A 72089-nucleotide genomic window follows, 5' to 3' on the forward strand; every position below is an offset into this window, starting at 1 on the left:
GACTAAAACAAGAGTTCTTATAAAACCAGCTCCATCTTGCTACTATTGGGCCCAGGTAATGGTTGAACCTTAAGAGTTCATTTAAAACCAGTACAACGATTGTTATTGTAGGGGAAGTTAGAAGCTGGAGCCAACAGAGGGGACCTGTGGTGATAGACAAGTTTGTCTGCTGGCTCTGCTTTTTATAATCTATACATTAAAGTTCATAACACGTCTTTGCACTGAGTGACAATGGGCCTCCCATAAATGTGTAGAGAGGAAACATTGGTGCTCCAATGTGTGCAAAACGCTATGCTTCTCTCTTGAATACTGAATGCCATGAGGAAATTGCTGGGGCCCTTGAACCCTTTTGTGCAGGGACAAGACTCGAGATGAACACCACCAGATTCAAGTTTATGAAAACGGGTGTGGGAGCTAAAAAGGACAAATTGTGTGGTTTTTTTTGCACGAGTAGTCTTGGAGACAGTCCATTTTATTGTTTTACAGTATTCATAGTTTTAAACAGAACATACATCTTCTTCAGACACATAACAGGGTGGACAGCAGTGTTAAAGAAAATCTGCTCACATGTCATTCAAAATCCGAGAATGTGTTTTAGCAGCAGAAACTATCAACATCTGTAATTGGTAGACTGAGCAGTATAAACCGCCTTCCTGAACCATAAACCTGAATGCTCATGATAAGGGCAAGACACAAATATGTAGGGCCTCATTTACAATATTATGACGCACGACAGCAAAACACGCCTTCCTGCTGCGCTGCTGTGCGCTAAAATAAAAAGGCACGAATGCGATGTGTCTACAAGATACGGCGCATTTCTGTCCTCTCCTGATTCAGCATACAAACAGCAGCCGTGCGCCAGCACAAACACCCTTGCGTCATTTTGCAAGAATGCCTGTGCTGAGGGGATGATTATTTTTGTGCAGGAAGAAACACCATCCTGCACAAAAACAATCTTGCTCCAGACAGCCTTGGAGCATGATCCTGTTCGCAATCTTCTGACAGTGTTTACGCCTATTCCTCTGCCAGATTCTTTGGCCATTCTTAAATCTCTTAACCCCTTCCCTGCTCATGACGAGCTCAGCTCGTCATGAGGCACACTGGAGCTGTGCTTATGACGAGCTGAGCTCGTCATGAATAATATAAAATAGCAATTTCCAGCACAGGAGGGGAATTACCTTAGCAGCCAAGGTGATCAGGGTTCCCAGCTGATCCCTGCCTAGCCAGGCAGTTGGCATCTGTAACGGAGGTAGTTAACCCCGAAGTTAATAATATCATTAACTTGTCGCTTCAAACCGCCACGGTTCCAACAGAATCGAAACAGGCAAAATGACTCCCCCTGTTAAAAAAACCTTCACTAAACCCTGACATTCTAGCTTGCTATCAACCAATTTCACTCCTTCCGGCTGTGGTGAAGGTGTGTGAGAAGGCAGTCTACAAACAGCTTTCTGCGTTTGTCGAAACATCTGGTGCTCTCCACCCAGCCCAGTCCGGCTTCAGGGCCTCATACAGTACCGAGAAGGCATTGGTTGAGATGTCGGAGGCTATTAGGGAATGCCTTGACTCAGGTGGCAGAGTGGCCCTGGTTTTATTGGACCTCTCTGCCGCGTTCGACATGGTACCACATCGTCAACTGCTAGCCCGTTTGTGCAATATCGGAATCTTTGGCCTAGTGTGGGATTGGATTGAATCCTTCTTGGCAAATACAACACAGCAAGTGTGGCTCATAACAGCTGAAGATGGAAGGTCCAAGGATTCCAGAACTATATCTGTTTTCACAGAGGTTTTTATGAAGACGGAGGAAACATACTCAAATCTCTGGACCTTTTAGAGTTTTGAAATTGAACAGTTTTTAGAAAAAGGAAAGTATGTTTTCCAGGTTTGTATACCTATTGTTTTTAAGGTTGAATCCTGTAATCATTGATTCAGATTTCCACTCAAGAAATAGGGTCGGTCCAGTTTTAGAAAAAATAGAATTTTATTGATGCAGAATTGAACATTGACAGGCGACCCGTGTTTCGCCCTCTGTGGCGAATTGCGCCAGGGCTTTCTCAAGGCTGTAAAGATAAAAAAATATGTGTTTAAGTGAAAGGTAATAGTAAAGAGTGGTGACCCCAACCAAGAATGGGTTAAGTGTAGGTAAAAAACCCGAAAAGTGCAAAAAAAGTGATTGAAGGGTGGAACCAACAGAGACAAAGATGTTCTCTTTTAGTAATGGTATTGGTTATTCTGAAAGCTCAAGGACAAGTGCAAATTTTTAACTTAGGAAGTGAAGTATAAGGAAGCAACGATATTTACAAGGAGTACATTAATCATGTGGAGGTAGCGTGTTTGTTGATCTTTAGAGAATTCAAGAAAAAGATGACGAAAAAAGAAATGAACTACTGAATGTCTGCCTTCTGTGTTGATCACTCTAACACATGAGCCGCTTTTCAAAAACTAAATGTGTTCTTTTCCTGAAAGGTAAACATCTTAGAGGCAATATGTTGTTAACTTTCCCTGATAATTACACTTCCTTTGAATTAATCACATTAAACTTTGGTAAGTCTGTGAAATAACCATGTTCAATGTCCTCACGGGTTCATTTCCGGTTCACTCGATCCAAATAAACGAGTGCTGGTGTCAGACTCACTGTTATGGGACTTCTTTGCCGCGCACAGCATTTTCGTGGATACGCGACGCTCTTGCGGGAGATTTAACTCCAAGTAAGTGCGTTTAGAAACCAGCCCTCCCTCGTGTTTTCTGGCGTTGTTGTTAAACCAAATGCGGTCATAGAGTAGCTCCCAACTTGACTTAGGGTACACGATCACAACGCTTGTCAGACTGAGCTAAAACGAGTAAGTGCGCTTAGAAGCTAGCTGTCTGTTGTGGCTTCTCCGTTATCGGCAATGGTAATGCGACGTGCAATATAATCTAGTCCAGTTATTGTCACACGATCACAATAATGGCTTGCACAATATGAAATCAGCAATAGCTTTTATAATACTTTTCACGAAGAATACGGCATTTTGAGATCTCTTAATTTATCCAGCTTAAATGGGCCGTATATATTTGATTAGGTTATACTCACCCGGTCTTTCTGTTATGTCTTCATCGATTCAAGTGGTTTTCTTATTAAGAATTGAAGAACCCCTAGACTATTGTGCTTACCTGTCCCCTTTGTGTTGTTCCATGATTCAAATTGTTATTTCAAACTAGTGTCTGCTGATATAAACATGCTTGCACAGTAGCAACACCCAATATGCGAGAAACGTTTCCCACCATAATCCCTAATCAATGTATGGTCTGTATGTAAGAAATAAATACATGTCTTTTCAACACACCCAAGCCTAAACTTTGGTCCGTAAAAAGCATTCAAAATAGTACATTTATTTATTTCTCTAAAAACTCAAACAGAATATAGTGTTCACTATTTCTTCAATAGAATAGCGAAAAACTTTGGCTAGCTCACAAAAAAAATGATATTTGTCGATTATTATTACTGATACTGAGAACAAGACCAGTGAGACAAATGTTATGTATTGTTATTAAATTGCTATGGAAAGGAATGTTATAAATTGGTATGTTGAATCTTGCCAAATAATGAACTACTTGAAAGTCCTGTCTAAACTGACATACTTAGCAATGTCTGATATCATATATACCTATAAGATATTGTCATTATGATGCTTTTATAAACTGAAATGCTAAACATCTTCTTTTAAAAAAACTGAATTGCAAAATGGTATATTCTCTTACAGATTGAAATATTCAAGGAATCTACTGTGTTATATATCCACAATGATGTATACTAGAGAAATTTAACAGAATGTCAAAAAGAAATTGAATTTAATTATCATTTTACTTTTTTTGTTGAAGAACACACATGGTATACTGTATACACTGTTGGTTTTGGGTGTCTCATTTTTTTCTATCTTCTTCTTTTTTCGTCATCTTTTTCTCGAATTCTCTAAAGATCAACAAACACGCTACCTCCGCATGATTAATGTAATAATAATAATAATAATAAAGGGGTTTATAAAGCGCCTTGTGACGCCTCCCGGCGTGTCCCCACGCTGTGGAGAAGGGTCAGCGTGCAGGAGGGGGGAGGTAGGAGCTAAAGGGAGAAAAGGTAGGTCTTCAAGAGTTTTCTGAATGTGGATTCATTGTCTGCTAGCCTAATATTGGTGGGAAGGGCGTTCCATTTGTTGGCTGCAATCGCACGAAAGGAGCGACCTCCCATTCTAGCTTTTTTTGTTCGGGGGATCTTGAGAAGGCCTGTTCCCCTGGAGCAAAGGGTTCTATTAGGCTCATAGGGGACGGCTAGATCAGTCAGGTAGGATGGTGCTTTGTGCGAGATGATCCTATAGCACATGAGGAGCGCTTTGAATAGAATTCTCTTTCTAATAGGCAACCAGTGTAGAGTGGCTAGGGTAGGTTTAGAGGCAGCTCTTCTAGGTAGTCTAAGAACTAGACGCGCTGCTGAATTTTGGAGAACCTGCAGTCTCCTGATGTTCTTTTCGGAAGTTCCTAGAAGAAGCACATTGCCATAGTCCATACGTGAGGTTACTAGGGCTTGAGTCATGGTACGTCTGGCCTCCAGAGGGAGGAGGTCCAGGGTACGGTTGAGGGTTTTCATGGCCCCAAAACATTTCCGTACAACTTTATGTACGTGGCTGTCGAACGAAAGTTTGGGATCCACCCAAATACCCAGGTTCTTCGCTTCCCTACAAGGTAGGGGCCCAAGACAAGATGGCCACCAGTCTTTGGTCCAGCTAGTGTCCTTACCTCCTATTACTAACACCTCAGTTTTAGAGCCGTTAAGTTTGAGGCAGTGTTGGGTCATCCAACCTGCAAGATCCTTCATACAGGTTTTAAAGTTGTCAGCTGCTAAGGTAGGAGCTTGGGACAAGGAGATCAGCAGTTGGGTATCGTCGGCGTAGGAGACTAGCTCTACGCCGTACGATTGGACCACCTCTGCCAGCGGAGCCATATAAAGGTTGAACAGGGTGGGACTTAGGGCAGAGCCCTGAGGCACCCCTGTTCTAAGGCTATGCTGTCTGAGAGGTGAGTGCCTCTTTGAACCTGAAAGCAACGGTCGGTGAGAAAGGCTTTAAGCCAACCCAGTGCCTCCTTGGTGACCCCTGCTTTGTTTAGACACTGTAGCAGGATGGAGTGTGCTACAGTGTCAAACGCGGCACTGAGGTCCAGCATAATGAGACTCCTTGTAAATATCGTTGCTTCCTTATACTTCACTTCCTAAGTTAAAAATTTGCACTTGTCCTTGAGCTTTCAGTATAGCCAATACCATTACTAAAAGAGAACATCTTTGTCTCTGTTGGTTCCACCCTTCAATCACTTTTTTTGCACTTTTCGGGGTTTTTACCTACACTTAACCCATTCTTGGGTGGGGTCACCACACTTTACTATTACCTTTCACTTAAACACATAATTTTTATCTTTACAGCCTTGAGAAAGCCCTGGCGCAATTCGCCACAGAGGGCGAGACACGTGTCGGCTGTCAATGTTCAATTCTGCATCAAAAAAATTCTATTTTTTCTAAAACTGGACCGACCCTATTTCTTGGCTGGAAATGTGAATCAATGATTACAGGATTCAACCTTAAAACAATACGTATACAAACCTGGAAAACATACTCTCCTTTTTCTAAAAACAGCAAGTGTGGCTGCAGCGATTTTCGTCCACATGACCATGGGCGTCCCTCAGGGCTAAACCCTGAGCTCTCTTCTTTTCAATGTCTATGTGATGCCGCTAGTCGATCTGGCGGAAGGGCTGGGTGCTAAAATCATTGCATATGCTGACAAAACCCAGCTTCAATTCACATGGAAGAAAAATTATGTATCCCTGGATTCAGCTAAAAATTGCCTGACGGACGTTTTTAAGTGGTTAGCTCTGGTCCAACTCAAATGCAATGAGGATAAGTCTGAGGTTCTCCTCTACGGGTCCTTCCCGCAGAATTTTAGGGATGACCTGTGGCCCGATGGTTACTCCATGCCAAAATCTAGAGTCCAGTAAAAAACTGGGGGTCTGGTTTCGTGAGGACTTTAGATTTTTATCGCAGATCAATAAACTGGGGGAAGTGTGCTTCGGCACTCTGAAACTCCTCAAGAAATTTCTGCCGCTACTGCCTAAAGCGGCAAAAGAAATGGTGACCCGCGCTCTCATTCTTTCGCGGCTGGACTCTGCCAATGCCCTTTACATCGGTCTCCCTGGCTACCAGTTAAAAAAGTTACAGATTGTTTAGAACGTGGCCGCTAGAACGCTACTGGGTATTCCGGGTAGATCCAGCACTAGGCATCTTCGTGATTTGCACTGGCTTTCGGTTGACCAGAGTGTTCTGTTCAAGGCGCTTATCATTGCTCACTGTGCCCTCTGCAAATCAGGACCCCTGTATCTCAGGAGGCGCTTTGACTTTTATGTGCCACCTAGACACCTTCGCTCTATGGGACAATGTCTCGCTGTTATTCCGCGCCACCGCCTCGTTAGAATGGGAGGCAGCTCCCTCTTTGTTAGGGAAGCCAAGTCCTGGAATAGTCTGCCCTTCGAACTTAGGAACAACCAGGACATTAGGCTGTTTAAAAAGCAGTTAAAAACCTTGCTTTTCAATTAATTCTCCTGCTGCGGTTTACTAAACCTGCCTCCCCAGAATGGGCTTTCGCGCCGGGACACTTCCGAGTATCCATGCGCGCTACAAATGGCGGATAACATAACATAACAATCACTAAAGGCATTTTCCTCTTTCTGTGCGGGCTGCAGAATGCAGAACACATAGAAGAGGGGAAAACGAGGTGAAATAAAAGTATTTCTCCTCGTTGCACCTCATTACACCACCTCTGGTGAGGCGTAGGATTCTGATGAATTCCCAGGTTTACAAAATGCTGTGAATCTGGGAATGCATCACGTTCCATGGATGTTGCGTGGGTGCACCCACAGCAACACCCATGGAACTCCCCTATCACACAGCGTTATGCGTGAAAGAGACACATATTTACAAGGCAGTGAAAAGTCTTGCAGGGTTACTTTACATGGCCTTGTAAATATGGGCAGGCACACTATGCCACCGGTGTGTCTAACAAAGAGACACCCCAGCAGCGCAATGGGCATGTAAATAAGCCCCATAGTATTTTACAATGTAAGTACTACAAATTGCAAGAATTGAGATCATGCAAAAGTGAGAGACAACCTTCAAATGTAATAAAAACATTTTGGCTGAACAAGCTAATTGACAATTATTTCAACTCACAGTCAAGATGTGGAAGGGAGGGTCTCAATCACCATAGATGGGCACATCTACTTAGTTATTGCTAGCATGAGAGAGAGGCATGGTGGTAGAGCTTACAGTAATATGCAATTTTGATTTACAGCAGTCATTAAAATATATTAATCTTTTGTTTGTTTGACACAACATTAACATTCCAATCCGGATTACACCATCAGTTTCAAAGTGTTCAACACTAAACATAGCACATTATCCAAATTTTTTCTCGAGAGACAGGGACTACAGGGAACAGAAATGGTACCCAGTTAGAGAGAATCTTGATCATTACCCCTGCATAAATCCGTTCTTTTTCAGTCACAGCTTCTCCTCCAATTTCTCCTCAGTTCTAAATGCGACCACATAGATCTCTTCAGCAAACAACCACTTTCTGGCATCTTGCATCTGGTTTCCAAAATTAAATTTAAAAAAACTGTTGCATAAAATCAATAGTCACTATATTTTTTTGGCCAGAAGCAAGGCCAAAACTATAAATGTATATCTTCCTTTATCTTTTTTGGTTTAGGACGTAAAAGTAGTCTGCAGTGTCTCATGCAGAGGGTCGCTTTGATTCCTACATTTATTTTCGAATTCTTTATTTCATGCTCCATTAATCTACTTTGGTTGTAAATGTCTATATCATTTGTCTAAGATCTGCTCCCCCAAAATAACACCTTGGGCTCTTATCTGATCATGTTAAGTATAGTTTGGGTATATTTTGCTCAATATTAATGGGGTTAGATATACCCTTTGTAGTATTTATAGCGCATCATTTATGGGTCACCAAGGGTTGATGCTGTGAACTCTGGCTTCCTCCTTACTAAACAGGGCACTGTGTTTGTGACCCCTGGGCTCAGAGATGGTAAAATCAGTGCCAAGAAGACAGAGGAGGCTCGTCCTGATGGGTTACACCCTCCGTGTTTAATGCTCATTTGTATTACACTAATAGTGAGTAATGTTCTAATTGTCACTATTAGTGTAGTAAAGTAATGGTGCATCAGAAGCTGAAAGGGGATGGAACTTCTTCTCTGGCAACTGGAGTAAGTAAAATAAAATGCTTTTAAATGTATGTTGTGTGCAGGTGAGAGTACTATATTTGATAGAGAGTGAGTGTATGTCTAAGAGTGTGTATCTGCGTGTAGATACACGCTCTTAGACATACACTCACATGTCTGTGAGTGAAAGTGAGTGACAGGTAGTGAGTGACAATGATTGAATTTGACTGCCAGCAAGTAAGTAGGAGTGAATAAGAATGAGTGAGAGAAAGAAAGACTACAAATGAGTGAGAGTGTGTGGGACTGAAAAAGAAAAACCGAGTGTAAGGGAGTGGTAGAGAGTGTGAGGGAGTGAGAGAATGATTATGATTGGGTGCTTCAAGTGAGCAGGAGCGAGCAAGAATAAGTGCGAATAATTGAGTGAGAGTAGCAGTGAATGTAAGTGAGTGAGAAAGTATGAGTGAGTGTGTGAGTGTGAATGAATGGATGAGAACGACTGTGTCAGAGTGAGTAATACAAGAGACTGCTGTTGCTTCCACTGGAACTGAAACATTATGCTTTAGGTTTTGCAAAATTAACACATTCAGCAGCACACACTTCAGTATAAATAACAAAATGAACTAAAAAACAGGCTCATTTCTAATCATGTGCTTCTAATCTTTCATCATTGTAAAGACATGAACAAAGATGTATTTGAATAAAACCTTCACCTTTGTGCTTCACGCTAGTCATAGTATCTTCCAAACGATCATGACATCAAATGTCTTAAAATAAGGAATAATTGAAGCCACTAGCATAGTTCATATTCAATATATAGTCTATATCAATTAATGCAGGAGGAAATAACAGCTATTGTTTTTTTTAAACTTATTTTCCTGTTCCTATGATTTATCAAACCAATTATCATTCTGGTATAAAATAGGGGATCTAATCATTCATGGCAGTTTGTGATACAAATAATTTATCTTTCTAGTTCTGTTCTGTGGCACTCTACACACTTCGGACAACCTCATATTTTTACATGTAATTAAAAGAGAATTGAGTAATGTTCACCTAGCATAAAAGCAATTTTTTGTTGATCCAGCCACCTCCTCATTAGATACATTTTGCTGAAAGTAACACGTTTCTGTAACGTGATCAGGTTCCATACACATGCATAGAGAGAAAAAAATATAAGCTGAATTAAATTTCATGTAGTTAATCATTACCTCTTCTAGGCTGTTTTCGGTGAGAGCTCTAGTTGGTTGAAATTACAATTGCCTTTCGATTAATTGCAATATTGCAATGCTGCTCACTATTTTTGCATTAAATGCAAGTTAGACTTTTGTCTTCACCGACATGTATTTTATTTGTAACCATACCCTTAGTGTCTGCACCTAACTATTTGGGTCTCATAATCAGTTGGAATCCAGGCCTATCGCATTTGCTATGTACCCCCCCCCCCCCCCCCCCGGACTTCCCCTGGCACTCTAATTCATACTCACTGGGTCACTCTCACGGACTTCTTTACGTCTTTTCTTTTGCCCTGGCTGCCATTTTGCTGCTGTTCTATGCCGCTTTCCTCTGGACCCTGACCCGCCATCTTGTCCATTCCCTCCTCCTTTCCCCTTTTCCCTGTTTCCCCCTTGACGATCCTTAAATATTTCTTCCTTTTCTGATTTGCCTTTTCTCCATACCCTTGTATCCCTCCCACCCTCCCTTGGTGTTGTTACTGCGTTCCCCCTCCGACCCCACTTAATGGAACTCTGCTCTCCTGGTTTTTTGGGTCTTGACCTGAGAAAATCTACTATTTGTATATATATATGTATATAGAGATACCTCTAATCACTAGTATATGCAGTAGAACTTTGTACTCTCTACCATTCCTATGTGACTCTTAGAGTATATCCATTTGTATCCCTTCCTTATGTATATAGAGATAACTCTAATCACTAGTATATGCAGTCGACCTTTGTAATATCTACCATTCCTATGTGACTCTTAGAGTATATCCATTCGTATCCCTTCCCTATGTATATAGAGATAACTCTAATCACTAGTATATGCAGTAGACCTCTGTACTCTCTACCATTCCTATGGGACTCTTACAGTATATCCATTCGTATCCCTTCCTTGAATGACTTTACTACCTTTACATTTGCAATGTTTTTTTTTCTCTGTTTGCATCTCTTCCTTGTGTGACTTTATAACTTGTACATTTGCAATTTTTTTCTGTTTGTATCTTTTACGTAACGCATGTAATCCTCAGACCTTATGTATCACGACTGATTCTTATGTAAAGGGCTCTGACACCTTCGGGTAATGTTCGCACTATATAAAATCGCATTAAATAAAAAAAAAATTTAAAAATGTAGAGCTTCCTCTTCTCAGCTAGCTTTCTTTCACGCACCTCGCTCAGGGCTCTGCAAAGCAGTGCACCCTGTGTTCACACTTCAAACACATGGCAATGAAGGCAGCTCTAGACTTTTATATATATGAAAGTCAAGATAGTAATACACAGGTGATCAGCAGTTGAATTCTTGTGATGTACGGAAAAGTGAAAAAATGAGAAACGTGATATCAAACAGTCCAAGTAGGTACATTCTTTAACTTTTCATGGAAATATATTTTCTTTACCCAATAAGTGACATGGGCATCAGATGGGTGAGGTTGGTTTTTCCTGTGCCCACATCATATGTCAGACAGAGTTAACAAAATCAAGCATACTGCTTGCTGACATTACTAGAAAAATATCAGAAAGGGGCTGTTGGGATTTGTGATGGTCCATCCCATTTCCCTGAGGGGCTTAGATGTTTCCGCCTAATGGCAAAGTCACATCCTCTTTATTCAGGGAACGCATTTTTCTTCTTCTGATGATATTTGAGTGAGATTCAATAAACGCAGTCCCCGCCACAAGGATGGCATCTCTCTGTACAAACCTCGAACGCATTAGGAATAAAGATGTAGAGCTTGGAACAAGTGCACTCTAACAGAATATGTCTGGTTCAAGCCACTCTAAACATGCAGGATGCAGCATCTAAAAAGGCACAGTAATGGGCACCAACAAAAGTTTGATTGAAAATATTGTCTCCTTTTAAAATTTTATTTCAGCAATACATTAGAGCTACATTTTATTCTCCATAATGTCACTCAGTTATATGGTCTCATTTTTAAAATGGGAAACTTGGCAGATGAGTATAAAATGTAATGACTGTAGTAAGAAAAAAAGGGTTCATGTGAAATAATAAAGACAATTAGGTTCCAAAGGAGGATGGAGTGGTCCCTGCTTCCAGTGTGATTGGTCAGACAAATGGTAGGATTGCAATTAATCTGTGTGCATGCTCCTGTTGGCTCCCTTAGGTCACCGCATACAACATGGGGTCGTGGATTAATTGAGGTTTCCTCTTTCTACATGATGTTGACTTGAGGGACTCTGTGGGCAAAGCCAGGCTCCATATGTGCACAGGTGGAGCGTGGTTGGCTAGGATGGCCAGCAGCTTGGAGAAACTGATAAAAGAGTATAGCCAAGCACTAAACAAGATTTTACCCTCAGTATTAAAAACAACAAACAGGGGACGGCCTGGCTGACTGTATAGACTGTACGGTATACACCTGTTACAACGCAACTTTTACAACTACCTACTATTACAACGCAACTTTTACAACGCATACCATTACAACGCATTGCGCTGGGGGGGCGCTCTAGGATAGGGAATAAGTTTAATTTACTATCCAACACCTTCCCTAGTGTCCACGGGGACTGGAGTTGGAATAGTAAATTATACTTACCACTATCCAGCACCTCTAAGCGCTATGCGTTGTAATGGTATGCGTTGTAATGGTCGCGTTGTAATGGTAGGTAGTTGTAATGGTATGCGTTGTAACGTGGTACATCCGACTGTACATCGCTCTGGCATGGAAAGCAGGGTGAAAACGAGGAGGTGTTGGAGCAGGGCTTTCCAACCTTTTGTATAGTGAGTGCTACTTCTGATCAGTGAAAATAATCCCAAGCTACTAATGACTTTGATCCTTGTTGCAGGAGTGACCACATCAAATATAACCACAGCAGTGACTAGACCTTGCAGGATCATAGTAGCCACCACCATAGTGTGTATCACAAATTAAACTATACTTACCTAAATATACTTTCATTCACGATGTTGTGATTGTCAATATTCTGAATACCTGGATATATTATGATTGAACATCGAGCAACCCAAAACATAAGACAGAGTTACTAACAGCAATGTTGGGAAAAACGGTACCAATATAAAAAGCCTCCACATGACTAATGAACTAACAGTCACAGCAACAAGGCCCACTGGCAGAAATACTAACAGCTATAAATCTCACAAACACACATGAATTAACATTCAAAGAGCAGCTTTAAATTTAAATACAATTTGGATTTTTATTCAAACACCTGCATACCACTCTTTCAAATTGCACAAATATACCCGTTTCATTTTAAGTAAAACACTCCAAGAACATCTTGTGTTTTTCACACACTATATGACACATAGAGTGGGGCTTGCAAAATCACAAATCTCCAGGTGACTTTGTAAATAGAAAGAGGAGACAGGTGATTATATTTCAAGTCCTGCAGGTTGTGGCAGTGTGCAGTCTGGAGATGTATACTGCTGCCTTCTTCAATGTGGCTAGACCCTCTGAATTGCATACTATGCTAGGCTGCACCTCAGGGCGCTACTTCCAGGGTACTGGTGACCTACTAATAGCTCCCAAGCTACCTATTGAAGACCACTGTGTTGGAGTGATGCAGTTGGAGATTTAATAAACTTACTAGTGTCAAGAGAGATAAAACCTACCCCTAGCCTTCTTGCCCAAGATCCTCAATTTCTGAGGGGCTACGCCATATAGGCATTTTTAAGTAAGTAAAGATGTACTCCTGTAGTACCCTTTAATATACTCATACATGCTTTTACGATTTAGCCCCGAATGTATAACTGTTTATCGGTAAAAGTTCTAAGGGGGCACAGTCCATACTATCTGTATTATTTATCTATGAATATTCATTTACTGTTCCCATTGTATTGCTATTTTAGTTTTTTGGGGTCTAATTTAAAAAGTCATGTAAAGGATACGCAAAATAGTACTACAAGGGTATGTTTTTGCATACTCCAAAATGTGTTTGTGAATGGATCACCACTGGTGTTGTGTTATTAGAGCAGGGAATTTAGGATGCTGAACCACGTATGGAGACCAAATGACATACCAATTATAGTTCAGCATACGCCAAAGAGTCTAACCTTTCGCCTTTTTGTTTAAATGTATGTTGTTGATATTCTGTGCATGACATGACATTATTGCTTTATGCAGACAAAAAACAATGCAATGCAGTCAAACTTGTCTTAAAGAAATTACTAGAATGTCTTGATGGTACATCAGCTTTGTCCTTCATCAATAACTAGAAAATAAAACGAACATGGGATAATTTAAGTACTACTGTTGGACAGGCCACATGAAGGGCCACTCTCCCCCGGCCCGACCAGGCCCGAGCCCGGTCACGCAGGTACCACACACCACCATTACACGTCCTCCGTCCCCTCAGGGACCCCTACCCTCGAACATGTCGACCTCGTGGGCCTGATCCACTGCCGGCCTGCGCGCCCATCCTGGGCGCCATCTTGGACACTCCACCACGAGGCCGCCTGGCCCCCGATCGACCTCAACCCTGGGCCTGGCCAGGCCTCAGACATCCCGGCACCACCATCCACCCAGGAGGTGAGCGGGCTACTTGGCAAGTCAATGGGGGAAAGAGGTGTCGATGGCTCTCCCCCGCCAGGTGCCGCTCGCCCATCGCCTCCCCGGGCGCTGGCTCCACCCCCCTGCTGGGTGTCTGAACTCCCTCATCCCGGACCTCCCGACCTCCAAGTGCGAGGGTCCGGACATCAAAGAACACCAGCCCTATAACTGGGGCAGCTCCAGAGCAGGAAGGCAGTTGTATCTTGGAGTCGAGAGACGCAGAGAAGAACTCATCCTTGACGGACTACTGGCGCTGCCATAGCTCTGTCTCGTGCACCATCGTCTTGCCTGCTGGCGCTGCCGCAACCTTCGTAACCTTCATATCCTTCATCGTCGTCGGGACCTGCTGGCGTGGCCGCGGACCGTTTGTAACCATCATCTTCATCGGGACCTGCTGGCTCCGCCGCGGACCGTCGTTTCCTTCGTCCATCTCGGGACCTGCTGGCTCCGCCGCGGCCCGATCATCTAGAACGCTGAGCTCGAGGATTGAGAGCTAGTTTCATCTTTTGGTAACAAGACTGTCCCGCTACCCCTTTTCCCAAGCCAGAGACCAGAACCGAGGGGACCCCTGAGTCCAGACCTCCTTGTACCATTCCATCGTAACTTAAAGAATTGCCTATAAAGTCTTGTTGAACTTTAACCTTGTGTGGTGTCCGTCTGTGGGGGGGAAGTTACTTGTCTGTACGATCGCTGGAGACGGCTCTCCCCGGAGACCTCTCCCCTTTTCCTCGGCCGACCCTCCCGGTCCGTCTAACATTGGTTGCCAGCGGCGCGATCCGAATCACCGCATAACCGTACAGAGAGTAGCTCACCCCACGGCGAATCACGATGTCAACTAAAGAAAGCGGATCAACGGAGAAATTCCAGATGGAGAAATTGGACGAGTACAGCCATCGTGAACTAAAGCAGTTCTGCATCGAACTAGGTATCGCTACCACCGGTCTCAGTACCAAAGACGATTTTAAGCAGGCCCTAGAATCTTGGGCAGAAACCGGGGCTGCCGGAAACCCCGATCAAAGCATCGCAGCAAAAACCACCACGGCCCCTGAAGAGCGAAGAACGGGTCTCTCGCAAGACGAGATCCAGGAACGAGAGAAAACCCGACTACACGAGCTGGAAATGGCCCGGCTCAAAATGGACATTGAACTTAAATTGGCCGAACAAAAAATCAACTTAGAGCACCTGCGTCTCCGAGAAGAAAGAGAGGAGAAACAGAGACAAAGGGAGCTCGAGGAAAAGAAACTGGCATATGAGCATGAGCGGAAACTAGCTGAGATCGACCTACGCAAGAATAAAGAAGTAGGGGTGTCCGAGCAACCCCACACCCCAGGGGCAACAGAGAAAAAGGTACACATCCCCAAGGATGTCGTTCGAGAGTACTTCCGAGAGGACGACATCCAGCAATGGTTTAAGGCCTATGAAATCGCTATGACTGCACACCGGATCGATAGAAGCGATTGGGGAGCCGGTCTATGGGGGAGATTCCTCAATGAGGGCCGCGACGCCCTGCTGCAACTCCCGGACCACCAGATGACCTCCTATGACCATATGAAAGCTGCACTCCTCACCCGCTATGGCCTCACACCCGAGATGTACCGTCAGAGGTTCCGAGACTGCACCCGCATCCCGGGTACAACTTGGGTGGACTATGTAAACTACTTTAGCCGAGCCTTCGAAGGCTGGATCAAAGGAAGCAAGGTCACAACCTACGAACAACTGTTCAATCTTATGGTCTGGGAGCATCTGTCGAACAATTGCTTCATTGAACTCCGCCAGCACCTCCTCGACAGCAAGTTAACGGATCCCCGGCAGCTCGCAGCCGAAGCTGACCGGTGGGAAATCACCAGAGTAGGCCGAAATGGGTCCTACGAACAAAACCGGAACACCAATGGTCAACACCGTCCCCGAGGAGGAGGAGGAGGCCAAGGACGCGGAAGAGACAACGCTCCGGTCGCCCCCGCTACAAGCACCACCCCCCCGGCCAACCGGGGCAGCACCCCGGCGCGACCGGGATATCGAGCCAATGTTACGTGCCATCGATGCCAACGAATCGGACACTATGCAAACGACCCAAACTGCCCCCAGTACCAGAGCCCAAGACCCCGCCAAGTAGCCGCTGCTGCTCTGGGGGAGGAACAGATCTCAGAGGAACAAGAGGAATATGAACAGGAACACGAAGAATGGGAGCCAGCCGCCATGGCTCTAGCCTGCTTAGGGGGGAGAGACATGGTCCCGCGGGTCCCCCTACCCGCTAACACCCAGAAGTACAGTCAATGGGTGAGCATCAATGGACGCCGGGCCGAAGCCCTTCGTGACACTGGGGCCAGTGTAACAGCCGTCCGCTGTCACCTGGTGACCCCAGAACAATATCTACCGAACATTCTCTGCCCTGTACGTTCAGCCGATAACTCGGAAAGTCTGTGTCGGATGGCCTGCGTCCCCTTCGAATGGGGAGGGGTCTCCGGCCTGTTGAAGGTAACGGTCCGAGACGATGCCCCCGTAGACTGCCTCCTGGGGAATGACCTTGAAAGCTCTCCGTGGGCAGCCGTAGAACGAAGAGAACACCTGGGGATGTTAGGCGTCCCGGACTGGGCGTGCGTCACCACCCAGTCCATGGCCGCCCGTGCCAACCCCCGCCCAGAGGAACCCGAATGGCCGGCGCCACCGCCTCCGGTCGCCCCAGCCGAAACCACCGACCGTGACGTCCCCCCAGAACCAGCTCAACCTCCAGACCTCGCTAACCTCGACCAGTGGCCTCAAGAGGGGGGGCCCACGCAAGAACAATTTCGCCAAGAACAGAAGACCTGTCCCTCCCTCGAGGGACTCCGCCAACAAGCGCTCGCCCAAAGCGCAGGGGATACCTCCGGAACGCACTGGGTCTACTGGGACAATGATCTGCTGTACAGTGAGCAAAGAATCGCGGAGCTGGGGGCTAGCCGAGTACTGGTGGTACCCCTCCGTTTTAGAGACTTTCTGCTAAACCTGGCCCACGATGTCCCCCTGGCGGGACACCTGGGTCAAGATAAAACCTATAGTCGTCTGGTGACCCACTTCTTCTGGCCCAAAATGAGGAACGATGTACACCAGCATTGCCGATCTTGCCCCACGTGCCAAGCCAGTGGAAAGAGCGGCCGCAAACTAAAAGCCCCCCTGCAACCTTTTCCCGTGGTCACCACCCCGTTCGAGAGGGTCGGGATAGACATCGTGGGGCCCCTGGACCCGCGCACCAAACAAGGCCATCGATTCATCCTGGTGCTAGTGGACCACGCCACCCGCTACCCCGAGGCTGTTCCCCTGCGAACTGTGACAGCCCCGGTAGTCGGCCGGGCTCTGATGGGGATCTTCTCCCGTGTGGGCTTCCCCCGAGAAGTCGTCAGCGACAGAGGCACGAACTTTATTTCTAAATATATGAAGTCCCTCTGGCAACAGTGCGGGGTTACCTACCGATTCACGACCCCCTATCACCCTCAAGGAAACGGACTCGTTGAGCGGTTCAACCGCACGCTCAAAGGGATGATCGGGGGGTTGGAAGAGCCCCTCCGTCGCCAGTGGGACGTGCTGCTGCCGTGCCTCCTCTTCGCCTATCGAGAGGTTCCCCAGAAGTCCCTGGGCTTCAGCCCGTTTGAACTACTATATGGACACCCAGTGCGGGGGCCGCTCAGCCTAGTCAAGGAAGGCTGGGAGATGCCCCCTCTAAAGAACCCACCAGATGTCTTCCGATACCTCCTAACCCTCCGCAACCAGACCCGGCGGTTCAGAGAGCTGGCAAAAGCCAACCTAGAGGCCAGTCAAGAGGACATGAAAAAGTGGTATGACCGGAATGCCTCCTCCATCGAATTTGAACCTGGGCAACAGGTATGGGTGATGTCCCCCACCGAACCCTGCGCCCTGCAAGACAAGTGGACGGGGCCCTTCAAAGTAGTCGAGCGCAAGGGTCCTGCCACCTATCTCATCGACATGGAATCTTCCCGGAACCCCCTCCGGGTCCTCCACGCCAACAGACTGAAACCCCACTTTGTGCGTTCAGAACTCAGCCTCCTGATGGCCACAGACAATGGGGCTGAAGAGGACTCCGAGCCCCTCCCTGACCTCCTACGGACTCAGGAGAAAGACGGCTCCGTGGATGGGGTCCGACTCTCGGAGGCCCTCACCCGAGAGCAACGCCAGGAGTGTCGAGTCCTCCTGTCACAGTTCGCCAGCCTGTTCTCCCTCGCCCCAGGTGTCACTTCCTGGTGTGTGCACGATGTGGACACGGGGGACAGCCCCCCTATCCGCCACCGGGCCTACCGCGTGCCAGATCGGGTACGGGCCTGCATCCAGGAAGAGGTAGCAAAAATGCTCACGCTCGGGGTCATCGAGCCCTCAGATAGCCCCTGGGCCAGTCCTGTAGTACTGGTCCCCAAAGCAGCCGCCCCTGGCACCACGCCGGAACTCCGGTTCTGCGTCGACTACCGGGGCTTAAATGCGGTCACCAGAACAGACGCACATCCCATCCCCCGGGCAGATGAACTAATCGACCGCATGGGAGCTACCCGCTACCTCAGTATTTTCGACCTGACGGCGGGCTACTGGCAAATCGGCCTCACACCCCGGGCCCAAGAACGTTCTGCCTTTTCCACCCCCGATGGCCATTACCATTTCAAGGTCATGCCCTTTGGCATGAAGAATGCCCCAGCAACCTTTCAGCGGCTCGTCAATCAGGTCCTGGCGGGGCTCGAAGGGTTCAGCGCCGCCTACCTAGACGACATCGCTGTATACAGCCACCATTGGACCGAGCACCTCCACCACCTCCGAGCAGTGCTACAAGCCCTTCAGCGAGCTGGCCTCACGATCAAGGCCAGCAAATGTCAAATTGGTCAAGGGTCTGTAACCTACCTCGGACACCAGGTGGGAAGCGGCCTGGTGGCCCCTCTGCAGCTCAAAATTGCCGCCATCCAGTCCTGGCAGCCCCCCATCACCCAGACCGAGGTACGAGCCTTCCTGGGCCTCACGGGCTACTACCGAAGGTTCGTGAAAGACTATGGTACTATAGTGGGTCCCCTCACGGAACTCACGTCAAAAAATCAACCCAAGAAAGTCAACTGGACCCCAGAGTGTCAAACAGCATTCGAACAATTGAAAGCCGCCATGTGTTCCGCCCCTGTGCTCCAGGCCCCCGACTACAGCCGGGAGTTCGTCGTCCAGACGGATGCCTCCGACCATGGCATTGGGGCAGTCCTGTCTCAAGTGAACACCGAAGGCCTTGATCAGCCAGTGGCCTTCATCAGCAGGCGACTCCTACCACGAGAACAACGCTGGAGCACCATCGAGAGGGAGGCCTTCGCCGTGGTATGGGCCCTCAAGAAACTCCGGCCCTACCTCTTTGGCACACACTTTCGGGTGCAGACCGACCACCGACCCCTGCAGTGGCTGATGCAGATGCGGGGAGAAAACCCGAAGTTACTACGTTGGTCCATCTCCCTCCAAGGGATGGACTTCACAGTTGAACATCGGCCTGGGCCAGATCACGCCAACGCGGATGGCCTGTCCCGGTTCTTCCGCCTCGACGAGGAGAGTCCCCAAGAGGATGGGTAACTCTCCCCGCCTTCAGCTGGGGGGGACGCATGTTGGACAGGCCACATGAAGGGCCACTCTCCCCCGGCCCGACCAGGCCCGAGCCCGGTCACGCAGGTACCACACACCACCATTACACGTCCTCCGTCCCCTCAGGGACCCCTACCCTCGAACATGTCGACCTCGTGGGCCTGATCCACTGCCGGCCTGCGCGCCCATCCTGGGCGCCATCTTGGACACTCCACCACGAGGCCGCCTGGCCCCCGATCGACCTCAACCCTGGGCCTGGCCAGGCCTCAGACATCCCGGCACCACCATCCACCCAGGAGGTGAGCGGGCTACTTGGCAAGTCAATGGGGGAAAGAGGTGTCGATGGCTCTCCCCCGCCAGGTGCCGCTCGCCCATCGCCTCCCCGGGCGCTGGCTCCACCCCCCTGCTGGGTGTCTGAACTCCCTCATCCCGGACCTCCCGACCTCCAAGTGCGAGGGTCCGGACATCAAAGAACACCAGCCCTATAACTGGGGCAGCTCCAGAGCAGGAAGGCAGTTGTATCTTGGAGTCGAGAGACGCAGAGAAGAACTCATCCTTGACGGACTACTGGCGCTGCCATAGCTCTGTCTCGTGCACCATCGTCTTGCCTGCTGGCGCTGCCGCAACCTTCGTAACCTTCATATCCTTCATCGTCGTCGGGACCTGCTGGCGTGGCCGCGGACCGTTTGTAACCATCATCTTCATCGGGACCTGCTGGCTCCGCCGCGGACCGTCGTTTCCTTCGTCCATCTCGGGACCTGCTGGCTCCGCCGCGGCCCGATCATCTAGAACGCTGAGCTCGAGGATTGAGAGCTAGTTTCATCTTTTGGTAACAAGACTGTCCCGCTACCCCTTTTCCCAAGCCAGAGACCAGAACCGAGGGGACCCCTGAGTCCAGACCTCCTTGTACCATTCCATCGTAACTTAAAGAATTGCCTATAAAGTCTCGTTGAACTTTAACCTTGTGTGGTGTCCGTCTGTGGGGGGGAAGTTACTTGTCTGTACGATCGCTGGAGACGGCTCTCCCCGGAGACCTCTCCCCTTTTCCTCGGCCGACCCTCCCGGTCCGTCTAACAACTACCAATTGTAACAGTGGAGTATGCTTGTAATATGAGTGAATAGTGTCGTGTGATTGGGCTGTTGGTGAGTGATCAGTCTCAGATGTGGGTAATGCTGCAAAGGCATCTCGTGAGCATGGCGATTAGCATCACAGGGAAGGGGGACACCAATGCGAACAGGTCAGTTCTCATTTTCGCAGGTTGGGGGACCACCGGCCTGTCAGTGGGCATGGAAGGGGCATTCGATCATCCGGTGTGTGGCTTTCAATTTTATCTGGGCTCTTCCATGTCTAGGTAGACCGCAATCAGTTGTGTAAATGTGATGACTCTTGAGTAGGAATGGAGTGTGTTTCATGGTGGGCATGTGTCACTTTTTCCCTCAACTTCAAGTAAATAAATTTCATAGCATCCACCACTGGTCCTTGAGTCCCCTTTTTTTCAAAGCGATTTAAGAGTGTTCACTTCCGCGTGATAGTACTCGCGGAATGCAGTGTTGATGACTTCTATGATGTGACTACTGTGCCTACACCTAGTCTAATCACCCCCTCGGGGTCTGTTGCTGGTCTTCCTTAACCAGCCATGCAAGTGCTCTTCCCAAGCGATCCCCTTCATTATGCAGAGTGGCCAGACTCCACTAGTAATCGTCTCTACACAGGTGCGCTTCTGCATCTTTACTTTGATTGTGCATCTGCTGGAGTTGCTCGGCCATCGCTGTTTGGTTGGTCACCCTCATCTCTAAAGGTCGCAACTCTTGTTCAGAGGCCACCAGTTCACCCTGAAGGAGTAGGCGTATTCTCTTGGAGTCTGTCAGACAGTTACCTCGCGCAACAACCTTGTACGCATCCCACTCCAGTGCCCGGGATGAAGTAAAGCATTTGTTGAGATCAAAAGAACGTGTAATGTACTGCGTCAGGCTCTCCTGTAATGGGGGATCAAAAAGTGCTTATGTTTGTAATCTCCAGGTGGGATTTGTGGGACATTGTCTGCCCCATCACAGGGTGAGCTGCAGGGGGCAGTTATTCGAGAGGGTGAGCAGCAAGTATTTCGCCCGGGTTATCTGAATGCCCAATTGCTCCGTACAGAGGGAGAGGTCTAACCTGGTGTATATGATGTGGACCGGAGAGTAGAACAAGTATTTGCGATCCATTGGGTGCCTGAGTAGCCATGCATCGTGCAAACATCAGTGGGTGATCCAGCTATGAAAGTGTTGTGTTGTGTGGACGCACGTGGCATTGCTAAGGGGAGGGGTAGAGTGGTCGGCAACCACGTCCAGCATGCTGTTGAAATCACCGCCCCATAGCCCTGTGTGTTGTGGATCCCGCAAGGGCGCAGGAGTGAGCGTATCTAAAAAACCTGATTGGTTAGAGTTGGGTGCATTGATTGGCACACGTGTGAGGGAAGTCCCGTCAACGTGTCTTTCTAGTATCACAAATCGCCCTCCCATGTTCTCCCTATGATTGTCAACAACATATGGGACTCCCGGTGCAGTCCAAAGAAGCACCCCCGGGTGTACACTGATACTGATGTGCCATATACTTGTCCCCTCCACTTCGAGTGGACCTTTTAGAACTCCGTTAGTGTGAGATGTGTTTCTTGCAGCATGGCAACGTGCGCATGGCATAGTTTGAGGTAAGCATAAATGTGGTAGCGTTTGGTGGGATCCGAGGTCAGATTCTTTGTGGATCTAGGTTTCCCCATCATAATGGTGCGAGGCTATGTGATGACAACTAGGTCCACAGGATGTGTGCGCTAGGTAATGTCTCACTGCTCCTATAGCGCCCGCAGGTGTCCAGTGTATGCAGTGAGGCGAGTGCCACAGACACAGTCCCCTGTTGGGGTCCTAGAATGAGGGTTGGGTGCTCTACAGACAGTCCAATGGAGCAGGTGTGTGCCCAGGATTTCCAATCGCCGCCCTGGAACAACGTACTCCAGATCGGTCCCTCCCGATACCCCCGCCCCAGCAGCAGGCAGGAGAAAGCAAGGGGAACTGCCCGAAGGCAGCTCGTCATCACCCAAGGTGACGATGCCCGTCGGAAATGTACAGTTCTTGTGGTGTCAAGGCACTGCCGCCACACAACAACCATGCACCAGTACTTCCACAGCGATGGGGCCCCACTTGCCAGGGGCCAGCATTGCAGAGCCGGAAGATTGTCAGCATTTCATCTCACCAGGGACTGCGCTTGTGTGGGTCCCCCTCTAGGGCACCCTGGTCAGACCAGGCCCCCAAAGTCCAGCACAGCAGGGCCGGACCCTGGTGAAGAGATTGCCAGGGGACTGAGGTACACTCATGTGCCCCGCAATTGGTAGATGTAAAAGGTGGGTCCTTTGGCCTCTCCTCATGCCCTGCACATGGGAACCAGCAATGAGAACGCCCTACGGCGGTGTGCGCCAGTCAGGGGCGGATTGGCAATGCGGGCATTCGGGCATTGGCCGAAGGGCCGGTGTCTCTGTGCCCTCTGTGGGGCGGTTTTTTTCTCCCCTTTCCCAGCCGCACAATGAAGCTGCATTCATTTCTCTGTCTCCGTGCTCTCTGTGGACTAGGAAAGGGGAGGAAAAAAAACGGCCCACAGAGGGCACAGAGACAGAGAGAGAGAAATGAATGCAACTTCACTGTGCGGCCGCAGCGATTATCCGCTGTGGACTCTCCTTCAACCCCTGCCCTGCAAAGCAATCACGCTGAGGGTGGCTGGGGAGGGGGTGATTGTTTGAAAAAATCGGCCTCCCTGGGGGCCAGGTGTTGCGCAGGCCTTTGAGCCATTTTCATCTCGGCCCCCCTGGGGCCCATGCAACACATAAGCAGTGTTAGTTTTAACACCTCGCCCACATCCCTTCACATTCAGGGCACAGTGGGCGATGAAGAATTGGTCTTGCTGTGGGGGCCAGGTGATCTTTGCAACTTGCACCATCTTCACCTCGGCCTTCCCCTGGCTACCATGGATGGCCCAGCAGCTGTGTTTTGTGCTCCCCTGCCAGGAAATTGCCCTGAAGCCTGGAGGGCTGGGGAGGGATGATTAATTTACTTATTGCAGGGGCCTTACTGCTGTTCATGTGCTCCTGAGCTGAAGGTCTGGGGAGGGGCTGAGTAGGTTAGTAATAGCAGGGGCTTCACTGCTTATTAGGTGCTCCTTCCCTGGAGGGCTCGAATAATTTTGTGACAGAAAGGGGCCTTGCTGTTTTTTTAGTTGCTCAGCATGGCGCCATTGTCACCTTGGTCCTGTGTCCTGTGCAAGAACAGTATCCTCTCACTTTCATTCCTTGTCTGTGCCAAACAACTTAAGGATTTTGGCGGCCCTGGGCCAAACATATTTTTGGGCCCCTGTTCGGAACAGATTTGAATTTATAATACAATTTCTGCTTTTTGATGCCCTCTTTCAGCTGGTCACTGGACAGTGCACTACCATACTTGTCCAAATTCTTAATGTATTTACATCTAATATTCAAGGACATTGACGTGTGTAACCAAATGGTGTTTCATGAAAGGGCACGCCCCTTGAATGTGGGCCACGCCCCTTAATTGTGGGCCACGCCCCTTAAATCTGGGCCACTTTTTTCGTCAGTGCCCGGCCAAATTGTGATCCCAATCCGACCCTGGCGCCAGTCTCCAAGAACCGGACAGTTCCAGACCCCAATCAATTCTAGTTACCGTAAGGCAGGGCGGCAGAGTCAACAAGCTCCTCTGGTGCACTTTCACATCAAAAGCGCTCCTGAAGGGCTCAAATGTTGATATGCCCTCGGGGGCACTCTCCCATGGCTGCACTCCCCTTGCAGGATCCTCCACGCCGCTCTGCAGCCGCAGGCCCTGGCTCCCGGGGCGATAACGGGCATTGTGCAAGGCAGCAAGGCCCGAAGCTCCCACAGGCTGCCCACTGCCACACACTCTGGCCATGCCAGCAGTGAACCACAGGCATACGCTTGGGTGGGGAGGCGCTGCTACCCAGCAGCACTCCACCCACGGGTACAGACACTCTGCTTTACAGCTGTTTCTCCTGGCTGCAGAAGTGGCGGTAGGCCCCACGACAGGTTGAAAGACTCCAGTCCCTGTTGGGCGGTCCGCTGCAGCTGCATGGCCCAGCCCACCAGAGTCATGTGCTGTCCACCAGGCCCAGCACAAACCCAGCCTCGGGGGTTCTTCACCAAAGGGCTGCTGCAAACCTCCCACGCCAGCCTCACACCTGGCTCAACCATGCAGACTCCTGGCCTGTCTGATGTTAATGATGAAATGCAAAATGTACTTAGAATACATGTAGCTCTTTGGTTTCATACTTTCCAACACAGCAAAATAGAGATGAATGGAAATGCTTGAATTCATCTGAACTACTGGCAAGCATTCTATAGATTGTTTTAAGTTGGTCTATTGCATCACAGAAGGGGGCCAACCACATGCAAAGCAGACTTGTCCCTGTTTCATCGGAACAGTTCTTCCTGAACAGCTAGGTTACATCCCCTCTGAACAGGAAGTTTCCTCAGACCAGTACCAGCCTTTTTTGGCCTCATCAGTGATGTCCAGTTTCAGATCCTAATGCATCTCAGTCTGGAGACCCACTTATAAGCATACCAACACCCCTTAGGAGGACTCAGGAAGAGACAAAAAATGATGGATTGAATTGAATTGATTTGGACCACGTGTAACTTCTCTGAGCGGATTCTCACCATTGTTGTTTGCTAATGTATTCCATCACAGAAGAAGGTCAGCATATGCAAATCAGCCTTGGTTCTGCTTGTCAGACCAGTTCAGCTCAAATTGCTAGGTCATATCCCCTATGAACAGAAAAACAAGCAACCCAGACCAGTTTGTGCCTTGATATGCATCATCATTTAGATGCAACCTGAGACCCTGAGCAATCAAGAAACTGATTGCATTAAACTGTAGAGGGGCGGTCTCACATATTGGGTCACACACCTGACATTTCTGAGTGTATGAGTGTTTCAGCATTGACTCAAATAGGATGCGCAATGCTTTGACATTTATTTCAGTACTTCTTCCTGTTGTACATATCCAGGGGTCATAAGCACAGTAGGATCCTGTCCAAGCTCATCTCATTGGCTTCCAGTGATTAACTAATTCACAATAGGTACCAAGACCATCCAGAAAGCTAGGCAACTTACAACAGGTCACAGTTATACAGGGAAACTGGCACATTAACATCCATATAATTCCCCAGCCATACTGGAATGAGGCACTAGAATCTCCTAAAATTAATTTGACCTCACTTTGGACTGAGGCAACTCCAGTCTTCCAAGCAGATTCTACGTATCTTGTCACATTGTCCGGAGACAATGGCAGCAAAGTGCTTATGGAATCATATGTTAGCACGAGCCAATTTGAGATTTTAACCCTTCTGTGACATATGCCTACAAAATGAAATTCACATACCTGCATGCAGAGGTGTATGCCTCCACCTCTCCTATCTTTGAGTTGCCGAGGTCTCTGCCCAACTGTCAAAATCTCAGAATATGCAAATATAAGTTTTAGTAGTAAATGTGAGTGGGACCGAGGGAAGTAAAAGAAAACAGGCAATTCTTACTACTAAAGTGGAGGGGTTAAGGGAAGAGTGAGGGGAGGTTAAAGGAGGACTGGGGATTTAGGGATGGACATGCACCCTCCCACAAATGCATAGGCTACTTCCTTTTCACAAACTGCTCTTCTATAGTTACTATGGCTAAAAACAACAGCTGTAAATGTACTTGATCTCATAACTGGAGGTAGGGACTTAATATCCCTCATTGGAACTAATGTGAAAATTAATTACACAATTTTAACTGTTTATACAATTTTATTTAATGTCAAACATATAAAAATAAAACATAAATATTGATTTGTTTTAAAATATTTTATTAACCTTTTTTAAATTAAAACATAAATGTAACAATATTTATTACAAATGATTAAAATCCTGTTAATTCTATAAATCAAATTTTTTTTAAAACCATAATAAAAAATTACTTTTTTTACTTTGAGGGGAATATTTGCATTAAACTTCAGAAAATAAGTACAGTTTACATTTAGGAGCCGATCACAATGTCGGGCGAAAAGCTTCCGCCCAACACTGTCTCGGAATCGGGACCAGCCGACTAGTATCTGAGGTTATGCCTGCCCGATTATGATGTGACCGAACACTGTTCCGTCTGATTCCTATTGTTCTTTGTGGGAGTTTGTGTTCCGCCCGCCAACCGGCCATAACACAGGCTCCAATGGGGAAATGGGGTGTGTGTGTAAAACCCTGCACCCTGTCAAGGGCACCCCATTGTGCCAGCCCCAGAGTGCAGGGTTTTTGCAGGGGGGTCCCTCAGGTACTCGCTCGACCCCCAACTGGAGGCCGCAGGGTAAAGGGTGTCCTGGTAGGGCCCCTCAAAGTCACTTTCCAACAGTCTTTTTATGTCGGAAAGGCCAGCACAGAAAGGCTGTTGGAAACCAACATCGTAATCCCGAGGACTGAAACGCTGTCCATAGGGGTGTACGATGCGGATCCGACCGATACCGAGAGTCAGTCGGAACCGAGTCAGAATGACCGAATGGTTTACGTTCCGACCGCAAACAACACAATCAGGCGGTCGGAATGTAAACCGAGCAAGTCGGTCGGAGGGCCTCAGGTGCGGTTGAGGAAATTCCGAATGGTTGGAGGAGGCTTTCTGCCCGATATTGTAATCGGCCCCCTTATATATTCAAAATAATTACACTTCTAATTTAAAATTAAGTCAACTATGTTGTACCTTTTTTAATGTTATTCTAAATTTAAAATAAATGTATACAATTAATTAACATTCCTATACTCATATATATAAAATAATATTTCCATTTTTTTGTAAAACTTTGATACATTTTTTAACACTTCCCTATATTTTAACATAGGGAGATCTCCGCCCCAATGGCGGAGATCCCCGGTTAACTTTGAAAAGTTACAAATAGTAACTTTAAACTCAAAAGTTATGATCTACCCCTGCCCAAAATCAGGGGGTAGGGACATGTAAGTCAACACTTATCAGAATGCGCGCACTCCCATTGGGCTAAAGGGCTTCAGAGACCCCCGTCATCTTCTACAGTCCGGGCTGCCAAGGTTCAGCCGGCTGCATGCCCCATCCTTCCTGATGTATATTGGTATAATAGTAAAAAGAGAAACAATTACACTTCTCTTTCATTTCCACTGAAGCTGCAGATCAGGTTATGTTTTTAACCTATGACTTTTGCACACAGAGAAGTTAATTTTAGGGGCCACTTCAGGAAGGGTTAGGCCAGACTGAGCCAGCCAGCCACTAAAAGAGCTTGAGCAACCCTCTCGGCCCCCTGCCCCCCCCCCTGCAGCTTTGTCTTCTGTAAGACGGACTGCCAAGGTGATGGCCTTGTCTGAAGGCAGGGATGCCACATCAGCACTTTTGAAGTGCTATGTGGCAGAGGCGGGGAGTGGGAAGGTGCGCCCATCAAGTGGGAAGAGATAGGCAGTGCAGGTGAAGCTCTTTCTTTCAAAAGGAATTCTTGCCTGTGCAATATCCCAGGGCTTGGTGTCTGTGTTAGTGTAGTGAATACACATCATGGCTCTACTCACCAGACAAATGGTGAACAGTGTTGTGGATCTGTCTCTTTTTGCATTCAAAGACAGTGGTGAAGAAGCAGAAGAGCCCCATGCAAGGGGAACCCAGGAGACACTTAACCTGCATCTGGAGAAAGAGACCTTTGGGGGGGCCTGCATGTCAGGACAAAAGTGCTGCCTGCTGAGCAACTCCAGAGAATACTATTAAACAAGCATTTACTATGCAATGGTCTCGGCATCATTAAAGGTAGAGCTATTGGCATTGCTCATGACATTTCTTTTTTTTTTTTAATCATCAATGGCATTGTCATTTACATTGCCAATAGCTTAATCGTTATATAAATGGCATTGTCATTGACAATGCCAATAGCTACACCCTACACAGAGCCACCCTCCCACAGACACACTCAACAGCACTCTGCAGTCTGTACTCAACAGCACACAGCACTCAACAGCACACAGCACTCAACAGCACACTGCAATCAACAGCACACTGCACTCAACAGCACTCTACTGCACTCCACAGCACTCTACTGCACTCCACAGCACTCTACTGCACTCCACAGCACTCTACTGCACTCCACAGCACTCTACTGCACTCCACAGCACTCAACTGCACTCTACTCTGTATTTACCTCTGTGCATTTTGGATAGCACAACACAGGGCTTTTAGCCGCTTCGCATTACACAAAGTTACACCCATTTGTTTCTTAGCCATGGGAAGATTTCGTGAATAGCTGAGACACTCAAGATAAAGAGCTGATGGGGAAACTCCGACCCGGCTCCCCAGGTCTAATGTCAGCAGCTCTGGCTGTAAGGCCACATTCTGAATAGATTGAAGGTGGCAGTCAGAAGTCGCCTGAAAGCTCTTCTCATTATAGGATCAAGTCTTCAACAGGACCATGAGCCATGCTTCAGGCTCGAGCTTTCAGTGGCTTCCAGGTTCCACGTCTCAATGGTCTCCTCATTGCATTCTGCTGTGATTCATATGTTTTGATGCATTAAATTGGACAACCGTGGCTGGCATGGTATATAAGTTATTCCGTCCACACAATGGTCCACGTATACTGACTCTACTCGTGAATGTTGATGTAGAAATGCTCGACTCTTTCTCTGCCCCTAGAGCCAGCCCCAACCCCATCTCCAGTCCACACGCTAGCTCGTGCCGTAACCGTGACGTCGCGACTGGAGATCACCATGGAGCAGCCGCATCACTGCTGTTCGGGGGATAATTGGAAACATTTCCCATGTATGGAAATGTGTCACCGGCAGTTGTGCCGTGCCAATATTACTTTAACTAACAAGATGTGCATTAAAACACCAAAGGCACCCCGAACATTAATCAGTACAATTCCCCAGCCCGTTCAACTTTATGATATTTGAATATTGTAATAAAAGTGTGGTCATTTGTTACCGCATTTTATCTGTCACTGAGCCTCATGATGGAGACCTAGCGCCTAAAACGGATGTGTAATGTGCGCAGGGCGCTGCTGTACCCTTGTTCAAGGCGATTGCATTTCCTGAAGCACGTGCATCCAACTCGGGGGTTTTCCGACTGGGTGCATTCAATTCAAGCCGCAGACCTCGTGCACAGCGAGAATCAAAACACAGCTCAAGTTTCCGCTGTGGGTCCTCTGAGGACACGTGAAAACTACTGAGATAAAATGAAAGTTAAGGCACTGCTGAGATCGAACTCAGGATCTCCTGTTTACTAGACAGGCGCTTTAACCCTTTCGATGCTGATGACGAGCTCAGCTCGTCATGATGCACGGTTGAGCTGTGCTGATGACGAGCTGAGCTCGTCATAAATAAAGTAATAAAGCAATTTCCAGCACAGGGGGGGAAAACGCCTAGCAGCCAAGGTGTTAACCAACTGAGCCACAGGCAGTTGCCCCCCCTGCCTTCACTGACCTAATACTGCCATTAGTTGTGTGATGATAAACCAAGAAAAATACCAATATTGCCACCTTATTTGAATACTGGATCTCGGGTGATCTCTCGAATGACTGAATTAAGCAGTAATTCTCAATGAGCCATGTTTCAAACTGAATTGGTTTTGTTTTATTTTTTACTTAAATGCATGTATCAGTTCAATATGCAATTTTTTGTTTTTTTGATTCAAGGAACATTTCTTTAGTTCCACAATGAGCACAGATTTGAAACAAATAAGAATACGTAAGAACGATAATTAGACAACAGAATCACAACTAACACTCGTCATTCATACCACACAAAACAATCAAGATATAATACAATTATTAACAATCTATACAATGTCACAATTGAAATACAGACATAGCATTGGAAATCAGTAAGTACACAATGTAATTATTTTCTGAAATGATCAAAAATTCCTAATGCTGAATAGAAGAGGTCTACGCGTTTCGATAACCCCTGGTTATGGGGAAATCTCATCAGGACCGTGTGCCTGTGAATGGAGAACGAGATTCGATCAGAATGGGGGACAAAACCAACTTCTTCACAACACTACAGTGGGAGAAGAGAAAACTAATCATACCTCTAAGTAGCTGGCTTTGCTTTTGTGGTTATCACTGTTGGTAAAAAATGAGGTGGATTTTAAACCTCTAAAGTGAAAGTGCCAGAGAGGCAATTATTCAATCTCAAAAAAGAACATTCACTCGTATCTACTTACATCGTGTTACGCCTACTGCGGCTGTTTGTTGAACTTGAAAAAAGGTTGGGTTGATGCGGGTAGCTGGGGGGTAGAGGAAATGGTTTTTAAACTTTTCGGAGGGGGCAACTTGGTTTCTTTTATTATTGTTGTACATAAGGAGACTTACTGTTATTTATTAAGCGCAGGGAGTTCACATGTGTCCCAGTTTTTGTTGAGCTAGTCAATAGCGTGCTCCAGTTTTCCTGCAAGTAAAAACGGAGCAGGTATCAGGTATCTGGATAAATTAAAAAGATCGCCTAACTTGCGGTGGTTGACTGGCTTGTATAAGCGTTTTACCTAAAAGCGTCGTGTCCGCTGTCTTACTCGGGGGGTCTGCGCTCATCGATCTCTGTTCAGTTAGTCCAGTGACCGGCACCTTCCAGTCGGTAGCTTGGCTCTCGCGTTTGGTTAGGTTTAAACTCACTTCCTGGTTACCCGGGGATTCTGGGGATTGTAGTTCCTTCGCCCGTTGCCATGGAGACGGGCTACGTTTGGAGTATAGAGTATAGTGGATCTCGGTCTCTATGGGAAACAGCACGCTGAATCTCAGTTTTAACATTATCATCAGCCTATTGAAGGCGGTAAAGCTCGGAGAGTTCATTAAGACCGTTTATAGCGGAGTTAAATTTAACTATCAGCATTGCTTCCGTGTGTGATAGTTTCTCTTCCATGTCTCCACCTCTGGGGTCTTTCTCAATTTTAGCAATTACTGTCCATCTTAGCTCGTCAACTGTATGTTTGTGATTGATCCAATGGTTAACCAGTGGGGCCGTTAGAACATTCTTTTTTATGCGTGATTTGTGCTGGGTGATGCGACATCTCACCTCTTGACTTGTTTTGCCGATGTAGATTTTATTACAGGGGCATTTGATTCCATATACGACGAACTTGGATTTACAATTTGTAAATTTGTCATGTTTCCACGATATCTGTTTGTGCTGGAACAGATTACCTTCCTCAGTACTGGCACAGCAGATACAAGAGCCACATCTATGGTGGCCTTGGATCGGTGGTAATCCAAGCATGGTACTGATTGTTGGTATGCTCGGTTTGACTGCCGCTCGGACTAGGTGGTTGGCTACGCTTTGGTCCTTTTTGAAGGCAAATAATGGTTTATCTTTAAGTGTCTCATCGATGTTTTCCACTAGATGCCAATTTTGTAAAATTGTTTTTTTGAAATCATTTGAGTTTGGGCAGAATGTAGATACACAAACCATCCTATTTTGGGGTGGTTTAACCTTATTTGTTAAAAGTGTGTCTCGGGGGATCCACCATACTCTCTTCATTGTTCTTCGGAGAAGTTTTATGGGGTAGCCTCTTTGGGAAAGTTTTTCAGTCAAGTTAGCAGCATGTAGCATATATGCATCCTTGAAAAAGCAATTTCTCTTGATCCGCAGGTATTGGGAAAAAGGAAGATTCTCTTTTAGATTCCGTGGGTGACTGCTGTTAAAGTGCAATGCCTTGTTTCTGTCCGTCAATTTTTTGTACAGTGTTGTGACCAGACCATCATCTGTCGGGTACACTTCGACATCGAGGAATGCCATTTTAATTTTGGAATAGTTAATGGTGAATTTGATTTCCTCCGTTCTCGCATTTAACCAGAGGTGAAATTCTTTCAGTTCTTCTTCCGTCCCTTTCCACGTCATAAAAACATCGTCGATATATCGACTCCAACTTGTGATCTTTTCTATGAATGGGTTCGACTGGTACACAAACTTTTCTTCAAATAACGCCATAAAAAGTATGGCTAGCTCTGGTGCAAAGGGGCAACCCATGGCTACCCCGCTTATTTGAAAAAAGAAGTCTCCGTTGAAGTTAAAGAAGTTCTTCTTTAATGCCAGTGTGGCTAATTGCAGAATGAATTCCGTTGGTACTCTGGTAGGTCTTGGTCGTTGATCTAGAAAAAACTGTATTGCATCCAGTCCATCACTCTGGGGGATCTGGGTATACAGTGAGCATACATCCATCGTGACTAGGAAGTCTTCATTTTGGTTGAATGGGATAGTTGGTAATTTGTTCATGAAATCAGTTGTATCTCTTAGAAAAGATTTAACTTCTGTCATAAAAGGTTTCAGAAAAAAGTCTACAAACTTAGACACTGGTTCGAATAGTGACTCGCATCCCGATACTATCGGTCTGCCGGGGGGATTTTGTTCATCTTTGTGGATCTTGGGCAAGACGTAAAACAAAGGTATTCGTGGGGTGTTGCATTTCAGGTATTCGAATTCTTTTTTGCCAATTATGCCCTCTGCTAAACCTTTTTCTAGAATTGGGTTGAGTTGTTGTTGTAATTCTGCGGTCGGATTATGATTTATTTTCCTGTAGCATTTGACATTATCCAGTTGGCTCATTACTTCTTTCTTGTAGTTTTCAGTGTCCCAAATTACAATGGCGCCACCCTTGTCCGCCTGTTTTATTACGATTGAAGTGTCTTTTTTGAGATTTTCCAAGGCACATTTTTCATCATATGTGATATTGAATTTGGTCCAATTTTTTCTTTCTTCCATTTTACTTAATGCTGATATAATGGTTTTTTCAAAAATGACTGTTTCTTTCGCAATTTTGTTTGTTGGTGGGCAAAATTTTGATTTTCTCTTCAGTCCGGTAACCTCTAATGGTTGATTTACTGGTGTTTGGGCGAAGAAAGATTTTAATTTGATTTTGCGGCAAAATTCTAGGGCCTCCATTTTTAGTTTAACAAAGTTGGTGTGTCTCCTAGGGACAAAGGAAAGACCTTTTTCTAGTATGCTTCTCTCTGATGATGTGAGAATTTTGTTTGACAGGTTAAAGATCGGGGAAACTACCAGTTCTTGTAGTTCCGTCTCCGTGTCGACATTTCCCATGGCTGGTTGTACCGTGGGCGCGCTCGGTTTTCCGGTTGGCCTCTTCCTAAAAAAGGACCTGCAGAGGGTCCTGGTTGTTGCTGGAAGGCTCCTCGTTTGTTCCCGCCTCTCCTTTGGTTGTAGCCGTCACTGTCACTATTGCTTGATGCCGATGAGGTGTCTGAGAAGGAAATAAACTTATTGTTTGAACGTCCTTGATATTCTCCTAAGTATCTTCTTGACTCTACTCTGGAGTAAAAATCAGTTTGTAGGTAGGGGTATGTTCTTTCGAAGTTAAAGTTTTTCTTGTCTTTTTGGAACTGATTTTCTTTTTGATTAATTGTATAATCCTTAAATTCTAGAATATCCTTTTCAACTTTTTCCAATAATGTTTTCGCGTCCGCGATGAGTGGGTTAGTTTGTATCTCACTTTCCAGCGTTTTGATCTCTTCTAACTGTTGCAACGAGATTCTTTGTGCCGTCTCAACCGTTAAGACCATGAGGTCTCGGCTGCACTTGGTCTCTATAAAGCTGTATCCTTTCTTGTAGATGGGGTCATCGGTGAATATCACGGGGATATTTTTAATCTGTAGTCCTCCTGGTATTGTGCCAGCTCGCAGATGCTGGAGGAGATAATGACCATGTAGGTCTGTGCGAATTTGTTTCTTTTTAAGTCTCAAAAGTTTCTCTGTCTCGTTTTGGTTTTTGGCAGTTGTGCTTAATGTAGCTGAAGCGAAGGGAGGGGGTTTAGGAGAATATCAAGGACGTTCAAACAATAAGTTTATTTCCTTCTCAGACACCTCATCGGCATCAAGCAATAGTGACAGTGACGGCTACAACCAAAGGAGAGGCGGGAACAAACGAGGAGCCTTCCAGCAACAACCAGGACCCTCTGCAGGTCCTTTTTTAGGAAGAGGCCAACCGGAAAACCGAGCGCGCCCACGGTACAACCAGCCATGGGAAATGTCGACACGGAGACGGAACTACAAGAACTGGTAGTTTCCCCGATCTTTAACCTGTCAAACAAAATTCTCACATCATCAGAGAGAAGCATACTAGAAAAAGGTCTTTCCTTTTTCCCTAGGAGACACACCAACTTTGTTAAACTAAAAATGGAGGCCCTAGAATTTTGCCGCAAAATCAAATTAAAATCTTTCTTCGCCCAAACACCAGTAAATCAACCATTAGAGGTTACCGGACTGAAGAGAAAATCAAAATTTTGCCCACCAACAAACAAAATTGCGAAAGAAACAGTCATTTTTGAAAAAACCATTATATCAGCATTAAGTAAAATGGAAGAAAGAAAAAATTGGACCAAATTCAATATCACATATGATGAAAAATGTGCCTTGGAAAATCTCAAAAAAGACACTTCAATCGTAATAAAACAGGCGGACAAGGGTGGCGCCATTGTAATTTGGGACACTGAAAACTACAAGAAAGAAGTAATGAGCCAACTGGATAATGTCAAATGCTACAGGAAAATAAATCATAATCCGACCGCAGAATTACAACAACAACTCAACCCAATTCTAGAAAAAGGTTTAGCAGAGGGCATAATTGGCAAAAAAGAATTCGAATACCTGAAATGCAACACCCCACGAATACCTTTGTTTTACGTCTTGCCCAAGATCCACAAAGATGAACAAAATCCCCCCGGCAGACCGATAGTATCGGGATGCGAGTCACTATTCGAACCAGTGTCTAAGTTTGTAGACTTTTTTCTGAAACCTTTTATGACAGAAGTTAAATCTTTTCTAAGAGATACAACTGATTTCATGAACAAATTACCAACTATCCCATTCAACCAAAATGAAGACTTCCTAGTCACGATGGATGTATGCTCACTGTATACCCAGATCCCCCAGAGTGATGGACTGGATGCAATACAGTTTTTTCTAGATCAACGACCAAGACCTACCAGAGTACCAACGGAATTCATTCTGCAATTAGCCACACTGGCATTAAAGAAGAACTTCTTTAACTTCAACGGAGACTTCTTTTTTCAAATAAGCGGGGTAGCCATGGGTTGCCCCTTTGCACCAGAGCTAGCCATACTTTTTATGGCGTTATTTGAAGAAAAGTTTGTGTACCAGTCGAACCCATTCATAGAAAAGATCACAAGTTGGAGTCGATATATCGACGATGTTTTTATGACGTGGAAAGGGACGGAAGAAGAACTGAAAGAATTTCACCTCTGGTTAAATGCGAGAACGGAGGAAATCAAATTCACCATTAACTATTCCAAAATTAAAATGGCATTCCTCGATGTCGAAGTGTACCCGACAGATGATGGTCTGGTCACAACACTGTACAAAAAATTGACGGACAGAAACAAGGCATTGCACTTTAACAGCAGTCACCCACGGAATCTAAAAGAGAATCTTCCTTTTTCCCAATACCTGCGGATCAAGAGAAATTGCTTTTTCAAGGATGCATATATGCTACATGCTGCTAACTTGACTGAAAAACTTTCCCAAAGAGGCTACCCCATAAAACTTCTCCGAAGAACAATGAAGAGAGTATGGTGGATCCCCCGAGACACACTTTTAACAAATAAGGTTAAACCACCCCAAAATAGGATGGTTTGTGTATCTACATTCTGCCCAAACTCAAATGATTTCAAAAAAACAATTTTACAAAATTGGCATCTAGTGGAAAACATCGATGAGACACTTAAAGATAAACCATTATTTGCCTTCAAAAAGGACCAAAGCGTAGCCAACCACCTAGTCCGAGCGGCAGTCAAACCGAGCATACCAACAATCAGTACCATGCTTGGATTACCACCGATCCAAGGCCACCATAGATGTGGCTCTTGTATCTGCTGTGCCAGTACTGAGGAAGGTAATCTGTTCCAGCACAAACAGATATCGTGGAAACATGACAAATTTACAAATTGTAAATCCAAGTTCGTCGTATATGGAATCAAATGCCCCTGTAATAAAATCTACATCGGCAAAACAAGTCAAGAGGTGAGATGTCGCATCACCCAGCACAAATCACGCATAAAAAAGAATGTTCTAACGGCCCCACTGGTTAACCATTGGATCAATCACAAACATACAGTTGACGAGCTAAGATGGACAGTAATTGCTAAAATTGAGAAAGACCCCAGAGGTGGAGACATGGAAGAGAAACTATCACACACGGAAGCAATGCTGATAGTTAAATTTAACTCCGCTATAAACGGTCTTAATGAACTCTCCGAGCTTTACCGCCTTCAATAGGCTGATGATAATGTTAAAACTGAGATTCAGCGTGCTGTTTCCCATAGAGACCGAGATCCACTATACTCTATACTCCAAACGTAGCCCGTCTCCATGGCAACGGGCGAAGGAACTACAATCCCCAGAATCCCCGGGTAACCAGGAAGTGAGTTTAAACCTAACCAAACGCGAGAGCCAAGCTACCGACTGGAAGGTGCCGGTCACTGGACTAACTGAACAGAGATCGATGAGCGCAGACCCCCCGAGTAAGACAGCGGACACGACGCTTTTAGGTAAAACGCTTATACAAGCCAGTCAACCACCGCAAGTTAGGCGATCTTTTTAATTTATCCAGATACCTGATACCTGCTCCGTTTTTACTTGCAGGAAAACTGGAGCACGCTATTGACTAGCTCAACAAAAACTGGGACACATGTGAACTCCCTGCGCTTAATAAATAACAGTAAGTCTCCTTATGTACAACAATAATAAAAGAAACCAAGTTGCCCCCTCCGAAAAGTTTAAAAACCATTTCCTCTACCCCCCAGCTACCCGCATCAACCCAACCTTTTTTCAAGTTCAACAAACAGCCGCAGTAGGCGTAACACGATGTAAGTAGATACGAGTGAATGTTCTTTTTTGAGATTGAATAATTGCCTCTCTGGCACTTTCACTTTAGAGGTTTAAAATCCACCTCATTTTTTACCAACAGTGATAACCACAAAAGCAAAGCCAGCTACTTAGAGGTATGATTAGTTTTCTCTTCTCCCACTGTAGTGTTGTGAAGAAGTTGGTTTTGTCCCCCATTCTGATCGAATCTCGTTCTCCATTCACAGGCACACGGTCCTGATGAGATTTCCCCATAACCAGGGGTTATCGAAACGCGTAGACCTCTTCTATTCAGCATTAGGAATTTTTGATCATTTCAGAAAATAATTACATTGTGTACTTACTGATTTCCAATGCTATGTCTGTATTTCAATTGTGACATTGTATAGATTGTTAATAATTGTATTATATCTTGATTGTTTTGTGTGGTATGAATGACGAGTGTTAGTTGTGATTCTGTTGTCTAATTATCGTTCTTACGTATTCTTATTTGTTTCAAATCTGTGCTCATTGTGGAACTAAAGAAATGTTCCTTGAATCAAAAAAACAAAAAATTGCATATTGAACTGATACATGCATTTAAGTAAAAAATAAAACAAAACCAATTCAGTTTGAAACATGGCTCATTGAGAATTACTGCTTAATTCAGTCATTCGAGAGATCACCCGAGATCCAGTATTCAAATAAGGTGGCAATATTGGTATTTTTCTTGGTTTATCATTGTTCTGGTGAGGCTTGTCCTTATTGCCAGTCAGCCCAGACCCTGTATATGGTGTTAATTAGTTGTGTGATGTCAGCAGCATCACTGTGATGTCATCAGTTGCAGAGTCCTTCTGGCCGCCCTGTTGCATTTGAAGTTCCTCCAACATGTAATCTGTACAAATCTTTAAAATGTGCTTATTTCCTGCTGGTCCTAGAAATAATTCAGTGAGTTGTGACGCATCTGTGTGGCGCACTGCATTTTCAGAGTCACACCGGCCCCTCTAACACACGCCTCTGCACAAGGATATGGTCTCAGGGCAGATGAAAGATAACCCAATGCGGAAAAGTTACAGGGCCATTGTTCTGACTTGTTTATGGCTGACCAAGCCTACAAAGCCAAAGAATACGTCTCAGACCTGACACTAAGGAGGCCCGATTAGTTTAACGGCAGGAAGCCAACACCCCAGTTTGGACTCAGCCATGTACAGGTCTCTTATTTTCTTCCCTGGACCTATTTCTGCACTTACAGCTGCCATGCCATTTACACGTGCAAGTTGCCTTTTTGTCCTCTTTATAATGAAGTGAATTGAAACACTTTAGAACTATTCCTTCCTGCAGTCCGATCTTTTGTCTCGATTGCAGTCAGTGCGATAGCTTCACATAATGAACGCCATCTGCTACCCTGCATGCTGTATTGTAGTCACAATTTGAAGTCCCTGCAGCACCCGCATGTACATTCATCCTTGCGAGGCTGATAACAGAGTTCCCTTGGGTTGTCCAATAGTAGTATCTGTTAGTTGCAATGTGTATTTGTAAAAGTTTGTCACAAGGCGTGCTATATAAACCATCTAATTAGAATAGTAATCATTCCTTTATGCTGTTATCATTTCTGCACTTTTATTTATCTAAATTATCTCAAATGGTGCTTCACTATTAGTTATATGTTCTGATGCTTCGTATTGGGCATCAATAGATGGCATACTACATAAATTATTCCGACCATGCAGTATTCCACGTGGAATAAGTATGTGGTCATTAGATTACCGCATTCCATCTGTTTACTGTAGCCCTCTCGATGAAGACCTTGTGCTGAAACACCGGTATGTAATCCGCGCCGGGCGATGCTGTACCACTGTTTCGGGCGATTGCATTTCCTAAAGCACGTACCTAACTCGGGGGGGTTCTCTCAAGTGATGTCTGTGATTCAAGCCGTAAACCCCGTACACCGAGATAATCAATCATAGCTCGGTATTCCGCTGTTATGAGCAAGACATGCAATCAGTCAGAGAAATTCCGATGTACATGGATAACCTCTGAAAGATCATCGCAACAATTGTACGGTTGTTTCGTGGGCTACGAGCCTGGCCATCGAGGGAGAGCCCATTGTGTTTGGATACTTGTGTAATTTCACAGTAAAACTAATGTAACTTCCGTATCCTTTCCACTTCCATTTCGTATCATTTTATCCTAACTTCTTATTCAAAATCGAAGTTCACATCCCCATGTGCTCATCTGAGGCCACGTCTAATCTACTGTAGATAAAATATAATTTCCTTTAATCTGTGATGAGATTCCATCTTGTTTATCGGCGGGATGTGCGAGTATAGTTACATACAATCTTTATAGCTAGTAAACTCCATTGAGTATTCTTACTCTGACGGGGCTCACATTACAAATAATTGTTTTGAGGGGCTCTATCCAAAACGTCTCCCTCGGCAAACCTGAATGGCAACACCAGCCTCTGTAGCTAATGGAAGATACAAACGACACTAAAAGTGTACAATCGTTAATCAGCTCATGAATACCATCCCGCATGTGCTACCAGATAATGCGTCATGGATTAATTAGCCGGGCACAATTTGAGCATGAATTTACGAACTGGGGTTGGCTGGGCACGAACCACCAACCCATCTATTAATAGCCGACGCCCTGCAGATAGCGCCACAGAGGCTGATAATTAAGCCAACTGAAAATTCTTCCCCCCTAAGTTCTCGTGTGAATTACCCGGGGGCCTGCAAATGACCTCTCGGCAAGAGAAAATCGGTGTTTTGGTCAAAAGTAAATTCCCTGTCTCTATGATGTACAACATAAATTCTTATCCTGCAAATCCTGTTCTTATTCATGAGTCCCCTTTGTTGCGCAGCCTAACTGATCGTCGCCAGGCTAATACCAGCTTACTGAAAATTATCGCCCCTTCGTGACCTGCTTGCTCCCCGAAGGGTGCAACGGCCTGAAGTATTCCCGGCTAAGAGGGGGGAGGAGGCCGAGCCCCCCGAGGCAGTCGCAGCAAGGACAGCGATGCACGTGAATGTAATTGACGCTTTGGGCCAATACATAGGCCCATGCAGCCAATGTGCAGAGCACTAGACTGACTAGTCCAGCGGATAATTGCCAGGTTGCCCTGTCACAGTCCGACCATGACACTAGTCATACACTATATAAATTACATGTGCCGTACATTTCTCATTTTCCGACGGGCTATTATGTTTTATGTCCTGTGAATTTAGGTATTTCGCTGTGCAATCTCTGCAGCAAGATTAGCGCGCACCAGGTAATGCACTATGTGCCAGACGCACATCACTTAATTTCCCTATTCCAAAACGGTACGCCGCAAGCAGCGTTATTGGCACCCTTCTTCCCACCTAAAATAAAACCTATTGCAGCGGGACACTACTGCCAAAACATATATTGCGCAATCATACCGCATTTACACCTGCCCGCCTTGGGTCTGTTCATGCATAAAACAAATTATGATTGCTCATCTGTGCTAGTGCAAATAGGAGCAAAAGCTTGCGAATCTGGCCCTTTACTCTCTGCGGCCCACTTGTGAGGCAGTTTTTATCGGTCTCCTTAGTGAGGAGAGCGGATTTGCATACTTTGTCCGGGATGACTAAAACCTACGTCGCCATTTGAATGGCCAAGGGCAACAAGCCTTTGTCCTGTAAGTCGTGAGCCCGCCTAGCAAGAACCCACGCCAGGCGATGACACATACTGCCACAGAGAGACGGTATCACCCCTTGTTATCTTACAATTGGTGATTAGGAGCGAACACATAACGGGAGTGTAGCGCATCTTGTGGCAACTCCGTGGCATATCTTTATATGCTATCTTGCCTCTGTGCCACATCCTGTATGTTTCTTCTGCAATAAAAACATTATGTTTTCGTTTAAAACGTTGGCATTCGCCCTCGCGCATTCCTTCTGGGGTCCCCCTATTAAGCACCTGGGACGCACGCTGCACCCTGAATGAATGGCCTAGACTCGCTACCCCCGCTGCCATATGTGCAACGCCAATTACTAAACGCCTCTGCTGCATGGTGCGACAATACAGGCCAACACTGTAGGAAGGTAGATCCTGACTATGGTTGCCCCCAATTTTTTGCCCTGTGTTTTAGCTGGTTTATGACATAGTTGGCCTGGGACCCTGCCAATCAGGACCCCAGGCCTACTGCTCTCTCTGTAAAATGGATTCCATGTACCCTAGGTACATATCCAATTGGTACTGGGCCACCTTATCAGACCCTGTAACTCAGGGCATAGGTGTACCCAGGGCTGCCAGGGGCTGCAGCATGTATTATGCCACCCCTGGCTGGCCATCTAAATCTGACACAACTGACTGCACGACAGCTGGGGCAAGGTGGTGTAATCACCCTTTGCTTTAGATATAGTATACCTATATCTAACCCTAAAATGGACACATAGATTCCTATAAGTCACTCCTATGGCAGGCCTTAACAATCCTGAAGGCAGAGTGCTTGGAATTATGTGAAATGGTGCTCTGGCATGAGCTGAGCCCGTTTGCAGCTTGCGGAACCAAGTCCTAATAGCTGTTCCATGATAATGCGTACCATATACTCTTAAGTGCATTATAATCCTCGCAGTTATATGCCAACCCTGGTATCGCTTTATCAAAACATGTCGAGTAAGGTGTCATACGAATTGGAATACTAACCCCTCGCCAATTCTGGTGACAGGGTTAGCATTCCACCCTTCTAGAGGGACACGACATGTATGTAACTGTGAACCCCGGTTAAAGTTAACTGAAGCCTCAGCTCCACAAAATGGATGCTGCCACCACAGACACGAGTCTGACCTCCTGCTGCTGGGAGTCCTTCCAGCGAGGAGAGCTTGGACAAAGGGTTTCCTGTCCGGGGCAGTGCTAGCACCATCCCAGACAGGGTTTTGTGTATCCTGGGTAGGCAGGGCTTTACAGGAAGGTGACTGCTGAGTGGCACCCCGGTGCTCACTACGCATCTGCCGGCTAGAACCAGTTCCAGGGGCACACCAGCCCCTGGCCTGGGGAAAGTCCGGCATGGGAGAGGGGTGTAACCACCCCCCTTCCTGGTCCCACCCCTAGGGCAGGACCTAGTCGCGTACCCACCCCTTTCTTTAGAGCACAGCGTCGCCCACTCACCTAGTCGAGGTGACTACCATCCGGTGCCCTCCTGGTGCCACCTGACTACTGGCTAGTAGTCACGAACTTGTTCCCCTCTGCTTTCAGGTGTCATCCATCTTCGATCCAGGCTTGGATCAACTCGAACTATCTTCACTGGTCGCCTGCCAGCAACTTCTTTCTTCAGGCTCCTGGTCCGGCAACGAGGATTCCCGACGTCTTTTGAGACATATGCAGCTGCAGCCCCTGGGCTAGGTAACTTCGGCATTTCGGTGCCCCAGCATAGCCTCACTATCCAAGGGTCAGGATCCACTGTTGTTTTCTTCCTACCAGGTCGGGTTCGCCCGAGAACACTAACTTTGCTTTTACTAACTCCCATAGACTTTGTCCCGCATCACGCGTGAGAGTGCACACTCTGCACCCGAGTCCCCTAGGTCTCCTATTAGTAATCTGAAGGTTCAGTAGTCAAGTCCTAGCGATTCCAAAGCCTATTAGTACAGTACTTACCTGCTAGTAATTTCGCATTCCACTTTTGTAGTATATGGTTTTCCGTGCCCCTCGGGCATTTGTGTAAATTGTGCAACTTAAAGTATTTTCTTAAGAGTTTTGTTGTGTGCTTAGTACCCTGTCCTCATAAAGAGTACAGGGCTGTTGTGATTCTAATAAATGCACTGTTTATTTTCATAACACTTGTGTGGTGTCCTTTCACTTGGTGTTCAAGGGGTATATGTGATGGTATAACAGCTGGCTTAACACGCCCTCTAGAGTTTAGCCCGAAGACTGCTCGTATCCACGCTACTAGGCAAGCTGGTCTATAAGGTTGACTTACAACCAATCACCATAAGGGTTGTTTGGACTGATACAAAGTGCTCACTAGAATAGTGAACATTATATATCAGGCCAACTTCTCACAAACACGCCAAAAGGACAAATGGGACCGGGCAGCGTCTCGGCTCAAATTGCTTATTACTTATGACCAACCCGGGACTCGAACCCTGCTCGTCCGTTCACATTGATGAGCATTAACGTGCTACGCTAAGCTGCGGCCAGCAAGTTTGCAGCGCTGCCCCGGAGGAGAGTTGAATTAAGTTGTGGCAAATGCAAGCCTCAAACGGGCCGGCCGACCGCCTGGCGGCCATCGCGCGTCCCTCTCAAAGCCTGCGCCCTTGTGACCTGCCGATGAGCACGTCGATCTCGCAAAATGGCGGAAAAAAGCTCCGAGTTTTTTTCGGATTTGGGGGCGTGTTCGGTTGGCGTGGCTAAAAAGTGGAAAGAAGAACACCGAACACACCTCCAAATCCGAAAAGGACGGAGCCTATTTGGAGGGACGGCTCTCTCCTCCAATGGCTGGCCTCCGTTTAGGAAGCCAGCCAATGGGAGAGAGCCAAAATGAGAGGCGGGATGAAGAAGCCCTACTAAGAAACATAAGACTCGCTACTTCCGGTTCTGACGAACCGGATAGTACCTCGCCCTAAAAACGCCTGTTTTCCTCCTCTGGGTGGGTCGCGGGTACCTTCCTCAGGGACTGTTGTGGCATAGGAGCTGCACAAGCTGAAGAGGTGAGGAGTGGAACTTTGTGGCAGGAGCATAATTGGCAAGTATTGTGTTTGCTGCAGAATACACGACCTGACATTTGTCCTCCACCTTTGAACATGCAGCTATTTAATAATCACAATGTAAAGGCATTTTTATTCCTGCTTCATTCTCTAAATTTCAGCATGGATAATTTTGGGGTGCTCCAGTGCAACACCATACACACCCTTACTTCCAGCGTTTATGCATTAAAGTACCATACTTTAATGGCTTTACTGGCATTAAATTAATGATTGTTAGTGCATAAGTTTGTAAAAAAAAAGCATAAGGACACATTGCAAAATCTGAACTTCCTTTTGTGTTTTTGGGGGTTGAGACAAGTACATGACACATTTTTAAAGCATACCCCTTTGTGTGAAGGATATCTTTGGCCAGTCTTGGTCTTTGAGAGAGTAACATGTTACATTCTGGGCTTTTTTGAGATAGAGTTTTTATGAGCATTACATTGAGATGAAAGGGTTATTTCAACCATTTACATAATATCGTGGGTAACATTATAATGCCTTTGAGTGACACTTTATCGCAGAATGAACAAAACATTTATGTCTACGTTATTAGATAAATGGTTGAAATTCACCCTTTCAGCACGGGACCCTCTGGCCATGCCTCACTGGCAGGCAGACACAACTGGCCATTTACAAGACCAGCGCCTCTAAAGGCCTACTATCGGATTTACATTTTTTTACCATTTATTGACAATTTATTGAATGAATTGTCAGCGAGATTCAGCAAGCATGTGAAAAAGGTGTGGACAATGCTGCATTTGGTACCATGGTATGTCAACTTGGAGTCTTTTACAAACTTGAAGGATGCTCTCGACTTGCAAGAGGACGATTTAACTGGTACATGCGAGGATTTAAAAAATGAGAATGACATATGGGTAATGGCGTGGCTGACGGTACCTATTGAAGAAAGGCCAGAAAATATAATGGACACCCGAAGTCATGCTCACATTGACGTCTGTCCCAGCATATACTGGCTGCTAAAAATATTTGCCACTTTGCCAGTGACAATAGCATTGCCAGCAGGGGCAATTTCTTCATTAGGACGCTGGAGCTCCGCCCCGTGCTAATTCGAATCAGTAAACATTTGCAAATTGTCATCATACTGATTAAACATCTAGGGCCCAATTCACAAAAGTAAACTGAGAAGGAAGTCAAACTTTACGACTTTCGGTATTTACAAAGGGCATTTACAAGTTGTAAAGTTAGGGGGCAGATTTATGAGGCCCTTGCGCCACGTTTACGCCGCTGTTGCGTCACGCAAGGCGGCGTAAACGTGGCGCATCCCTACGAGGCATTTACAACGTGACGCATCTATGGAGATGCGTCACGGTGTAAGGCCCTGCGCCACATGAAACCTGCGTCAGGTTTCATGTAGGCGTTCCGTCGCAGGAACGCCCCTGGAAAGTGACTCAGTGAAATCTACAAGATTTCACTGAGTCACTTACTACGTCAATTCCTTACGCCTGCTTGAAGCAGGCGTAAGGGTGATGCACCATGCAATGTAGGGGTGGCCCCTGTGCATTGCAGGAGTCATGTCGCACTTGCGACATGACTACAGCAATGCGCCGCCCGTACGCCGAAAGATGCGTCACGCATCTTCCCTGCCTTGCACCATGGTGCGCCGCATTGTAAATGCGGCGCACCATGGGTGGCGGAGCTGTGGCGCACAGTGGCGCACATGAACTGGCGCATCCCTGGGGATGCGCCAGTTAACGTAAATCTGCCCCTTAGACTTTTGTCTCAGTTTAACGTAAGGTTTGTCTCAGTTAGCCTTAAGACCAAAACTTAAGTTTATCTGAGACAAAAGTCTAACTTTACTACTTGTAAATGCCCTATGTGAATACCGAAAGTCGTAAAGTTAGACTTCCTTCTCAGTTTACTTTTGTGAATCGGGCCCTTAGTTTTAAAATCCTTTCGGTCAGTACTTGTACTCTGTTGGTCCGAGAGCAGGTCAGGCAGCCAGGCACTGTAAGACCGCCCAAAAAATGTGTGCACGTATGGTGTTCTACGCATGACGGTATGACGCAGGGCTTATTTCTTCACATCCCTTAGTGCAATGTAATTGGAGCTGGAAGGCCATCAGTTCCTTTGTTCTGGATATAATGCTGCCTCTGGGCGTTTCCATAGCCCATTCCGAGGCTGTGTGTCACGTCCATCTTATGCAAATCCGACCCTCTCTGAGTTATCATAGGGCTGACACTTAATTGTGAGGGCTGTGACACTGTCACTGCTGCCTGGTCCTATAACTTTGCCTGGCCTGCCTTGATTGTGTGGCCCGGCTCCCCTAGTTCTGTCTACAGTTTTGGGATGGAAAAAGCAGTGGTGCAGACACTTATGCAAACATAAGTGCACCTGAATCAGCAATGCAGTTTGCTCTGCATCACAGATCCTGGTTTATTTTCAAGTTTACAGAAAGACGCATTCCCAAGCACATAAAAGATAAAATCCTTTGCTTTGAGCCAATCCCAGGAGAACCACTAAACCAAACAGTTGGATTTTGAAATGCGGTTCTTTTCTCATTGTTTGTATCCAGCGCACCCCACAAGTATTTTGAAAAAAAGGGAAGGCCGGTTTGTTTTTTGTGCTTGATAAGAAAAAATGTGGAAAAGAGCAGTCATCGCCCCATCACTTCAGTATTTTGATATTATTGAATTACTTGGTCCGATGTCTGGTCTCTTTCCTGTCTCTTGCTCTCGTTCTCACCATAATGTCTCCCCTTGGGTTCCCTGTAGCCCTGACTCTCTCCCATGCTTTTCTTATACCAGTGTCCCTTGACACTTTTGTCCCTTTTCCTTCTGTACAGCTTTTCTTCCTTTTAACACTTTTTGCCATCACCATAGTGTCAACTTTTCTTTCTCTCCCAGCCTTCTTGTCCTCAAAGTACTAATGTAACTTTCTAACTTCTTTCACCCAGCCTTCCCCTCGTATGTCCATTGCATTCTGCTCTCTCGTTTTTGCATATACCATTTTCTTTATTGTATATTCTCTCTCCAATTTCTTTCTTCCCATCCTCTCTTCCTTGCTACAATTGTCTCTTTCGAGTCATCAAATTCCCACCCTCTATTTTTTGCCACTTTTCTCATCTCCTTCATTGTTGGCCCTCTTGTCTCTCTCGACCATCTCTATTATCAATATGTCATATTCTGCTGCTTGTTCTATATATCACTTGTATCCTATGTTCCACCTCTGTATCTGCTATGTGTCACTCTCCAGTGTTCCATTTTGTGTTATCCTTATACTATTGTGTGGACTTTCCTTGAATGTATGGCGTTACATTGCATACATTTACTACGCATGGATTTCCAACGCGGTCGTTACAACAACTGCGTTGTTACCACGCGTGCCATTACATCGCAAGTCGTTTCAATGACTTGCTGTTGGGGGCGCGCTGGGCTTAGGAATAGTATTAATTACTATTCCTACTCCAGTTTGCGCGACAGCAGGGAAGGTGTTGGATTTTGAATCAAACACATTCCCTGGTGTTGCACGCCCCTTGCAGCAACTCGACTTGCGATGTAACGGCACGCGTGGTAACAATGCGGTTGTTGTAATGACCACATTGTAAAGCTACTGTGTTGTGTTTACGGAGTTGTAAATGCTGTTTCCCCTTTTCTCGATGTAGTTCTCCTTCTCTTAAGAAAGTCCTACTCTGTACTTTTTTCCTGTCTCTTCTCTGCCCTTTTCCTCTATCACTCTCTGACCCCTCCACTATGTCTGTCCCATTTTGCCCTCTCCACTGGGCCCCATCTCACTGTCAAGTGACCACACCACTGGGGAGGTCAAGACGTGCTTGGCTAAACCATAAATTGGGTTGTTTTGTGTGGAAAATATACTGGAAAATAAGTTGTGCATTATAAAAAAAAATTAAAAAGTTTCTCTAATAGCTTAGGAAGAGTGAGAGGGTATGGTGAGCAATGCTTGTTCACCAAAATCGTTTTCTACTTGCAATGTAGAGTATGGATTTGTGCTCACCACTTTCAGAGTTCACCAGCCACCACTGATTGCCAGAACAGTGCTCCAGTTGAAAACCTATCTTTGGTCAACAATGGAGCAAGAACCAATCTCTGGACTTGCAATGATCAACATTTCATGAGCACATTGTTCTCCTGTAGAAGCAATTGTTGATAAAGTGTTGAAAAAAGGATGCCACCTTGAAATAGCATTATGAAAATGGGTTGTATTGTGTTCCTAAAGTGCTTTGTAGAAATATAGAAGCTGCCTTTTAATTCAAATTTCAGTACACTCTGTCCCTTTTTCATATAACAGTAACGTATAAACACATCAAATAAACAAAAACGTGCGCTCTAATTGCTGTCCAGTTTGAAATGCAGAATTTGTCACTCTCAGCTTGGCAGGAGCCTGACCCAATCCTCTTTGTATGACATGTTAGCCCCGCCCACATTGACAGACATGTTAGCCATGTCCCTTCTTTTAACAGCACCCCTCCTTCCCCCACAGAGTTCGGGCCTAAATGGGCCTCTGCTTTTGAGTAACTTTACACTTGTGACTGGTAATAACCCAAAAGTAGTAAAGTTACTCCAAAGTGCAAGCCTAAATTTACAAGTGTAGATTAACTCCAGCGTAAATTTACCTTTGTGAATAGCCATTTGCGTCTGCAGTGCACCTGCTACACTTTTGTTCCCGTTTAAAAAAAAAAAATTCTGTGGAGGAAACTTTGACCCTCGTTTATCATTAGAAGAAATTCCAGTGTATACATTTTACCGCGAGTTTCACAGAAATATAGTAGTCGCTAGGCAGGCATGCTGCTAGTCCAACTACGTACATTTCCAGTTGTTCAGCGTGGAACCCCTGATTAAAACCCACACCTGCAATTTTCCTTTGAATTCATCCGTTCTCACAAAGGACGCGCTGGGTGTAATCAGGTCCTCAAAGCCGCAAGCAGCTTCAAGTAGCCTTTTGTGAAACGAAAAGGCCGTAGTCAGAAGCCCAGCTAAATGACGGCCTTTCACAGTGCAGGAATTTGTGATGCGCAGAAGGTTAAAAACACAGGCTGTTAACGCGCAATCTTCGTTAAAGGTGTTGTGCATAAATCAATTTGTCCGTAAGTGATATTATTAGCAGAGAAAAGATAAAATGTCAACAGTATGAAGTAGATGACAGGAGGTGACAGAAAATGGCCGCGTCTCGACAGATGGCGGGTACATTTATGAAAGGCGAGTCCTGGCAGAAAACCGTCGGAGCCACCTGTGGAGTCCCCTGCCTGTCACTCCCTTTGCAATACATGTTATTCTTTTTGACGTGTGGTGGTTCTTGCTGGCTTGTTGTCTGCTTACAATCAACTTATTTCATGCATAAATTCCACTGTAATAGGAAATGAACATACTGCCCTCTGGATGAATTAATTTTGTCATCAATCTTTCAGGTATCAGCCCCGCCACTTCTCCACTGAGATGCTGGCCACAGTAAAGAGGGAATAATGTTCAGCTCAACAATGAGCCGGTATAGTGTGCCTGGAGCTTGGGAGGGAAGGAAGAGAACAGAGGGGCATATTACCAAGCAATAGCGATAATTATCGCTATTGCTTGGTTAGAGACAAAAATTTACCGCTGAGCTGCAGCGATTTTTACCGCAAATAAACCTTGGTATTACCAAGGTATATCTCCTAAGCGATAAAAATCGGCCGAAATGCATGAATATCGCTGAAAAGTCAGCGATATTCATGCATTACCGAGCTAATGCTCTTAGCCATGTTATCCACCTCCCATTGGATAACATGGCTAAGAACTGCTCAGGGCAGGTGTTAGCTTTTGGAGATATTCGCCCTTAGCGCAAATATCTCCAAAAGTTGGTAATAGGAGATAGCAATGTTAGCGACTGTTTTCAGTCGCTAACATCTTGGCACGCCCACTTTGCATGTCATTAGTGATAAATATCACTGACATGCAAAGTGGGGCCCAAGATGGTCGCTATCTCCTACTAACTGTCTCTAACTGGTGTTAGCGACAGCTAGGTAATAGGGAGATAATGTTATATGCGCTTTCTTGGCTTTTAAAGCCAAAAAAGCGGAGATAAACCCCCTTGATAATATGCCCCAGACTGCTTTGAAATGTAGGAGGACTTGAGGATCACACTTAGGGAGGAGGGGCGCACGTGCATTTTGCACCTGTGGAGCAGGTGTGCTTAAGTTGTAAGCGTCATTTCCAAGAACAACAAGGTGATGGAAGGAATGCTTGATTTAATCTCAGCCGCTGGTGATTGCTTGGCCCTTATCCCAGTCCATAATTTTTTTGCCCAACATGCCACCTCGGTTTGGACCCAAACAGTAAACGTGGCAAATTGATCAGCTTGTAGATGGGTGGGGCCAATGCCTAACATATGCCCCCTGCGCTGGTGCTAACTTTAGCTGGTTAATGCAGCACACAATAAAGTTGAAAACCGACTTTTTGTTTTAAATGATTGTTTATCGGCAGGAAGGGGGACCTTTCGGCACATAAACAGTCATAGGCAATTTGCTATTTCTATGTCTGCTGCCCAAGGCAGCACACATGGAAACAGCAAAACGAAGAGAAATAAAGCATTTATCCGTGTTTCACCTGTTTCATGCTAAATGATTGGGGAGAGGAGTTGGCCTAAACGGCTAGGTCAGTCGACCTCTAATTTGGGGAAATGGGTTTGAGTCTCGGCAATGACACTGAACATCCTGTGATTCTGGGTAAATCACGTAATCTCCCCGTGCCTAACAAAAATGAATGTGTCCTCATGCAATACAACTGGTGCTATGTAAAGTGTTGTGATACCCGATTCAGGTCAAGTTTGCGCTATATAAAACTCTGTAAAATAAAATAAAAAATAAATACAGCTCAAATAAGGCGATCCCCTTATCGCCATCACAACGTCACTGAAAGTGACATTGTGTTGGCGATAGGGGCTTGTAAATATGCCCCCTAGTTGTAAGGTATATATTGCATTGTTTTTACAACATCTCTTCCAGCTGTGGAACATCTGATATAATCTGAAAAAGTATGTGCAAGCACCTGTTTGCAGGGAGCTTGGAACTTAGCCCTTAACTCGTAATGAGTGCTTAGAAGGTTTTTGGTCCAGGAGGAGCTGCTTTAGCTGTCTTAGGTATGAGGGAGTGACCCAGAGTCGTATCCCTCAGAGGAATACTGCTCCAGACCATTCTAAGTAGCCTGATATTTCTGTTCCTGTAGCGCGAGTCAAGACATGGACGCAGAGCTACTTGGGCAGTGGTAAGCTGTGGAACTGACCCCTGCTGGCACTTGTGCACAACGGGGGGCTGCAAATTATTCTCCATGGCTCATGGCAGTCTCCTAAGGTGCCGCTCAGCTCATCAACCTCCTTTATGAAGTATTCACTACACTGCAAGTTACCCCCTGCTCCAAGCAGGTGCACCTGGTAAATTACCACCTTCTCAAAACAGATGGGAAATTGCAGTGGAGAAAGTCCTGTAATAGCCCCAGAATTGAAAATATCTTCAGAACGGACCCAATAAAACCAGTCCGCAAGTTATTATCTGTTCTGAGCTCATTACTCACAATTACTGGATTTTGGTGCAGGGATACCGCCAGGAATTACCACACCAAAACTGCATTACTCACAATGAGTCGAAAAGAGAGTTTGTGTACTCTACTCAGAGAGGGACATCTTGGTGCTGCTATTGATATTATGAGCTCTCCCGCTACTTCATTGTGCCATACATATTAATCAGTCAATATTTGAATGTTAGTGTCATTCAGGATGTATTGAGCTTTGCCTTGAAAGAATTAGCTTAAGGCATGTTGCAGTTTCATTGGAGTAGCCCTGGTAAGCATCCAAAAAGGGAGGATCATCTTCTATTTTTTAGGTCTAGGATTAGCCAAGGCTTTTTAATGTTACTAAAGTTATTTGCACAATATACTTGATTGTAGGGACTTTCAGTCAGCCCTCTTTATCTATTGGCCTGCTAATGTATCATTCAAATACTTCTCCCGCCCATTATAGCATACAGCATAGGGCACTGGGTCAGCTCACTTCGACCATTAACTATCTTCACTGTGAGTGACAGCAATCTGCCCTTTCTCAAGTAGCATATCCACAAGGAAACTAGTTCCCTTAAGTGCCAGGGATAAATATGGCAATGTGTGCTTTTTGAGACAAAAATACATTTTTGCTTTTAGTAAATATTTCTTTTAGATTGATGAGGGCCCAACAGCTTCCCCAGCAATGACGTTTTGCAAAACACATGACAAAACAAAACTTGCTTTGACAAAGCCAAAAGGCTGAGGCCAACACAGACCTATTGGTGTTGCCAAAGCTTGTTTTTTTGCATGGCGCAGAACAATCTTTTATGCCGTTAGCTTTAGTTGTGGCTTAGGACTCTATGTAAGAGTATTGTCTCATTTGCTTTTTTACTTGCCTGAGGTGCTATCTAACACTCTCTCTAAACTTGTAAGGATGGGGCAGATTCAGAAATATACCATGCACACCTCTGACACATGAGGTGGAGTGGTGTGGCTCACTGGTTAGAGGCAGCAGATCCAGAAGCAGAGGACGGCCCGGGACCAGGGTTCAATTCCCGACGAGGCAGGGTCGTGAACTAGGGTCAGCAGACTCGATAATTCTCGCCTCGGCAACTCTGGGCATTAGCTTGCCTCATCTCCACAACGGCCCCCCACAAACGCCGGGGATGCCTGGTTTCACCTTGGAGATACCCAGGAGGGAACATCTCACAGGGAAAGCCAGGACGGGTTCCCCAGCGGTCTATAGTGCCAGGAAGCCTCCGGGTAGCAGTGCACTTTACAAGACAAACACATTTACATTTACATGTAGGTTTACAGCGGGGAGCCGGGAAGGACGAAAATATCCTTCCCGTGAAGTATACCCCTACTGCAGTGCCCATGGAATATTTTTCTAATCTTTCTAAAATTGGTAAGGTCTGGGAGTTCCAAGACTAACGAACATCCGGGTAAAACCGTGAGTTTTCAACACCATACACATTCCCAAGGTTGGGGTACGCCTTAGGGTGCGTATACCGCCGGGGAAGTTCACAAATTCTTTTTGGTCCTGATGAAAGCTTGGCTGAAATAGCAATTCCAAAGCAGAAACATGTCGACCTTTTAACCCACATAGGACATATTTGACTCAATTGTTGGTCAATAATGTCCGTTCACAAGTTTTTAATAATGTTGGCCTGACTCTCTATTAAAATTTGTTTGTATTGGAGTACAGTCCACCCTTTTTTAACTTCACTTTTCACTAACACTGTCACTTAACAATTTGTTGATACCAGCTCCACTGTAGCACAGGCGTGGTAGCATACCTGGTCTCCCGGGTAAAAACCCTATTATGAAGCATGTCATCAACCATGTTGATGAGTGAGGGTTTTATTGAAACATTATTAAATGCTTCCTAGTTTAGGATGTTTATCCTGTGTGTAGAGTAACATCGTTTAAAACAGCGTTTTGTGTTCCTTGTCCAGGAATTTCCATCTGGGACATATGTAAAGCCTTCTATCGGGCTTTGTCACTCCATTGTTGTTTCTTAGTATATTGTTTGGGGAATAGGAGTGTCGTCTATCCCTACCCATCTTCTTGTTGTTTTTTTGTACATTAGGGTGACCAGGAGTCCCAGATTTGCCCGGATGGTCACAACTTTTCACCTGCTGTCCCAGCAGATTTCAGGAAATGTAGCTTCTGTCCCGGTTTTAGAGAAGGGCGACTGAAAAATGTGGGAGGTGCTTTTTTATATTTTACAAAGCCGGGATAGTTAGCAGTTGTTTGAAGAAAGCAATTTAATTAACAGTCAAGCTACTGGTTTTAAAAATTGCATTTTATGTATGTTCTAACTGCCTGCTCTGTAATTCTCTGCTGAGGAGCACTGTCATTTTGTGCGCTCGCTTGAAGTAAAACTGTGGTCCTTCTTCAATTTTCGTGAAATGTCCCGGTTCTTGGCTTTAAAATTCTGGTCACCCTACTGTACATTCAGCGCACATTAGACAAGCCGCTATGGCACGGCATTTTGTGCGCTCGCTTGAAGTAAAACTGTGGTCCTTCTTCTATTTTCGTGAAATGTCCCGGTTCTTGGCTTTAAAATTCTGATCACCCTACTGTAAATTCAGCGCACATTAGACAAGCCGCTAGGGCAGGGCAGTGGCATAGCTTGGGTTGCCAGCGCCTGGGGCAGTGCAAGTATTTCTTTCACACTACGCCACTAGGCAGGGGTATTGTAGTCACATGCCTGGCGAAACCTGGAAAAGCAAGTAGTGCCAGGGAAGTTTCAGTCATAAATCAGGTTTGCAAATAAAAACCCAATGTGGCTGGGGAAGAGTTGTCACATTTACATGCATGAATTTAAAAGGCAGGTGGGGCAGGAGATGAGTCAGTTACATGATATTTGTTTTTTTTTAGCACAGATAGCGGAAGAGTAAGTAACTTGTTTGTCTATTGGCGGTAGAGCATAAACAGTACTATACAGAAAAGTTTTTTGTGAAAAGGAGTCCCACCCATATCATTGTGGCATGCTACATCATCAAGTCCTCATGCGGAATATAAGTACATCTGGATGGGCTCAACCTTGCTAAAGGGAAGTCTTCATTATTATTATACCCAGGGGATCTATATATTAAATGGTTAAAATTGCCTATAGGAATATCCAATCACAAATCTTTTTATTCTTAGGGCACTATGACAATATTAACAACCCAAAAGGAACGCACTCCAAGGGTCCACTTACGTTCTTAATGAGGACATGGATGAGAGTAATGTTTGCAGAAAACTTTGCTATGGAGCGTGACACACTGTAGACATGACATAGAATAAAATAAAATAGTTACTAAACATTCCTAGAGATTGCCACATTTGAATGTTGCTTGCTAGTAGGTTTCATCTCTTTGTGAATAGAGCCTATTTCTATCTCTTCTTCTACCTCCTTCTTGAAAAAAAGTTCATAGAAAGGACTAGCCACATGCCAGGTGCACCTATTGAAGACTATAGGTTTGGGGAAGAGTCAGTCACAGTCACACGCCAGGAGTGCCAACAAAAATAAGTGGGGTTGCAGCAGTATCAGGCACGTTCCAGACACACCTTTTAAAAACCAGTAGAGCTGCCATCCTTCAGGGACACTTCTGGCAGGCAGGTAGGACTGACGCACAGGCTATCAAATGCCAGGTGCCTCTCTGGCAGAAATACTGGCAGGGCTGGGATTGAGTCAGTTCCGTGTTTGGTGTCCCATGCACCTCTAAGAGGTAGGTAGGCCGTCAAGAAATAAATAGCTGCCATATATAATATGAAGTGATGGGGGAGGGGGAACACAAACAAAAAAATACAGAATTATGAATAAAGAAAATATCACTTACCTGCTCCGAAGGCCACCGCCTTGCTCCCGATCCTTGGGTCCCATCCAGGAACTGCTGTGCATACTCCCAGCTCCCAGTCCCAGCGCTTCTCACATGCTGGGAATACTATTTCCAGTATGACAGCAGCACTGGGATTGGTCTGAGCGCCCTGGTTCGGCGCTGAGACACGGACTGGGAGCCGGTGGTGGTTTTCCACCCGGCTGTACAACACAGCTCGGGTAGGAGAAAGGCTAAGTATGCAAGACAGTTTGGCTAGCCCCAGAGGGTTGACCAAACCGTCATGCGCACTTAGCAGTGTCTACCACTTTCCCCTCCTCCCTGGTGCTGCAGCTCAGTATGGATGGCCACGCACCTCCCTCGGCTAGCAGCCTGCAGGACACAAAAATAATAATAACATTGTTTTATTATCATTTTTTTGTCCTTTGCCTCTGCTGGCTTTCAGCAGGGGTGCGACCCTCCTCTGCCATAACGGAGGAGCCGCCCCTGCAAGAAATCATATAACGCCCCTAAAAGCTGATCTTCTGTTTCAATATCTTACCAAGCATTGACCAATCTAGTAGATTTGGCTTCCATATTGTGTATGCACACAGAGGAACACATGCAGGCAGAGAAAGTCACTTATGAGGATTCCCTCTGGACACCCAGCCCAACACTTCCACAAGCACCCAGGCATTCAGATAACACAAATACAGACACCAATGCATAGAGGCAAAACAAGTGCAGGTGTGTGTGTGTGTGTGCGCGCGCGCCAGGGGCCGGTGTAATGAAATTTCAGCACTCGAAAGCCATTGCTGGTAGTCTTAAATCCACCTAAGGTCTCTATAATCCACTGGCAAACACTCCCTGTCCCTTTATCTCAAACTTGCAGGTTCCTACCTTTCTCCTTTGTGACGGTTTTTCAGTCTTTCTCTTCCTCCCTCTTTCTGATTTGTATTTTTCCCTCTCTTGCTTTTGGTAAATATCTAACGCAGAAACATAAGCGCCGGTGGCCCCCACTGGCAATCACCGGCTCAAATTAACCACTGGGTACCTGCTCTGTGTTTGTTTATGTGTGAGTGGGATTTGTGCACAGCTGCTGGCACTACATTTGTTCTGTGTGTGGGAGGGGATGCCTGCTCTTTGGGTCTCAATGTGGTACCTGTTTTGTGGTTACTTATTTATAAGTGAGTCTAGTGTGGGCACAGCTGCTTCTGGTGCTTTACTGGATCTGTGTGTAGGAGGAAAAGCCTGCTCTTTAAATCTGCATGTTTTACATGTTCTGCGCATGGGGCAGCCGCGGCCGGTAGTGGGAGTACCGACTGGGCGGTGACGTGGGGAGGAGCAGGGTGGGGGGTAGTAATGTATGGATTACGGACATTAACAGGTAAGTAAACATAAAAATAAATAAATCGAATATTGTTGCACACACTGCATCACCAAATGCGATGCAGTGTGTGCAACAAATTCGTTTTCTTTATTTTTATATTTACTTACCTGTTAAAGTCCATAATCCATACATTACTATGGCATTTTGCCTTGCCTTGAAAATACGAATAACATTAATTAAAAGTTCATAGGGGCATATTTACAAAGAAATGGAACGGCGCTGCCAGCAATTTAGCAGGGCAATGCTGCGTCATTTAAAAAATGCACGGATGCACCGCATTTACAAGAATACTAAACGCCCCTGTGTTTTCTCTTGTTGCGGAGCTAAAAAAGCTGCCTAGCGCCAACGCAGACACCCTTGCGCCATGGGATGATTGTTTATATGCAGGAAGGGGGACCTTCCTGAACATGAACAAAAATTAAAGGCAATTTGTTCCTTCTATATGTGCTGCACAATGCAGCACATACAGAAGAGCGAAAAAGGAGGAGAAATACAAGTATTTATCCTTGTTGTGCCGCTCTAACGTCTGCTTTTTAACGATCCTTGTTACACCCATTGCATGCCCCTTTCACACAGAAAACTGTGTGAAAGACCACGATATTTACAGTGCCACATTAAGCCACTTTGTGCTGCATTGTAAACATAGAGCAGGGCATAGCACCACCGGAGTGTCATAAAAAGTGATGTTCCAGTGGCGCAATGCCCTTGGAAATATATCCCATGGTGTGTTATATTCCAACAATGCCATCATGCTTCCCTCACCCGTCTTCGTTAATGCCTGTATATGCATGTCTCCAAATACAGATTAAAAGACAGGCTATTGACTTTGTTAGTTCTTGTTTTCTCATCAATTATCCATGAGTGTCCCCGTCATTTACCTAAGCACATATTGATGCTTGTCACATTCTCACGAGCTGCTCTGCCTTCTTTTTACTCTCTCAAAATAAATAAATGGAAGACAGAGTGCCTCAGCTCACTATTGACTTCCACTGTCTTTATCAAGCAACTCATTTACTCCAACATTTTAAAGCACTGACGTGAAGTAAAGTGTCAATAGTGATAATGACTCATTCAATATGAATACAGATCAGTTTTTTTAAATGTGCAATCCATATCCTCTGCCCACTGAGGTCCTGCCCTTAGCTAACTGAGCTACAGGCACACAACTGGACTCCTGGAAGTACCCAGCTGAGCTCCTGCAGACAACCAACCAAATCACTGCAGGCAACCAACTGTCCCCTACAGGTATGCAGCAAGGTAAGCACCCAACAGAATCAAACAAGCACCCGCTGGGCCTTGTGCAGGAACCAAAAGTGCCTCGGCAAGCAGCTGAGGTGACTCCTGCAGCCACCACTGATGTGTGCAGTCTTTTTATTATTGGCTGAATCCTCAGCCTCGCACCCAGGACCCAGGGGTATAGATACCATTGGTGCAGCTGGTGCAGTGGCACCAGGAACCAGAGCCCTAAGGGACCCATTGAACCCTGACAATAGCTGTATTTTACTTCACCAGCAGCACTCAAAGGAGCCATTTTCCTTGCTTGCACCAGGGCCCAGGGCATCCTTGCTGTGCTACTGTGGCAGCACCTTCTCTTTTTTTCCATTACTGCTTTCTCATTTCTGGGTTTTTTTTGCTACTCTGCTCTCCTAATATCTCCATTGTCCTCTTTTTAATTCACTGTTTTATTACTCTACTCACACTTTTTTTCCCCTCCATCTGGTCCATCTTTATTTTTAATACTTCCTTGTCAGTCTATTGTGCCCACCCATAATTTTCACTTTGTTATTGTTGCCCATTTTTTTTTCATTCATGGCCATAAAACCCTACACTGTTGCTTTTTCATGTTAGCTTTAAATATTATTCCTCAATCGCTCACCTTGCCGTTATTTCACTCTCCCGCTCATTTCCTCCTTCACTCTTAATCTATCCTTCTTTCACAAACACATTACTCTTCATGGGGTTTTCTCCATTCATGTTTCTCCTTCATTTTCCTCCTTTTCAGTAACTGGTTTAACTTGTATTTCATCTGGTCACTCTTTTCTTTACATGTGTCCTTCCTGTAATAAAGTGGGATTCACACAGGATTGAGTTCATTAGGTAATATTTAATCAGCCTCAGCCAACAGTCAGCTAACAACTGACCAACATAGAATACAAGATATAGGAACCCTGGTGTCATGTGGTTCCAAACTCTAGGTTCCAACATGGAACCAGAAAACCCAGGAAGACAGGTCATCACACTTCTTCCTCTTAAACATTAAACAGGTTTAGATGTCCAGCAATGAAGTAGGCAACAGAAAGGAAAGGAAAAACAAAGAAGAAACTACCTAGACATAATCACGCAAGTGAACAGGAGGCCTGCATACTCTCACACTCTTGCGAGAACAAACAGAACGCAGATCAGGAACAGCAACAATATCATCACATTTCCCCTTTCCTCCAAAATGGGAAACACGACTATTGTTCCAGATACGACCATCCTCCGTCTTTACAGAATTTTTGAAAATGTTCACAATGGTTCTAGGAACAGAAAACTTCGACCAGTTTTGACATCCCACAGGAGCCCTGATCTTTACTACCTCTCCCACCACGAACTTGGAATCCTTAGCAGAATTTCTCCTATCCACATAGATTTTCCTTTTCCTCTGAAGTTCCAATTCCCTTTCTCTCCATGCACCCACCCCATTATTTTTTACACCCTTGTCTGCAGCCATCCAGGCAGGACACAAACAAGTGTTAGGTGCTCTACCCTTGAAAAGTTCAAACGGAGTCTTTCCTGTGGTAGAGTGAGGAGAGAATCGATATGCTGAAATCCTGTTCTGTAACTCCTTTCTCCAGTCCAAATTGTTGACCCTTGCCAACTGAATGCTTTCCTTCAAAGTTTTGTTGAGTCTCTCCAAAGCACCATTTGCTTCAGGGTGATACAAAGAAATCCTCTTGTGGATTATGCCACACTTACTGAGATACTCCTGGACCTTCCCAGAACAAAATTGTGGCCCATTGTCAGAAAGGATGGAGTTCGGAAAACTCTCACGTTTAAAGACGGACTCCAAAAAGGAAATAACAGACTCACTTGTGATCTCCCTTACCAAACTAACCTCAACCCATCTAGAATACAAATCCAATAGAACCAACATAAAAGGAGTCTGATGCTCACCATGTAAAGGCCCTACAATATCAATTGCAACTTCATCCCAGGGGGACCTAGGCAACCTCCTGCAAACTATAGGAGAAGACCTCGTCCTCAAAACTTTATCACTTGCCTGACAAGAAGAGCAATCCCTAACGGCACGTTCCACCAACAAATCGATACCTGGCCACCAGAAGTCCATTCGTATGCGTTCTTTCGTCTTGGAAATACCCAAGTGACCCTCATGAGACATGTCCACCAGAACACTCCTGAGATTAACCGGAGGAACTAACCTAGTACCTCTCATGAGTAAACCATCCACCACTGCCAACTCATCAGCAATCAAAGACCACGGTTTCTTTAAAGAACGAGTCCTACCACCTTTCAACAAATTAATGACTTCCTTCAATTCCTCATCCTTACCCAGCTCTTCTCTCCAAGCATCTTCCTTCACCGCCCCCAAGGTAACGTCACACACCTTTAATTCACCCTCAAAATCGTCAGCCAAAACTTCCTCAACATTTTCTACAACATCCACCAACCTAGACAGACAATCTGCCGAGACATTAGTTTTTCCTGGGATATATTCAAACTTGAACATAAACTCCTGCAAAGAAATTACCCATCTCCTTATTCTTGCTGAGATGGAGTCTAATCCCTTCTTTTCAAACACTTCCTTTAGTGGTTTGTGATCTGACCTGACGGTAAAGGAGGAACCCCACACAAACTTCCTAAATTTATTCACAGCCCAATATATACCTAGCGCCTCTTTCTCTATGACAGAGTAATTCAACTCCGCCCCTTTCAAACATCTGGAAGCACAAGCTATTAGGACCTCCTTGTCTTTCCTCAGCTGTAACAACAAAGCACCCAGACCCTTACTGCTAGCATCTGTTACAATAAAGGTCGGATCACCAGGAACAAACGCCTGCAAATTTGGTGCATTCCTCAGATCCATCTTCACCTGATCAAACTCCCTGCTACACTCCTCAGTCCAATTAAACACAGTATTCTTACACATGATCTTCCTCAGATTAACTGTCTTATCTGCAAAATTTCTGACAAACTTGTTGTAAAATTCTGCCATCCCCAAAAATGATGAAACCTCTTCTTTTGAACATGGTTCCTTCAATTTCTCAATTGTTTCAACAAGATCCTTTTTTGGACATATGCCCTTCCTTGAGATGTGGTGGCCCAAATAATCTAGCTCATTGACACCAAACTTGCACTTGCTCTGACGCAGAGTTAAACCAACTTCCAACATTTTCTGCAACACAAGGCAAACTCTCTCATCATGTTCCTGTTCGTTCTTACCAGAAATGAGAACATCATCCTGATAACACCTTACCCCCGGTATTCCTTTGAACAGATCTTCCATAATTCTCTGGAATACCGAGGCTGCCGAAACCAGCCCAAAAGGCATTCTTAAGAACTTGAATGCACCCATTGGTGTAATAAAACTAGTAAGCTCTTGACACTCTTCTTTTAGAGGAACTTGGTGATAAGCCGAGGCCATATCTAAGGTGGTGAAATAGCACGCCCCATCTAACGTTGAAACCAACTCCTCTATGTTTGGCAAAGGATACTTGTCAACTATTACCTCTTTATTTAAAGCACGAAGGTCAACACACAGCCGAATCTCATTATTAGGCTTTCTCGCGACCACAATTGGTGCGAGCCACTCAGTTGCTTCTACAGGTTGTATAACCCCAGTTGACAACAATTTCTCAATCTCTTTACCCACAGCATCCTTTACACAAATTGGAATGCGCCTTACTTTAGCAGCAACAGGCACTGCTCCCAACTTCAGTTTGATGTTGTGATTGTAACCCTTTATACAACCTAATTTTTCACTGAACAACCCTTTAAAGTTCTTTATAAACTTGTTCTCAACATTTTCTACAGCATGTACTTGAATAACTGGATGAGCATTTGGATTGAGACTCACACCCAACCTTGCCTGATGAGACCAACTCAACAAGTTGTCTCCCCTGTTTACCACATAAACTTTTGCTTCTGTAAACCTCCCTTTATATTCAATGCAGTCAAAAAAGTAACCCATTATTTTTATGGGATGTTCTTGATAACCTGTTGGTCTTATATCCGGTTTACACAAAGTTTTTTCCTTTCCAAACACATTTTCAAACACCTCATTTGAAATAAAAGTAACATGTGAGCATGAATCAAATTTCATTAACACACTTGCTTCACCAATCAACACATAATCGGAAGGATGCTCTACAACATCATCATTAATCTGAAAGCTAACCAACTTAGTTTCAGTCTTCATATCTCTCCCAACTCTGGTTCTACAATTCCTACCAATGTGTCCCTTTCTGCCACACACATTGCAATTGAACCTAAGGGCAGGACACTCTTTTGCATTTGCCATATGCCCATACCTCCCACATCTATAACAGGTTCCTTGAAAAGGAGTTGTGAATTTCTTACTTGTCTGTATTTTAGAAATATCACCGTCAACCTCCCCTTTCGACCTTTCCTCCTCACACACCTCTTTTTTTTTCTTCTCATCCACTCTCTTCACAGCTTGACACACCACTTCTTGTGTTGAAGAACTACTTGCCTTCTCATCCTTTTTCTCCTTGCTTAGTTCCCCAACGCATTTTAACATGTGCTCAACCCTTTTTGCAATACCTACTACTTCTTCAAGTGCAGGCTCATCCTTTAGCCACAACTCTTCCCTTATCTTATCACTCACACATCTCAAAACAAACTGATCCCTAATTCGTTCTTCCACTAAACCTCCAAACTTGCAACTTGAAGCTAACTTTCTTAGTGCAGTAATGTACTCCTCCACACTCTCTTCCTTACCCTGCTCTCGTAACCCGAAATAGTACCTCTCCATAATTGTACTCACTTTAGGAAGATAATGTAAATCCAACTGCCTAGCACACACCTCATACTCATTCAATCCTCTTTGTTCTGCTTGAGGAATGACTGGAAGAGTCTCCAAAATCTCTTGCCCTTCTCCGCCCAAACAATGCATCAATAAAGCATGCTTCCTTTCACCACTCAAATTTGCACCACACACCCTTGCGTAATTTTCAAATATCTTTTTCCATTTTTTCCACTTAATGAGTGGTTCTCCTGGTTCCATCAGGAAGAAAGGAGGTGCAGTTACATTCTGCATTTTGCTGGCCCAATGCCACTCAAAACCCTTACACTTGTTCTACTTTTAAAGCTTTACCAACAAAGTACCACCTCCCTTCCCTTAAAAAGGTGTGCCCATCACCGTTGACAGGCTTCAAATTCCACAATGAAGAATCAGTCTACCAAACTCTTCAGACTTTTCTCTTCCTCTCGTTTTTACTCGTTTTCCGTACAATGGATCCTTCTGTCCTCCTTCACCATTGAAGATGATATGCTTATAATGTCACACTCCAAACCGCTGCTTCACTTGTGGCAATCCTCTTGAATTAACCGAAAAACGAATAAAAACGAAAAAAAAAAATCCAAGATGGCCGCCACTAATCCATCACAAACATTCAGACTTATTTCCAAAGTAGATTGGGCTTACTTTTCTTCCTTTTCCAAAACCAAGTCAAAATGGCCGCCACAACATTAGATGTTTCTTTCTTTGACTATTTGTGCTTGTTTTTTTCTTTTTTCCCAACCTAAAATGGCCGCTAAGAAACAATTGCATTACTTTCTATGGGCAATCTCGCTTGTTTTTTCCTTTCTTGAAACACGCCCAATCAAAGATGTCCGCCACCTTTTCCTCAAACAAATGGTCTTATTTCTTAGGGAGATCACCCTCGAAAATCGACGTCAGTTACAAACTCCGTTTTTTTTCCTTTTTCCTTCCAAAAATCATTTTAAAAGAGTACCTTTGACGATTTTCGACGCGTTTTCGATTTTCACAAGGTCCTTCACCGTGTTTCCTTCGCTGGGCCACAACTGCACCTTGAAGATGTTGATTAATCTTCCTTCACCAACACAGCTGTCACGTGAGTTTTTCTCTTTTTGTTCAGCTATTCACCTGGCTATCTTGCACGAGTAAATCCGATCCTGAAACGTCGCCAGTGTAATAAAGTGGGATTCACACAGGATTGAGTTCATTAGGTAATATTTAATCAGTCTCAGCCAACAGTCAGCTAACAACTGACCAACATAGAATACAAGATATAGGAACCCTGGTGTCATGTGGTTCCAAACTCTAGGTTCCAACATGGAACCAGAAAACCCAGGAAGACAGGTCATCACACTTCCCTCTTCCTGTCTTTCACATAACTTATCCACACATATAATCTACATCCGCCTCACTTCCTTCAGCCTAGCCTTCTCTTTTCTGTGGATGTCATCCTCAACATCTGTGAAAGTCACTGAGAGACGTGATCTTCCCGTCCTCGGGCTAAGAATTTCATGCCCAGGAATGGCTGGAATTTAGAAAGCAGTCAGATATGATTTATTAATCTTTTTTTATAAAAAAAGTGATGGCAATCTTGTGAGTACAGAGTCTTCCAAATTAGCAACTAATAAAACTCAGATGAGTCGAACGCATAATATAAGGGGATGACGCACATCATAAGGATATTACAAGTTACCAAGGAGATTGCATAACCATATAGCGGAATGAGGCCGAAGGCTGAGTTCCTTCATAAAGTTATGGAACTTCAAGCTGACTTGCAATATCCTTATCAGGTATGCCAGGGGGTACTTTATCCCATCTAATACATGGTCACATCATCACAATTCCCACAAACCACCTAAAACATTGGTGCTCTCTTTCATATGAAAGAGCGAGCATCTTTACAAACATGAAGAATACCAATATAACCTCTAGGGCAAAATTAAGCACATCAAAAGCTTGTTAGATATTTGTTGCAAACAGATATTAGAAACAACTCAATACAAGTCAGTTAAAAAAATGCTGAAGTAGCTCGGAACGTGAGAGAAACGTGCAGAAAAAGGTGTGGCTTTTCTATATCTAGTTAGTGCATAAAATAAACATATTATCTCTGCTTGTCATTGTAAGCTATTAAAATAGAGTCGAAGAAAGAAAAGCAAGGATCTGTTTGTTACTTTAAACAGCTGCTTTAATTATGCTCCTCACCTGCTGGCCCTGCCAGCATGCATTGGGACATCACAACTTGAACTTGGTGAGCCACAAGTCGCTGATTATAAAGAAGTTATTGACTGCTGTTTATACAGGGATTACTGAATCCCATATAATATAGATGATTATATATAGGGGCACGTGGACCAAGATGAAATGTGTCAGAGAGGTTCATTACGATCAGTGGCGCCACATTGACCTAATCCAGAATGACCCTTATCTCCTCGATGGCCAGGATTACAGAAGGCCTCAATTCTTTTCACTCTCCTCCAATTAAGAGGCCAGTTGTTTATCCACTCTCTTTCCCACAGCGCTGGGTAGAGAGTCATCAGACAGTTATTTACCACATACTCTGCATCCAAAGTGCTCCCTTTCAACAGTAGCAAAACCATGCCAGCCTTCTAACTCCTGGGTACCACTCTAGTAGAGAGTGAAGAGTTAGCCATATTCATCACCATAGCCATGATGGAAGGACATGTGTCAAGTGAGCAGCCCAATTCAATGCTCACTAAAATCCACATGTACAACCGTTTTTAGCGGTTGCAAACAAAGATTTGGGCCATTTGCGACCTCCAAAAAGGGTTGTAGTATGTATCAATTCTATTTACCGAGTTGGTAACCTTTTACCAACTCACAAAATAGGGTTTGCAAGTCGCTATTAGGAAGTGGTGGGTCCAGGGTGTCCCTTCCTGAGAGCGAGCCGCACGGCCATGTACAATTGTTTTTGCAACCGGAACGGTTACAAAACAATTACAGTTTACCACCTAGTTCAAGCAGATGGTAAGCCAGTTGCAAACACGAAGGGGTCTCCAAGGGACCCCTTCCCTTTTTGTGACTGGCAGTGAAAACATTTTTTAAGAGCAGGCAGTGGTCCAGGGACCATTGCCTACTCTTAAAAAATGGAACAGAAATGTTGAATTTTTCTGTTTGAAATACAGCCTGTTTTCCTTTTAAGGAAAACGGGCTGCATCAAAAAAAGAAAAAAAGGAACTGCTTTATTTAAAAAGCAGTTACAAACATGGTAGTCTGCTGACCTCGGAAAGCCACCATCCTTGTGAGTGCTGGCCATTCCCAATGGGTCGCAAATTGCGTCCTGCCTCATGAATATTAATGAGGCATGTCTCTTGCAATCCATTTGGGAATCACAAGCAATGTCTGAGACACTGTATTATATATTTCATTTTGAGAGTCGCAAATTGAAATGGTCATACATGTGACCCCAAAAGTTTTTCAACTCACTCTCATGAAGACATGATAAAAGACTAGAGCTAAGAATTTTGGCTGGGGGGTCCTAGTCTATAATGATAAAACTCAGCTGTCATTTGGACTGAGGTTTCATTATTATACATCCACTGAATTTTAGAATGAATGAAGGAAGCTAAGTTGTTAAACAGCGCCAGAGACGGATGTGCCACATTTCATAGATAAAGGGGAATTTAAAAAAGATATTACAACTGAAAATAATTTTTGAGAGACATTTTGGGAGATTTCTGTGTAGTCGCCTAGATAGGGGCATGCTCATACTTCTCAAATACATTTACCTTAGGCCCTTTACACGTGAGATATTAGTAATGGAAAACTGTATATATATTCATCAACTTCTCAGAATGTATGTGTCATACAGTGCACAGGTTCAAATACTGACACTGGCACAGTCATGTTCGTCTTTAATTTTTCCAAGATAAATTACACGGTTAAGAGGTTAGATTAGATAATGATTGCACACAAAAATGTCCGTGGTAAAATTCTTCGTATAAAATGGCTATCTACACAAAGAGTTATCATAATTATGAGAAAAAAATGTACTCTCTTGGCCCATTAAAGTATAATGCTTTTGCGCCTTCAGGTATTTTTTTTTCAATTAGTCAAAAGTACATCCCTCGTCCCATTCGAGACTTACATTCCTATCTTTCCAACACCAGACTACATTGAACAAAGAGGAAACGGTGCTCAGAGCCCATAAGGAGAAACCCCACTGGGCCTTTCTTTAAGATTAAAGCGATGCTGCCAACCGTAGTAAAAATCCCTCTGTGAAAGTCGATGCTAAGCATACAATGGTAAACATGCCTGACACAGTAAAACCAAAACCTTAAGAGGCTGCTCTCTACCACACACCAAGACACATGCATTGAGGAAAAAGACTGCCTCAAATGTTTCTTCTCAGGCAATGTTCTTACCACAAAGAATGCTCCGGCCTCCCACGACAGCCTGGCCTCCTCAATCCAGAGAGCTGGGCTTTGTTCTCAGGTGTGTGTGTATTGGCTGTGCATGTAATACCAGTGTTTACTTACTTTGTTGTAAAGTGTTGTACTTGCCAGAGATCCTTACTGTATCACATATATACTAGGACTGCTTCCACATGTATATAATAATACAAACATTTGATTTTTTGTTTCAACTTTGAACTTTATATCTGATACCCTTAACATGTCTCCTATCTCAGGGGTATATTAATCATTATGTGATGCAGCGCGGCACCTTGATGTGATGCCCTGCGTGATAGGAAAAGGACAGGAATGCCCTGTATTTAACACCTTAGGAGCGTCGAACGTTCAGCGCCCAGTGCTGAACGTTCGAATAACGGGTGCGGCCCCGTCGGCCAACGGACGTGCGCAGCACTGGCAAGGTAGTGCTCGCGACGACCGTTGGCCGACGGCAGCACTCAAAGGGTTAACATAATACGGCGCATTCCTGCCTTTTCCCAGCACTGGTGCACAAAGTGCTAATTAGTGCCAACGCCGGCACTCTTGTACCATGCTGCAGGGTGCCTGCGTTGTAAGCAGGATTGTTTTGTGCAGGAATCAATCAATCTGTAGATCTGTAGAGTGGTACTTGTCACCTTGTGCGGGTAGCCAGGCGCTGGGACACCTTCCTGCACAAAAATAATCCCTTGAAGCATTTTTATCTTTCTATGTGTGCTGTAGAACGCAACACACATAGAAAGGGGAGAAAATGTGGAGAAAAAAACATATTTTTCCTTGTTTCATCTACCCTTGGAAGGCGTAGCATTTTGGGGCATTCCCAAGTCTACCAGTAAGGGTAAATCTGGGAAAGCATTTAAATCCATGAGTGGTACATGGGAACACCCACACGCCACCTGTGAAATGCCTCCCTGAGGAAGAGTAACGCATTGCAGTGATAAATCACAGTTAAGGGTTGCATCATGCTTGCACCCCATTGTGTGGTGCAAAAGCAACGCAACCCTTAGATAAATATGGCCCTCAATTAGAATATATTTGTGCTGCTTTACACTGATTCATATCCTATCAGCATGTATAATGCCTTCCTACTACTGCTTTCTACACAGTGAACTCTATTGCTTACTAATTTGCCATTTAAGTCACTAATAAACATTTCTCAATTTAATAAAGATTGGGCATCTCCCAATTATCTCTGAACCCAGAGATCCCTATTTTTTTCTGTGGTGCTGGTGTGGGGCAGTGGGTAATAACTAGTCACACAGTCATATGTCAAAAGCCAACAAGTCTTTTGAGTCAATGTGTCCTCACCGCACAGGGTTCTCGGTGCAGAGGATCCTCAGATGTTACAAAACGTCCATAAAAGTTACATCTTACTTTTGAATTCACATTTCTCTAAAACATCTTCACACAGCAAACGCAACTGGATAGTTTCTTACATATCATTACCGCCATCCTCAAATGTCACTGGTAAATACGCTGCCCTAATGAGAGAGGGTGTGCTCAGCCATGAATTTGGTAAGATCATCAAAGTGGTAATGATCTTACTCAGAGGTGAAGATCATGCTTATCTCTTCTTCTTTACTGGTATGTCGGAAGTGAGGCATTTAAATGAGGGGAAGAAATGAGTGTTAATGATGCTACAGTTAAGGAGTTTGCATCTGAGGGTGATCCTCCTCCTGCTTTTGCAAATCTCTCATTACAAACAACGTAGTGCCCACTTGTCAGAAGTGGATTGATCATGAGATATGTTGCAGAACTGAACTAGCTCACAGAGGAAGCAAGATCTCTATTATAGCCGTTCGACCTGCCTTAACGCGCTCTATCAGCGGTTGAAGGCCAGCTCCAGCATTTGGTTAGGGGCTTTAACAAGGGAGCAGGACTTTAATGGCCATTAGAGCCCGCTACGGAGGGCTCTAAGGCTATTAGAGCATTTCGCCCCTAGAGGACAGAATGTTCTAATTTGTACAAGAAAGGCCTCAAATAGCTCAAGGAGGTTGAAATCCCCTTGGGCTCCATAAGGCCTTTGGTCACAGCTGTTGCTGTGAGCAAACATTGAAATGTTAATGCTCGGGGCTTCTAGCTGCCATTGGAAGTCCAGAGTACTTCATTGTCTTCAATGGAGCACTCAACATACCAATGTTCTAATATTTACTACTGTTGCACAATTTCTAATATTTTACAACTACTTAATGTTTCACATCGTCTTGCTGTGTAAAGAGATCTCTACTTCTCTGAGATGTGCTTTGCGAAGAACTAAAGAAATACAAGTAAAAAAGTTGAGGGGGCACGAGGAGGTACTTATTTTAGAGAGAGCTCATTCCATAAAAGAGGTACAAAAGGAGTACTCAAAGACTGAATTAATACCATGATAAGACTTTAGCGTGGCAATAAATAAAGATGCCTGAAATGGGAGTAGAAATGAAGAGAAATGGGAACCTGGTGAGTAGGATGAAGATCTCTGAAAGGGTTTTCCACCTGACAGGAGGGATGTCCGGTGGTAGCGGAACCTCGCTCGTGAGTTGGAGTTGCCTAGAAGGGGTTGTTAGTCCATAAGGAAACTTGTGGGTCCTTGATGGAGGATTTACTCCCAAGGCAGGACGGATGGAGAAAAAAGGTGTTGAAGGGCAGAATACAGAAACCTGGCCATGTCTCTTAATAAGATGGAGAATCAATAAGTGTGCAAGCTCTGGAGGGGAACTTTCCTTGGAGAGTAAAGTCTACAGGAGTCAGAAAGAGGAAATGTGCGTTCAGAATAAGAGTGTTCTCAGAAAGGAAATGTTTCTGGGGAGGAGCAGGTGGGAAGGTGTGGAAGAGTTGGTGTTTGGAGAAGCTTGATTGCAGGGTAATGTCCACTAAAATGACAAGAGGGAAAGGCTGGGGATCGGAAGAGGTGGTCGAGCAGGATCAAAAGAAATAAGCCGACTGTCTAGTTCTTCAGATCGGGCCAGGAAGTGGAGGTTTGCTTCTGACCTGGTCGCGCTTAGCAGTGCTAAGTACCTCACAGCAGTATGGGCACACTGGACCCTAGGCCCTGGTGTTGCAAAGCAGGTTTCAAGCAAGCATGGTAGTTTACCAAATTCTCAGCTTGGGTTAGCAGCATAAATCATTCTATCAGTCCTAGGTATATAGTCCTGTTCCCTTCAAAGAAAACAGCCATGGTTTCTGTCCCTAGTCCTCTTTCAGTGCACCACCATGCACAACTTCTTCAAGTAAAAAGGTAATGCTGAATATGCTGGCAGTGCCATCTTCTATCCATTCCTGTGGACATTGACCCCAGTCTAATTGCCCAATCAGGTTCAAAGTTCGCTCCAAACATTTTGGAAGAATGCATCATAGTCTAATGCATTTAGCTTTGCGTTGGCCATGACAAACATTAGTAGGTGCCACATTCCCTTTGTGGATTCTAGGTAGACAGTGTCTACTTCAGTATAAAGCCCCGGACCTGGGAAGTGGGACAGTATTTCTATGCAGTGTGTGCCCCTAGACATTCTTCGATACACTCTTTGTTCAAGCTTAGCTCTCTGGTTACAAAAAAGGGCCCTTCTTCTTGAAGATGATTCAAATCAAACGGGGCACTTGCTGTCACGAAAAACAAAAAATGCAAGGGAAAGGGAAATATAGGAGGCAGAGCATGAGGACACGCAAGAAAAGGGGAGACAACTTGATGGAAAACGCTACAACATTAGCGGCTCTATACACACTGGAGGGGACACCAACATGAGCATTTTTCCTCACATGTGCAAAAGCATATTCACCTATACAGAGCCTACAAACAGAGACAATTAAGGTGTCTTGTCTACTTCAACTCCTTGAATTTCCCAGGGAAAGCCAATATGAAATGTCCCCACTAGGGTTCGGAAACAAAAACTGTACCCAACAACTATAATCAGCAGCCACCAATAATTCGATCAATCAATCAGTAATCCTAAAAAGTGCGACTACTCACCCGTGAGGGTCTCAAGGCACTGAATGTGGGGGTGGTCTGTGGTTCAGTCAAAGAGGTCCTTCCTGAATTGCAGCAGCGATGGTGATTGCCTGAGGTGCAGAGGCCGGGAGTTTCAGGTCTTGGTAAATAAGGTATGAGAAGAATCTTCCTCCAGCCGAAGGCTTGTGGATTTGTGGGATGGTGGCCAGGGCCAGTTAAGCGGAGATGTCTAGTGGGAGTGTAGGAGAGGCAGTAGTTGAGGTATGCAGGTCTGGAGTTGTGGAGGACTTAGTAGTGCTGCGTCATAAAGCTGGTAGTCACCCACGCTAAATGGACTTCCACTATCAGTGAACCCCAAGTTACCCAACAGAGTTGGCGGTGTTCAACATAACATAACATACTTATGTGGAGCACAGGTCAGGAGACTAGTGACATGGGTCTCCCACACTAGAAAACCTACTAGTTCTCTCGAACGATTATAATGAGATCAGAATATCACATGAACACTTTACAAAGGGACCATCGACCCTTCAGCAACTGAATGGCATGGAAGCTCAAGATAGACTGGACCAGTGGGTAGAGTATGTGCAATATGTCAAAGCTGGGTGTTCTCAATGCGTGTTGTGATTAGAATATTAGGAGAGATGTGAACGTAGGAGTGGCACTTGGACTTGAGAGTGACAGAAGTCAGACAGAGAGATGACAGAAGTCAGATATATGGAGAAAGGGGCTTAGGATGAGATGCTGATAAGGGTAGTTGGAACTGCCAGAACCAGAGATACCGATACCGACCCCAGAGATGCATCAGGGGCGGACTCTTAACCACATCGCTGCTGTGGTTATTTTTCTCCTGTGCTGGAAATCGGAATTCTCATGTATTCATGACGAGCTCAGCTCGTCCTCAGCACAGCT

Source organism: Lissotriton vulgaris, chromosome 4_1 (genome assembly GCF_964263255.1).
Source record: "Lissotriton vulgaris chromosome 4_1, aLisVul1.2, whole genome shotgun sequence".
Classification (NCBI taxonomy): domain Eukaryota; kingdom Metazoa; phylum Chordata; class Amphibia; order Caudata; family Salamandridae; genus Lissotriton; species Lissotriton vulgaris.